General features: G+C 38.0%; 1 protein-coding gene across 3 annotated transcripts; it reads right to left on the bottom strand.

The window, feature by feature from the left end:
- Positions 1–11,406: 11,406 nt before the first annotated feature.
- Positions 11,407–51,457, bottom strand: Ppp1cb (protein phosphatase 1 catalytic subunit beta). Of its 3 annotated transcripts, none has more exons than XM_005005044.4 (9): positions 51,331–51,457; positions 50,904–51,043; positions 29,619–29,750; positions 27,556–27,786; positions 24,781–24,885; positions 23,536–23,607; positions 19,396–19,547; positions 16,082–16,216; positions 11,407–13,235 (listed from the first exon to the last, which is right to left on the bottom strand). In XM_005005044.4, the coding sequence occupies exons 2-9, from the start codon at positions 50,953–50,955 to the stop codon at positions 13,131–13,133; spliced, it is 984 nt and encodes a 327-aa protein (XP_005005101.1). In that variant the 5' UTR covers positions 50,956–51,043; positions 51,331–51,457; the 3' UTR covers positions 11,407–13,130. The 3 variants fall into 3 exon arrangements, with proteins under 3 accessions (XP_005005101.1, XP_005005100.1, XP_005005099.1); XM_005005043.4 differs by having other exon boundaries at positions 51,294–51,427; XM_005005042.4 differs by having other exon boundaries at positions 51,198–51,331.
- Between the last annotated feature and the right edge of the window lie 13,100 nt (positions 51,458–64,557).

Raw genomic sequence — 64,557 nt, forward strand, 5'->3', positions numbered from 1 at the left:
CCTTGCAGGAGGAAAGAATGAAAAATACCACTGGGCATAATGAAGATACAGCAGCACTGTCCAATATACTGAGAGTTGCACATATAATTTTATATTTTTAGAGACATTTTTAAAAAGACAAAATTTAACATTTTTGATATAACCAAATATATGCACAATATTTAATAGTAGCAAAGTTTCACATTTATTAAAGGTAGAAAAAAGCAGGCACTAGAGTGAATTTGGGCCAAATAAAAGTAAGACAAAGCAGAGAAAAAAATACACCCTACAATGAAGAGACATAATAGTACATCCAAAATAGTTAAAATGTAACTAATATAAAAACTAATGAAATATTTTACATTTTAAGTCTTTGAAATCTGGTGTGCTAGTATGTATTTTGTGCTTTCAGTTTGTCTCAATTTTGATTTTTTTGTAGTAATAGGGATTGAACTCAAGACCTCTTGCACACTCAACAAGTATGTGATCACTGAGTTCATCACCAGCTCTGAGACTAATTTAACAGTTTCTGAGACATATAGTCCTATCAAAAAAACATGTAAGGAAAGAATATTTTACTCTTTCAGGTTTAGACTTAAGGAAAAATTTAGTTCTTCAGTTTGCACCAGCTACAAGTGCTTAACAGTGACATGTGGGTAGTGGTTTCACTACAATAACCAGGCAGGGAAAATTGTAACCAATTTTATAATTGTAATTAATTTCTCTTCCCTCCCCTCCTTCTATCTTTCTTCCTAGATCCTAACGTCCAGCCAAGCTGAAGGCATTTATGGAGCCGAGGGTGCATGGTACTATACTCCACAGAAACATGAAAAATTGAGTCTTGAGACTTGTGTAGGAACCTCCTATTCTTTCCTACCCATCTCTCCTGGAAGATAGCTGGAGGGCTCATCTGTGTCTTTTCCCAGTAAAAACAGCCTTACATCTCGTGAAACTTTTTTTTTTTTTTTTTTGGTCTTTTTCCTTTTTATCAGTACCGGGGATCGAACTCACGACTGCCTGCTTTCAAGGCAGGCGCTTATGCCGCTGAGCTAAATCCCCAGCCCCCAAGCAGCCTCACATCTACATAAAAAAAATCTAAGAGTGGTCAGGTTTCTCAAACTGGGGTGGCAGAGGTAGGTAGGCTTAGGGGAGCCATGCAACAAATACAGAGTAACCACAGCACATATTTCAGGTTTTTACTCCACAGTAAATGATTCTAAACTGTTTTTACATTAAAACAACCATTGGATAATGAAGAAATAGAATGCAAATTTTCAGTCAATCAAAAAGTAAAATGTTATATTTACTGTAGGTCTCTATCCCATGAAACCATTAATATGTATGTATTAGGATACTCCATATAAAATTTGAGAAAACTGAAAGGAGGTATCTTAAATTCCCAAATAGAGATTCACTGAAATCAAATATTGGTAGAAAACTTGAAAAAGAGTTGAAGGAGACAAATTATCTGTGCTACAGTCAATTCCACTTGAAGGTAGTTTTTAATTTTGCTAGAAAGAGAGTTCTGACTGTAAGAGAGGAAAAAAGGGAAGACAAATTAAAATATGGACCTTTTCTCCAAGGCAACAGACAGGGAAGAGGGAATAAGAGAAACTATGCTTATGTGGCAAAACTTTTAACGAATTTTTATTTGGATTCTACGAATGTTTTAAAAAAGCATACCACGGGACTGAGGTGGAGTGGTAAGACCCCTGTCTAGCCATCTATGTGATGTCCTAGGTTGGATCCCCAGGGCAACACATCATCATCAACCACATCAAACTCATACTTGTATAGGATGCTTGCAATTTTTATTTTTTGTACACATACTCGAATTCCAGAAGCACCTTAAACTACTGGGGATTGAACGCAGCCCTTACCATAAACTGCATCCCCAGTCCTGTTCCCTTCCCTTTTAACTCTTTTTTTTTTTTTTTTTTTTTTTTTTTTTGAGGCAGGGACTCATGAAACTTTTAAACTACTCCGGCAGGGCTCAAACTTGAAATCATGCTTCAGTCAGTGTGGATGCTTGTACAAACGAAGAGTGGAGCAGCGTCGTTCTCGTTCTCACATCGTCTCTTACCGTCTGGGGATCTTTCAAGGAAAGCACAGTCTTCGGATGACAGGGAGCTAAATTTCACCTCAACTGCTAACTATAACTTAAATGTTAAAATATTTATTAATAATGCTGGTTGGTATTTTAAAATACGCTTATTTGAGAGAATAGGTAGACAGACGTAGACGATCTGTGAAATTTTTTTAAATATGAGATTTTTTTTCTTCCTGCTTGAGGCCGGGTGGCCGCCAGGCGCGGTGGGTGGTGGATGTCCTGGAGGAAAACCTTTATTTCCCCACTTTGGAGAGGGGCTCAGGGCGCACCGGCGAGAGCGCGGCTCTGGCTCCCGCCGGACGCGGACGAGGGCGGCGGGCGTCCGTCTCAGGGCCCCGCGGAGACGGCAGCCTCCTCGGCCCGGCCCCGCCCCGCCGCTCCCGGCCGGCGGCCGCCCACACGCGCGGCCTCGGGTCTCCCGCCCCGCGCTCCCGACCCCTGGGCCCCAGTCCCGACCCGCAGCCCCCCGGGCCTGGGCCCGCCCCGCGCTCTCGCAAACACCAGGCCGCGACGGCACCTGCGGGCTTCCCTGCGGGAAGAGCGTGGGACGCAGCCGCCGCCGCCGCCTCACGCAGGTGGACGCGGACTGCCGTGAGGGGACGGAGGGAGTAGGAGCAGCTGACACTGGACACTGGCCCGCGGGTCCGACCGCGGGGGGCGAGCGAAGGTACCTGAGGGCCCCGGCGGGGACGCGTGAGCCGACCTCAGCCTCAGCCCCAGCTCCAGCCTCGGGCGGTTGCGCGCTGCGCGCTCCACTCAGGACCGCCGGCCCTCACCGCCCCCCCCTGGCGCGCGGCCAGCCGGACCAATCAGGGCGCGGGGCGGAGTCTGGGCGGGGCTGCCTCCTGCCGTTACGCCTCCGGCCCCGCCCCCCGGCGAGGTCGGGGCGCAGCGCGCGAGGCCTTCCGAAGCTCCCCGGGCTTCTCCGGACACTCGGCCCCAGTCGGGGTCGAACCTTTTGGCTTCTCTCCAGTGAGACGCTGTAGATGCAGGGCTGAGGCTGCCGGCGCTCCCTCATCTCTACCTGTTTGCCTCAGGCCCGCGCCCCGCACTCGGGAGTCACATCCAGAAGCGAACGTCGCAGCACAACTGAATGACCTGAAACGACGAAGAGCCCGCTTAACCCGGAACAGAGTGAATAAAATGGCTTTTTATGAGGAGAGGTAAAGTATTAGTAAGCCCTTCGTGCTCTACAAAGGGGACTTTTCTCCCTGCCTTCATCCCAAGTCCTTGCCCAAGTCCGGGGGCGCGGTGGGTGTGCAGTGAACAGACGCGTGCTGGATGGAGGATTCTTCACAGCTTCCCTCGCTCGACATCTTTTCCCTTTCTAAGGTACTAACTGCCCCCCACTTTTGTGTTATCACATCACACCTTTTCATGTTGCTAGTCTTTCATTTGTAATTACTGTATGATTCCAGAGTGGATAAACCCTATTTATATCATTCTTATAGACTGCTTCCAGATTTTTCTTCCTTAATTACTATTATAAAGCAAGTTGAGCCTCGCCTATTGGTGGTCCTTCGCAGCAATTAGTAACACTGATGACTGAGTGTTCCCTTCTTAAGATGCTCACAGAGCAAGAGGATGACAAGTCACTACTACATGAAGAGAAGGCAATCTGACAGTTTTTCCTAGCAAAGGCCTTTGACATTTTCTTCCTGGCCACGAAATGGGAGAACGAGTCAAGAGGCATCAACTGGTTGTGAAAATATTCAAGAAATGGCTGCTTCCAGTTTATTTCTCCGGCTTCTCCTGAGGATCCTCTCTCCTACAAGGGAGGAGTTTCCTGTGACTGCTCATTTCCAGCCTTTAGTATAACTGACTTACTGAATAATGAATATCCAATACAAGGATGGTTCCACCCATCTGGGATTTCCCGTTGATTCTTCTAAGCATGGGACCATTGTATTTCAAAATGAGAGTCAAGGAAAATACCACAATAATGAAAACTGCTTGCCACTGTCTTTCTCAAACTTCCTAGCCAGGTATAAACACAAGTAAAACAGGCACTAGAAACTGTGCTAGGGAGATGGATATTCTATACAATACAAAAAACAGTTGAGTGAAGGTACTCAAGATCCCAAAATCTTCACAATTCAATGTTTCATAACATCTGCATATTAAACCTGGCAATTGCATATAAATTATCGATAGAAGTTATTGGGGAAGCAGCTCATTAGTTTTGGCTTTAAGCTAATTCATGAATGTTTTCATTCCTAGCTTTTTAACTGTTTTGGCAAATAAAGTCAACATACTTGAGAATCAGACCTGGTCTGAATTCAGGTACTACTGTTCCACCTGCAACAGGAATGCAATTTAGTATGTGGGACACCAACACCGACTTCATAAACGTGTTTGTGATAAATTTGGTACTGTGGGTAAACTATCTAGCAATGAGGATACCTACATTGTTAGGTATTATTTTCTTGCCTCTTTGATTTGGGGTTTGTTGGGGACCACTAATTCACAGTGACTCGTTTTGCTATTTCCCTGTGGGATGAAAGGAAGGATTGGGATTGTTGGTACCACCCATCTGGGATTTCCCGTTGACTCTTCTAAGCATGGGACCATCTAAGCCTTTTTAAGTCATCTCAGGATTATACTTTTCATGTCAAGATACTTCTAAACATAAGATTATTCATTCCTTCTGGAGTTGGAGTCATTGGATGAACTGTAATCCTTGCTGGCCCCACCTACCACTGTACACAGCTAATAAACAGTGGCTGCTTTGGGAGTGGAGAGGCACACTGACTTTTAGTCACTAAAGGATTACTTGCCTCTTTTTTTCTTTTCTCGCGGCTTTCTAGAGACAGGACTCTTGGCCAGGTTCCCTATATATCATAGACTGGGACTCTTGGCCAGATTCCCAATAGGGGCTTAGATAAGGCTTTAGGCATTTAAACAAACAGGCTATGTACTATTAAGTTCTCTTCCTCTTTTTATCCATCCACTACCCGGATCGCATTATTTCCTTACTAAAGAATCCCATGCTTGCCCAGTCTGGTGATTTTTTATTAACAGTAGCAAAGTTTTATTAAAGGTAGGCAAAGAAACAGGCTCTACAGAGTGAGTCTGGGCCAAATCAAAGTAGGAAAAAGTATACCACAGCATAAGGATGGGCCACAAGCAGGAGCGAACATGGTGGCTACCTGGTTATCTGCACTATGTGTACCTGATCATGATATTCATACTGTATCTCCCCCCAGAAAAGCCCAACTGTAACCTTTCAGGATGCTTATAAGCCCTACCACAAAAATAACAAGACTGTCACCCAGATGGTCATGTTTACTACCTCTGCTGCAACACATGATGGACACCAAGTTTCCTAATTTTCACCTTTGTACTTAAATAATATACATTGTAATTATTTGTGAATATCTAAGGTGCCTCTGAGTGAGAGGTAAACATCTATGTAAACCCATGAACTTGAGACTTACTGCTGAGTGACCAGTTGGAGTAGACACTGCATGAATACTATGCACACTGGATAACGGATGTGGTTTTGTCTAATATTGATCTTCTAATTCAACACATGTGTTGTAATGATTCACTTCGAGCAGACTGGCTGAACAAGTGGCGCACATAGAGCTTTATTGCTGGACATGAGAGACTGGGACAAGTGATTCTTCAGGAAATGAAGTGAGAATTCAGGCTGGAATTTGGGACTTGCAGAGTTACAGTGTTCTAAAACATGATATGACTATATTTGAATAAATGTAGATGTTTGTATATGAATACTATTGTACATGAAAAAAAAAAAGACATCCCCTGAATATAAGCCCTATTGCATCTTTTGGAGCAAAAATATAAGATCAGTCCTACAGTAGTAGTAAAAATAACCCAAATGCGCACTGACAAAAGCATTCACAACTTTATAAAGTTGAGTATGTACATATCCTATAGGCCATTGGTTTCACTTTTAAATACAGAAAAATCCCACATGTACTTCATTGGGGCTATGCAAGCAGAATATTCAGACTACTTGATTGTTAAGGTATGAACACGGAAAAACCACCACATGAATACTGAGTACCAAACTACCAACTAATAGAACCAGTGGCAGCTATTAAAACATAGTATGGCTGTACAGATGTTTACAGCTAGTACACATTTGGGAGTGGTAGATGTGGTAGAGAACATTTTTGGACTTTCTCATCACTCCTTTTCTGGACCATTCTACCCAAGCTCCCAAACCACTTGGGTGGAGGTAGGCTGCTCTATTCATGCGATATTCTTTCCTGCCACTTATGAGTCTTAAGGGCTCCTGATATGAGCTCAGCCAAATTCCTTTTGTGCAATTTTGTACTGTGACCAAGAATTTGATTGCTCTTTCAAAGAGAAGAGACACAGACTAGAAAGTATCAGGAATAATCAGTCCAATAAGGTAACAAAATGTCTAGCAGTTTTCTCCATTGTATCTATTGTGTGTCAACATCACTCTGGGCAGTGACTGTCGAAGAGAAAAAGCTCTGTCTGTGCTTGTTCTAGGTGGTACAATGAAAGTAATTTAAGACCTAAAGTTTGAAGAGCTAAGTGGGGTGTGATTGTAAAATATGGTGAATATTTAAAAACTTTTATAGATGTTTTGCCATGAATTCTCCAAATACACTTCTCCCTTTGAACATACTTATTTTTATTATGAGGCTTGGTGGGCTGGAGGGTGTGTATGAGCATTTGGGATACTTGTCCTGAGCTCTCCAGCCTGCCCTGGACAGTTGCTTTGGGCCCCCACAGCTCAGGATGGGCCCTGGGGTGGATCAGAACTTGAATAAAGACAGTCACTAGTTATTTGTTTTTAAAGAAAAGTAATAGGCCATTGTACTAGGGCAAGAGGATCACAAGTTTGAACCCTTGCCTGGGTAACTTACTGAGATTCAGCATAAAAAATATAAAGGGCTAGGAATGTAGCTCAATGAGAAGGCCCTGGGTTTGATACCTGGAGCCAAAAAAAAAGCAAAAATGATGGACTCAGCTTTTGATGTGGGGGGGGGAGTATTCTGTGACTAAGTGGCAATGTATTTTACTGCCAACAGCTTTTTTTATTACTGCAATAGCGTAAAAATTTTTAATATTTACCATATTATTTTGCTCAGAACTTGTAACAGTCTTGAAGATATGTCCAACACCCTAATGAAACTGAGTAAGGAATAACTCACACTCCATTAAAAATGGAAAAGAGCTGGGCATGGTGGCACATGCCTGTAATTCCAGTACTCGGGAAGCTGAGGCAAGAGGATCACTGTGATTTCAAGAGCAGCTTGAGCTACAAAATGAGCTCAAGGCCAGCGTGAACTGCGTAGTGAGACCCTGCCTCAAAAAGACCAAAAATAAGTAATTTCTGTCAATCTGACAACGTATTTAGAGTTTAGGGAAATCACTTGCTAAAAGATTGGGGTCTCTTATGCCAAACGGTCTTTGCAGTATAGAACAACGATTTTAACCTAGATCTCTGATGACTACTTGAATTTCAGGAGAGTTAGTAGACCCAAATTAGACACACACTATGAAACTTAAGGCAACTATCCTGGGAGATACGAGATTTGCTCCTGAAACTTCCTGAAATGTATTGGGTAGCAATTACATATGCATATGTGCTAAGAGTTGGATCCTAGGACTCATGTGAGATTTTCAACCTACCAATAGCAGAACAGGTGTCAGTTTATCAACCTGGTGAATTAACGGCAACAATTTTGGCAACTATGCCAGTCATCAGAAGGTTATATATTGACTGGGATGCTGAACTTGGCAGCTTTAGGCATTTAATATGTTCTTTCCCCTCCTCAGACACATGAAACCTCTTCCCCTGCCTTTATCCTTGTATCTCACGTGCACCTGGGATCTTCCATCCTGTAGAAACCCAAACAACATGGTAACACAAGTAAAACTGTATTGATTTTTTGCAGTGCTGGGGACTGAACACAGGGTAAATGCTAGACAAGTGTTCTACTATTGACATACACCCCCAGTCCCAAAAGAATTTGTTGCAGTTGTTTTTTGAGGTTCTTGGTTTATACTGCGGGCTGGCCTTGAACTATGTAGCCCAGACTGGCCTCAAACTCACAAGAATGTGCCTCAGCCTCCCAGTTCCCACGATTTTATAGCCACGTTAGCTGGCAAAGATTCCTGAAGGAAAGAAACAGATTTATGGCCATTTTTGTAAAAATAAGGCTTTATAAAACATTGGCAATATAAACAATTACAGTGAAAAGTTACCAACCAAAGTGGTGGTTGAAGGAAATTTTTTTAATATTTTCTAACCAGGAACTTTTTTAGGAATTCTGGTATTCAAACCCAAGTAAAATCCAATTTTACAGATCGAAAATGTCATTTCATTTTTGAAGAAATCTCTCAAGTTTGCTTTTGTTTTTTTCCTTTTTATTGGTACTGGGGATCGAACTCACAACTGCCTGCTTACAATGCAGGCGCTTATGCCACTGAGCTAAATCCCCAGCCCCCAAGTTTGCTTTTGTTAAAGAGACTTTTGAGAACAAAACTAGAACTCCAGGAATATACAGTACTTTATGGAATCAGTATATTCTCAGTTATTTTGTATTAGGTATATATGATTGATGACATTCATCATAGGAATTTATACCTGTAGAAGATACACCTTGATTTTTCCTCATCTCCCTACTCTCCCTCAACCCTTCTCTCATTTACGAAAAGCTGTTTGCATTTTTCTTTTCTTTTTCTATTTCCCTCCTCGCTTAGTTCCTCTTCCCATTTGAACATTTTCTTCCTATTTTACAATACCTATCATACATTTTGGTCCTTATCTATACTGTTTCTTACACCAGAGAAGCAATGTGGTATTTACACAATTTATTTTGAGTATTGTCTTGAGGTGCATCCATTTACCCAGCATCTTAGGCAAAGTCTCTCATTATTGAGAGAAAATACCTGCCCCCCCCCCCATTAAGGAAGAAAAAGTTTTGTTTCGCTCAGTTTGTGGAGGTTTCAGTCCATAATAAGCTGGCTCCAAGGCTGGTGGCATGGCACAGGGGCAATACTTCAAGGCAGAAGACAGCAAACCAACAAGAGCAACAAGGGTTAAGAGCAAGCCTCTTTTCTTCCCTTACATTGTAATGGGCGAGCCTCCTATTGCAGGTGTAGCACTCACACCATTCCATGCCCTCCTGTTGCGCAGAATGAAGATGTTTACAAAGTAAAGCACCTGGCCCCCTACCGAGTTGCTTAAACTTCTAAACTCAAAAAGTGACACAATGTATCAACTATCATACTTAGAAGTGTCTCAAGCTTTCTTTCTTAGCCACTGATTCAAGTACTCGCTCATACAGAAAGGGAGATGGGTAGAGTAAGTGGACAGAACAGCAGATTCGGCCAAGCCATCTTCCTTCTCTAAACATCTATTTGGCAGAATGAAGTTAAAAAAATGTTCTTTTGGTTCAGAAGTTATGGGTGACATGGAGACAAGGGAATATAATTGAACTTACACACTGACATATTTCAGTTCCTTGAGGCCAGTATATTATTTCTATATATATTTTTTTAATTTTTATCGGTACCGGGGATCAAGCTCAGGACCGCCTGCTTGCAAGGCAGGTGCGTATGCTGCTGAGCTAAATCCCTAGCCCAATATTTCTATATTCTTGAGACATACCTTAAGATGTTCCTGGCTTTGCCGTTAAAGAGAAATTTTTTGAAAGGTATATTTTCCCTGAACATTCAGGCTTCAAATCAACCTACGTTTCCTTCAATTTAGTTGAGTGTATGTGAGCAAAGAACTTCATGAGTTGAGTAGTACCCTGAAATAGTAATGATTTAGAGAGGTCTATCCAATAACAAAGGCAGGCACTATTTAGGGACAGAAAAAGGATGTAAGAAATTAGGCAGACTGGTTACCGTTCAGCATTTATGTTATTTGGACGTTTTGGTAGTTCATAGCATTTGACTGGCTGAAAGTTCAGCTGCTTAAATTGGCTGGGACATAACTATTTGTTATAGGATAGACGTTCTGCGACTTTCAATAGTCGTGTCCTGAGAAACTCCATAGTTAAGTTGAGAATATCCGAAGTCCAAAATGTATTTAATATGTCTAACTACCAAACGTCACAGCTTAACCACATAATAGTGAATCAACGGCTCATTGCCTCTGCCCATCATCAGTCTAAGTATTCTACTGCGTTATCACTAGCCTGGGAAAAGACTGAAATTCATAAACTAAAATACGGATTCTATTCAATGTGTTTTGGTACCATCATGTTAAAAAATTCAAGTCAAACCACTATGATGCAAATATCATCAAAATAGTCTGAAGCTAGGTTATGGTGTACATACTGTTACAGTTTGCCATGTAGGGAGATAATTTGAGATTGTTTAACTTAATATCACCGCCTTTCAATCAAGCTTCTTACTTTTGGAAGAAACCCTGACACTGAAACCACCTTCTGCCACTATCATAAATGGACTTGTTTGGTCTCAGTATGGGATTCAAAAGATAAGTTAGCTGAATGATTCTTCATGCATTCTTCAAGCTTTTATTATGCTAACTGTAATAAAATCATTTTGATGTGCAAAGGACGGCTTCTATTTTTAAGTTTTAAAATTATTTCTGTTGGCACTTTTCAGTTTAAAAAAAAATTCCATTGTAGTGGATCGCTTCATTCAAGAACAAACAAACTAATCATAAGAACTTTGCTTTTAAATTCATGTGATCTACCAGATAACATGTATCTAGTACGTTTAATTATTTGGAATGCTGTAACATTTGGATTAAATTATAGAAGATCACTAAAAAAAACTCAAAGAAAAAACAAGTTACACTAGAATTACAAGGTATTTTTCTACTACAAAAATGAAGTTTTATTTCAAGTAGCCATGTTGTCAGCAAATATATATAATGCATGTAGTATTTGTAAATGAATAGAAGCTGTTAAAATGGTTAAAAGTGCCTGAATATTTTTTCAATATGGTACATTTCCATCTTTATATTTAATATTTATTTAGTTGATTTTTTCATATTTAGTGTTGACGTCAATTAATTTTTACAAAAATAACAGCCAGCAGGTTTCAGATTAGTGTAGATTAATACTGAAACTAGTAAGGACTGCCTTTTTCCTGCCAAAGGCTGGTTTTCTAGACTTCAATGTGACTCCTAAAAGAATACATCTAAAATTCTGTTACATACTGTTCAGGAAATATGCAATCACATTAGCATAAAAGTATGCAACCTAATACATATACAATTCATGAATACTTTCAGAAAACAATACAAAGCATGCTGAAATGTTTAAATGTTTCATTGTAAAAGAAAACAAAAATAAAAAACTGAATAAAATAACCAGCCAGGCTTCATATCAATTAGACAACTTTTACTAAATGAGAAAACTACATTTAAAATGTGCTTGAAAACAAAATGGAATTAGAAAAAAAAGACATAGGCATTTTAAAGAACTTTTGCACTGTGCTGAAAATCAAATTATTTCTTGCAGTAATACAATGCGCCAATCTATAAAATGTAAGTTAACAGAATTCTCAAAGTATTGTTTTCAAAGACAATAGTTAAGGTCAAGAATTTCACATCCATGGTAGCACATAGAAGGGCATTATAAATATGATGTCCATCCCTATGAAGCTCACAAATTTGACAACGCTCAATAAAGGATTTTAGAATCCCATCTGACAATGTCATATCTAAGAATCACAAATCTGTGTTCTAGAAGTTCTCTTAAAATCTTTATGTTGACTTTTCTACTTCTTGCCATTTGTTAATGCTAACCCTTAGAGAGAGAGAGAGAGAGAGAGAGAGAGAGAGAGAGAGAGAAACAGGAAAAAGAAATGCAATAAACTCTTGATCATGTACAGAAATTATTGCTACTATAGCTCACTACAAAGCATATCTATACAATATCGTATGACCTTTGATAATGAAAAATCAGAATAAAAATCTTTAGTGACACAGCCTTACAACTGTATACAACATTCACATGGCAATATTAGATAGTGAAGCACCCAATACCCATGGTTGATAAACTGTCTCAACTGATCAGAATTCATTAAATATATCCTTCGTATAGAGGGAGGAAAAAGAGATAGTGTCAGCTTTCCAAGGCTTGTCAAAAAGGATTCTCATGTCCTGTGGATCTTAAAACAAACAAAACAACAAAAACCCAAAAAACAAAATCGATGCAGGTGAAGGTGTTACCAGAAAGTTAAGCATGCCAAAAGGTGTTTCGTGCGAATTAAAACCTAAAGCCAAAGTACCACGTAATCACATTACCAACTAGTTGGGAAATACTATATGAGCATTATCTTTAAGTTAAATGAAATGCTACTGCACAATAGAGCATCAATAAGTTAAAAATTAGAGTGCACAAATCCAAATCAGTGGCTATTTTTGTAAAAAGCAAAATATTCACTATTAGGTATAAAGTTTGCCCAGTCAAACTGATTAAAATCACTAGATTGGACTGTCTGCACAATTTTTAGAAGTATCAATCTTGAGAATTTCTTTTTCCTGTAATAATGCGTAAGTTGTTTTATTAAGATCAAAAAGGTACATAAGTAGATAAGCAAAGGAAATGGTGAGTTGAATACCTTTAAAGCTCTTCCACATTTCATTTTTTAAAATGTTTAGGGGGAAAAAAATAAAATAGTTGCCATTATTCTAGCAAAAACAAACAGAACAAAACAAGCTCAAAATAATTAAACAACCAAGCAACACTAAAACCACATTACACAGATGGATCATCATGCTTTCATCTGGTTTAACTATCACATCTAGTTTAACTGGGATGCTTTTCAACTTTAAAAATTTAGATATGTGAAGGTGTAATTTTAATGGATAATTTTGAATTTGGATTTAATTTTATTGAGCATTATAACAGAGTATACTTATTACAATACAGTGTAGCACATCTTTCTATTAGAAAAAAATTTAAGATCCTTTACCCGTCTCCTTAAGTTAAAGGTGTGACATCATAAAGGGTGTCAAATGGCTGGATGGTTTTACAGTGCACACTTATATATTATGAAGTATGTCCTTAACAAAGCTGATGGTTTCTTTGTAGGATTCCTTTCTTCACCTTTTCTTCGGTGGATTAGCTGTTCGAGGTGGAGTGACAGGGCGTCCAGAATTCAGTCCACCATACTGGTACTTAGCTTTCTTTTCAGATGGTTTCAGTATCTTAAAGTAAATTATTTGTAATAAACAATGTTATTCTTTCAATAAATAGCATGAATTATAAAAGTGCAATAAAAATGTAGAACAAAACAAAATTCCACAAACATTTCACATTTAAAGAATGTGCAACAGGGGTGCTGCTGGTGGTAGTTCAGTGGCAGAGCACACAAGCAAGGCCACTGGGTTCAATCTCCAATACTGAAAAAAAGGTGCAAAGTATCTGAAAAACTTACTATTACATTAACCTTTTTTAGTAACAAAAACTAGATTACATTAGCCCTATGACAACTACCCAACCCTTAAATGTACCCCTCCCAAGTTAGCTGTATCTCCATTGTGAGGAAAAGTAGTTTAGAGACAAAAAACTTACGATCTCATTGTAACTACACCATTTGTTTAATAGGGTTAGTAATCTGTAAGTCATGAATTCTTCAGACATGTTTTCTATGTACAAAGAGGAATTAAAAAAACTTTCCAAATAACTCTATCCATGTATATTTCATGCCATAAAGTTCACTTACTTATTTACATAAGTATGAAGATCTATCATCTATCCATTATCGATCAGTCGTTAATCTGAGGGTATCTATCTTCTCTCATCCATTCATCCATCCCATCTACCCATCCATTCTTCTGAGTCAGGGTCTTCCCATGCAGTTCAGGGCTGGTCCTGAGCTCACAGTCTGTAGCCCATGCTATACTCAAACTCTCAGGGATCCTCCTGCCTCAGCCTCTTAACTGCTGGGATTTCAAATTTTAGAACACTCTGTTCACCCTTAAATGTTTTTAGTAGCAGTCACTCTCTGTCTTTCCACAACCACTCCCAAGTATTAGTTGATACCTATCAATTTTGTGTCCGTAGATCTGCTAATTCTACACATTTCATGGAACTGCCATCACATGACTTCAGTGACTGTCTTCTTCCACTTACATTTGAAAAGCTCTCCCATGCTGTAGCATGCATCACTACGCCATCTCTGTTGCTAAAGTATATTCCACTGTATGAATAGGCCATATTTTAAAAAGTGTTAATCATTCAGATGGGCTTTGGGGTTGTTTCTGCTTTTTGACTATTATGAATATTATAAACATTCATGTACAATATTTTTTGTGGACCTATGTTTTCATTTCTGTAGCAGTGGAGCTGCTGGACCAAATAACCATTTTGATAAAGAGTCCAACTTTTCCAAAGCAGTTGTACCAATTTACATTTCCTTTATCAACATATAAAGTTTAGAGTTATTCTACATCCTTGCAAACAGCTGTTACAGTGTGACTATTTTTCATGAGTGTAGAGCTTTAATATACATTATGAACACAAAATGTCATAATTTTGTAAAAAAATATATAGAAAAGATGTATGAAGTATTCCTTAAATGGATCTGGACATAGCTCAGTGGTAACAGTGCTTGTTCACCAAGTTTAAGACCCTGGATTTGATCTTTGGCCCTGTGGGTTTGATCTTTTGTGTCTTTAGTTAAACTCTGTGGCTGCCTCAAAAATAATTCAAAATGTTCATCTCTCAGGCTTGGACTTTGGGGCAGAACCAGATGTTGCAAAGTACCAAACTCAGAGAATGAACCTTTATGTTTTTATGAACCTGCCTTTCTGTTTAATGGCATTTGGCCGCCAAGGTCACTGTAATTTGTGACTGCACCCTGGGAAGACACTCAGGAAAAAGGACTTCTAGAACTGTTTCTGAAACTGGCAAGAACAAATGAAACAGGTGTGCTTGAAGCAAAGAGGAGGATACTCTGAGGGGAATTAATGACAACTAGTCTTTTACTGTAATAAATTTTTAAAAATTTAAACTTTCAGCATATATTCTGATCACGTTTCATAAAGTTAACAGCTGGCCCTGCATATCCATGCATCTGAGAATTCAACCAACTATAGATTGAAAATATTTCAGAGAAAAAGCATTGGTACTATATATGTACACTTTTTTCCTTGCATCATTCTCTTAGACAGTACAGTATAAAGCCAATCCACACAGCATACAGCCTCTTTGGCATGGTAAGTAACCTAGAGATGATTTAAAACATACAGGACAATGTATATAAGCCATATGCCAGTACTATGCTGTTTTATATATAGGATTTAAACATCTTTGGATTTTGGTAAAGGACATAGTGTTTGTGAACACAAAGTACTGAAGTTGTTTTAGTCAATGAACCAAAATTATTTGTAAACATACAAAAGACATAGCTAATACCTTTTCAAAATGTAAATGTTTCTATTTTTATAAACAGGTACTTTGAAGATTTGGAAAGTTTGCCTGGCAGCACGAGGTTGTGAGTTCAATCCCAGGTATGAAAAAACCAAACCAAACCAAACCAAAACGATTTGGAAAGTTTTTTCTTAAGTACATATTCTACTTTATTTTTATCTGCGTTTATACTACAATCTCCTGCTCCCTGCCCCTAGTTGATCCCATCAATTCATCTTATAACAACAAAACTCTAAAATTGTCCATTGCATTCACTTTCTTTTAGCAAGTAAGCCACTATGCAACAGGTCATAGAGGAATTTAACAATTTTGACATCTGAATCAGGAACAACTAACACAATTTAGGTTCTCCAAAACTTTCTATTTATATACTAAAAAGAGCTGGCTGGAAGATTTATAACTTAAAACAAATTTCAGTAAGATGTGACACGTAGTAAGTTTATGGCCGTTTAAACTACATTGTGACACCCATCTCAAAAAAACAAAAAACAAAATCTACAGTCTAAGTGGTAATCATTTCTGAATTACAACTGATACTCAATACTCACAGACTGCGCATCTAAAAGAATTACTCTGTTAATAGCTTTATAAAGAGTTTTAGTTTGTATAAGTTTATTACCTGAAATGAACACATCAAAGTTTCATCCACACTCATCATGCCACCAGCATTGTCAAATTCGCCACAGTAATTTGGGGCTGAAAATAGGGTTACCAATTGTCGTTTAGCGAAAAATTCATAACCATCTTCCACTACCTGCAGAAAGAAATGTTAAAAGTAAAAAACAGATAATTCTCAACTATCTATACTAACGGGGATCAATGTAGCAGAGGTCTAAAAATTCCATTGCTTAGAATATTAAAATTGATGTACCTTTTCTATAATAGCAAGAATGTAGTTAAATGGAATAATAAATTTGTTATGAAAAAAAAACCTTAAAAAATACACCATTTTCAAGGTTCCCCGTGAGACAAACAGAAGATACACCAATATACCTACAGCAAGCACAGGGAGCTGGATGGGACACTAAGTATTTCTTTGACAAAATCGTGTAGTCCCCAAAGTTAAAACAAGCATGAGAGGTGAACATTTTGAAGATAAGGACTTTGAGGCAGCCCCAAAAGTGTAACTAAAGGTACAGAAAAGATCATACCCATAGGGCCAGGGGTACAGCTCAGTGCACAGCACCTGCCTGCAATATTTTTTAAAATTTGTCTTTTTTGAGATGGAGTCTCGCTATGCAGTTCAGGCTGGCAGTTCACTTTGTAGCCCAGGCTGGTCCCGAACTCCCAACAATTCTCCCACCTCAGCCTCCCTAGTGCTGGGATTATAGGCGTGAGCCACCACGCCCCGGCTTAAATTTGTCTTTTTGAGACAACAATGTTGTTTACACTGGCCTTGAACTCACTTTGTAACCCAGCTGGGTCTGAACTCTGGATAATCCTGCTGCCTCAGCCTCCCCAGAGCTGGGATTTACAGGCATGTGCTACCACACCCAGCTGGAATTCTTAAATGAAAAAGCGAAGAGCTTTTTTTCTTGCTTTGTATTTTTAAACTGTTAGTATATTAAAACACTGAAATACTGAAAAACAATGGAAAAATTATTCAGTTATACAGCTCATATTTTTCTGTTTTTTGAGGCCGGTAGGGTCTGTTACTGTGTAGTCTGGGCTAGTCTCAAACTTGTAGCTATCTTCCCACCTGCTGAGTGCTGGGATTACAGGTATGTGCCACCACACCTGGCCATATCATACTCTTTTAAAATTAGCTGACATAGGGGCTAGGGATTTAGCTCAGCAGCATATGTGCCTGCCTTGCAAGTGTGCAGTCAATTTCCGGTACCAAAAAATTGACACAGCCAGGCATGGTGGTGCACTCCTGATTGCACTCAGGAAGCTGAGGCAGTAGCATTATTGCAAGTTTAAGACCAGCCTGGGCTATAAAATGAGCCCAAGGTCAGCCTGAACTGCATAGTGAGACCTTGTCTCAAAAAAGACCATAAAAACAAAAGCAAAAACCTCAAAAACTGCCAGACCAAATTATTATGTAATTCTTTCCTTCATACACTTATGCATAATGATTTTTAGAATCTATTGTTACCTAAGTGACTTAATTTATGGTTCTCAGCTCCACAGATGCAAGAGACAGGCAAGAACATGTAAGCATGATTATTTTTTGAAGCCTATCTTAGGTATCATTTGGCAAGCAAAACTATATTGTAACGAAAACAGCACCTCCAAAACTGTTTAGTTTTAAAAATAATTTCCACCTTAGTATTGGGAACATGCTTCTTAAAATTTACCTCACAGTACAATTTAGATAGTAAGCTTTTCAGTCAAGACTGTAATCACTTTACCTCACTTGGCAGAGTGTTTGGCACTTAGAAATGTTTCTCAGTTTTGCTTATTCATTTTTTTTTTTTTTTTGGTATTGAGGACTAAACTCATGACCTCATGCATGCCAGGCAGGCACTTATGCTGCTGAGCTAAATCTCCAGCCCAAGTTTTTGAATTTGTGATTACTAGAGACAACACAATTAAACAGAATACAGTTTTGGAGATTTGTGGACAAGACCATGCCAATGAAGGTAGTTCAATGATGTGATTTCTTAAAATAATCATTTGTATGTGAAAAGACCAGTGAATGAAGATCATGGTTGGAAAAAACATGTGGGAACTTTAGTTAGAAAATTTGGCAACTTTGACCTGGTATGTAGCAGAACACTTAATTATCAAATCATACATATGAAGCTCACTGATTAAGAAAGCAGGTGAGATATAAAATGCAGAAAACAGGGCCGGAATTACAGTTCAGTGGCACAGTGCCTGCTTGTGCAAAGAAATAAAAATAAATAAAATGCAGAAAACAAACTATTCATTTTGATTTGTCACTTAGGATCACACAAAGAGTGGCTCATGACTGTAATCTCTGCAGGAGGACCAGAAGTTTAAGGCTGGTGTATACAATTTAGTGAAAACCTGTCTCAAAAAACAACAGAACAAAATAGGGTGAAGTATGTAGCAAACAAAGTAGTACAATGCTTGTTAAGCTGCTTTAAGAACTTAGGTTTAGTCCTCAGTAACACATATCACACACACACACTAGACAGAAGTAGTCAAGGGTCATGGGGAGGGAGTAAAGCCTCCGAGAAAAGGTAATTAAATTACTGTGAACTTTAGTATATTTTCCTTTAACATAGAATAGCAAACAATCTTAAATATGCTTATAAACTTCAAAAACATAGTAACTTCCAATGTTTATGTTCAGTAGAATTTTTTTTTTTGTACCAGGAATCAAACTCATGACCTTGCACTTACTAGGCAAGTGCGTGAGCCCCTGAGCTAAATCCCTGGCCAAAATGGTGATGTTTAGAAATGCCTTCCAATCAGTGTACCTTATACTGATTGTTTTGCTTGTTTTACAAAGCCTGAACATTTTATGTCATAAGATGATTATGTATTTGCAAAAAATGGACATTCACACCTGACAATGATTTTATCACAGCTAAAGTGATTAATGATATTCTGATGTTACCTATGACACAATAAAATTCCTCAACCATCCCAAACATTTCTTATGGTTTGTTCTGATTAAAAAAAAAAAAAAAAAAAAAAAATCAATGCTTTATGGATTAACCTGTTCTCAATAATAACAAAAAAACCTAGATCATGCCTAGAAAACTTTATCAAAGCACTGATTTTAGAACATTTTGTTATGGTTCTATCACACTATACTATGAAGACATAGTCTTCTGAAATACTACATTACATAAGAAAAGAGTTAACAAATCACTGATTGAAAGTGTAACGTCTTGGTACCCACGACTCTATCGCTCACTGCTTCTTGTGTACAAATCAATTTTGTTTCCTCAAAAATAATATGAGAGGACTATGGGAAGTTAACAATAAAATATCCAAGAGTCTTATGTTTCATACCTGATGAGCTCGACAAATCAAGTCTAAATCATGACGATTCAGAAATTTACTGACTACATCAGCTCCAAAAGTGAAGGAAACACCACGATCATTTTCTCCCCAACCTTGCACATCCTTATCTGGGTCAGACCACAGCAAATCACAGAGCAAACCTGTAGAAGACATAAATAAAACAATAAAAATGAAACAAAATGTACACAGTAAAGCATATCTATATCCCATTCTACTTCTTCCCTCTTAGTCTGATTAAAGATTAAAATAATAATAATCTTGCCTTCAAATACCCCAACTTATCTGTCTTAACTATTCTTTGTTAAAGCAACCAGACAAATAAGCTTGCCTGGCCTCTTAAGGCAGTACTTTTCAATACTTTCTCATATAAGAAATACACGCACGGCACACTGTGCACAACATACAGAAATCCTTTGTATGTAGTTTCTTCATTTAAATAGCCAATTGATCCAGCACCACTTCCTGAGTAATTAGTTCATCCTTTTCTTCTAGAGCTACACTAATTCTGAGCACTATAGTCTATTCTATTCATCCTTCAGCCATTGTCACACTAGAGTTTTCAAGTAAGTCTTTAGGCCCAGTATCCCCACTTAATTCTTCTTCTTGGTTACTTTGAATCCTTTGTTCTTCCATATAAACTTCAGAATCAGATTGTTTAAGTTTAGGAAAAACTCAATTGTAATCCAGTAGAACTGTATTTGATCTATAGGTAAATGTGAGGAAAGAAAACATTTTCTACTGAGGGCTGAAGAATTAAAAAAAAAAAAAAACAAAAACAAAAAACAAGAACAAATGTGGATGAAGAAATCAGAAATCATATTACATTCCTGACTTTATTAATGCTTTGGGCCTAGGAAAAGAGGTCAGGACTAGAACTTACATGGTATTTTTATCATATTAATAGAAGAAATCTCAGGAAGGACTTGGGACTACTTTGTCTAAAGACCAGTAAATAAACTCTAAAAAAAAAAAATCCAACATTTAATAGGCAGGCAGAAGAGGGAAAATGAGAAAAATTACAGAAGAGGAATATTCAAATCAAGGGGAAAAGGTTAGCATAATGGTACTGTGAAAGGGGAAAGACCTGTCAATACATAGGAAATGACATAGCTTTAAGTAGCAAAAAAAGGGGAGCAGGACAAAGACCTGTGGCACCTCTAATTGAATAATCAGATCTTAAAAACACTCTTGATGGTTTAAAAGTGAGTACATAAAAACTGAACTGTAGTGAGATAAGAGAGAGAGACTGTGATACTAAGTAAATTTCCAAGAACTATAGCGGTTAAAGATCTACATGTTTTATAGAATGAATCAGATTTAAAATTTTAAAAAAAGAATTCAAAGCCAGGCATGGTGGCGCACACCTATAATCCTAGCACTAGGGAGATAAAGGAAGGAGAACTGCTGAGAGCCTGAGGCCAGCCTGAACTACACAGCAAGACCTGGTCTCAAAACACACCCATGGGGCTGGGGATTTAGCTCAGCGGCATAAGCGCCTGCCTTGTAAGCAGGTAGTTGTGAGTTCGATCCCTGGTACTGATAAAAAGGAAAAAGACAAAACAAAACAAAACAAAACAAAAAACCACCCACACACACCCATAAACTTCCTAAAATAACTTAGGAGAAAAGGAGATTTTAATTTTCAGTGATAGTCTGTTCAGTTATAGTCTGTCTTGACAGAATTCTTCAATTAGTGGCAATGTAGTCTTAATTTCTATCACTGATATTTCCTAAACTGTTTTTTAAGAAATTCACCAGCACATGGAAAATCCATTGGGGGACCCAATTCATATGTCCTTTCTGGCTGAAGATGACTGAATTTACACACCCAGCTGCTATTATGTTTATACTTCTCAGTTTCTTTCCAAAGATGAAGCACTAAGCCAAAAGGCCAGTGATTAGTTATCTATAATTTCACTGTGACAATAAAACTGCATGAAATTAGAATGCAGGGTTTAACATTTGGGAAAGCATGACATGAGCAAGCATGATAACATGTTAGGCTACTGTTTCAAAGAATTCATAAATTAAATTTCTGAAGGCTGCACAGAACAAAGATCAATAACTACTTTATCCATTCTCTGGCATCTCAGAAACTTTCCGTGAAGTTCATTAAAATGCTGAAAATAAAAACCTAGTATGGTCACCTCAAAACTGACCTACAGAAATACAACCATATATAAATATAAAACTACACAAATGTACAAAAATTCTATGAATATACTGCATCTTTTAAAAATGCTACTTTAAATATACTATTCTATTAAGTTTAAACATACTTAGTAATAATCATAATCAAAGTCTATGCCAAAAACCCTGTTTTCCCTCTTGTATAACTGACACAACTTATGTTATTTATGCTGTAAAGCAATTTATTACAGCATGCAGATCTGGGATGCCTTACTGGTATCAAAAGAATAAACAACTACTATATATGTAGCCATGAAGAGCATTTAAAGTGGTATCATACGACTTTCAGTACATCAAGTAAAGCAGTCCAATAACACTGAGGACCATCATCTTATACGTTACAGGGCATTTTTTCATATGTAGTATATTTCTAACATGTAACAGAATTGAGCTCTTCTACTACTTCTACTACTTCAGACAATTCCTAGTACGAACATATTCAGATTTGCTGAGAACTGATAAATACTATACATAAAAGGGTCGATCTGATGACACACATGGACAATTTAATACAAGAAGGTACTTTTGCTTTTAAAAACTCCTTTGGCAGAAACTGGGTGTACTGGTGCATGCCTGTAATCCCAGTACTTGGGAGGGCTGAGGCCCTGTCTACAAAACGAAGTCTTCTGCAGAAAAAAGAGGAGGGACAGTTTTATTCACATCAGTGTTTTTAATAAGGTGAAGATAAGACATAATAAAAGTGTATCTATCTTTGTTTCCATTTTGTCCTGGCACACTCCTGCACTTTCTTCAAAGACGAGAGTGTCTTTTATTATTTGTTACAAGTCCCTTTCTACGACTGGCCCTATGAATACAGTGATTCACACTACGATCTCTGGAAAGCTCCAGGATGGGATCTGGTCACCAGAAACATTGAATATGATAGAGTTCTATAAAAAGACTCTTGAACACTGAGAACTGGTGAGTGCTGGTTGGTAGTGAAGCTTCGGTGTTGGGAAGGAAGCTTGCCCATGGATAGTACAGAAGCTCTGAGTTAGCTGCTCCCATGACCTCCCAGCTCCATCTCTCTTCTATTTGACTGTTTTTGAGTTTTAACCTTTTAACGAACATGTAAATTATTGAAGGAAAGGATTATGGAAATTTCTGAATTCATAGTCAGCTGGGCAAGGTAACCTAGGGACACCACTGGCAGCTGGCATCTGAAATGGAAGCAGTCTTGTGGATTGAGCCCTTAATCTGTGAAGTCTCTCCTAAACCTGGGTGGGAGCCGAATCAGAACTGAACTACCTATCCCAATAGTATTGGAGAACTAGGTGTGGTTTGGGAAAATCACACGTAGTGGTTGGTGTCAGAAGCCACACAAAAAGGTGTTAATGTCTTAAGCTAACACTAAGTGAAGCAACTATATTTAATCCAGCAGGTCTTCATGGCATCTTATATGAATTCCATAATTAGATACCTTAGTATATATGCTACTCAAGTAAAAGTACCATCATTTTAAATCAAAAAGTTAGGCTAAGTGGTAATGGCATCTATCATTTATTTATAAAATTGCATTAGGCTCATTTGTTAATAGTGTTTTATCCTCAGCTGTACTTATTTTTCTCCAACTGCTTCACTATTTTCTCCAATTGCTTCACTTTTTTCAAAAAATCTCACACATAATTATCATATAGTTAACCACGGGACTTTAGAGCCTTAAGAGTTCTAAAAATATGAAATATAGATGATGTAGAACATAAAAAAAACTACATAATTTACAGGAAAGCAGCTGGAAAAAAAAGGAGATGAGAGGGAGGGAAGAAAAGTTACTTAATTTAAAATATCTTGACTAATTTAGCAGGCAAATGCCAATATGAGTGACAGAATTTAGATAGGAAAATAAGCAGAATCCACAGTAGTCCTTACGTGTAACAAAATTAGTTTGACAGACTCATACTACGGTTATAAAACAATTAAATTTCTCTATATACTTGCCTGTATCAGGGACATCAGTGGGTCTCATGATTCTTCGAATTTGCTCCATAGATTGCAGATCTGGTGACAGTCCTATTAATAAGAATAGAGGATTTAATCCTGATATTTGACAAAACATGTCTTCTCTGTCTTCTCTAGCAAGAAAATATAATTCTGTTCTACTTCAAGATTTTCCAAAGAAAGATCCCCATTATTCTCTTCTCCTCCCTCCCTGCCCTTCAAATACACAAACAGACTCAGCTGCAGTACTTTCCATTACTTTTTGCTATTTTGTTACCCCTTCATGTAAAACATTCCAAGTTAAAAGGTCTCAGCTGGTCCTCTCCAGCATACCCATTACTTAACCAAGGCATTAAATGGTTGATCAGGATAAACAAGAAAAAGAACATCAATATACTTTAGAATATTTAAAGTGGTACACGTATACGAGCCATTATTACTCTCTACTGGTAATCCAAGCACCATAAAGAACACAGCTAACACTGGTATTTTGTACTGTTCTTAGCTATACTAACATGCAGTGCCTTAAATGTTTACTATCTACTGGAAAACGTTTCAATTAATACACTGAATTATGTTCTGTAACCCTCTGTAACCCTCTGGACTAATAAAGTGCATGTATCTTTTCAGCGTTTTTTCATTTTAATTCCATTTATTAATGAAAAAAATTTCTTGTATTACTTTCACTGAATTTTTTCTATACAAAAATCCAACATGATTATAACATTCAATAAAGTTGTCTTGCTACCTATTCAGATTTCTACAATGTGATCTCATCATTCCCCAGTGTGCACTTGATAGTCTAGTCGGATCAGTCCTCCCATTCTCTAGAGACTGTACATACTGTCTCATTTGTTCTTTTCATCGCTCTAAAATACTTACTTCTATATAGTAAGACTGTCTCCAAAAAGAACAAAAAACAACAGAAATAAACAAAAACCAAACATACCCTCTTCCCTTTCCTGACTTCTCATAATTGCTATCTGTGCTTCCATAACTAAGTCATAATTAAAACTTTATTACCCAGTGTAGCTATCTAGCTATTTACTTATATTCATCCATCCATCCATCCATCCATCCACCCACTTATTTATTTTGAGATGGGGTCTCACTATGCAGTGCTGGCTGAGAGTTCAAGGCCAGCCTAAACTACATAACAAGACTATCTCATGAATGAATGAATGGTCTTTAGTGAGTAATGGAAGAATAGCAAGAAAAACTCTTAAGGCTAATTTATTATTTTACCTCCATGACAACAGAAGATCTTCTCATCCACAATGGCAGCTATAGGCAGACAGTTAAAGCAATCAGTGAAGGTCTTCCACAATTTAATATTAAATCTTCGTTTACCTATAAAAAGAACATGCAAATAGAACATAAAAATTTAAAATTGTTATTATTTCAAAGCCACAGAATTATTAACTATTTCAACTTTCTTTTGTATACTTAACTAGCATTTGTTTTCTGTATGTGAAGTAAGCTGTAAGAATACACTATATTGGAAAAAAAAAATGCATCATGAGGACTGAGAAGGTAGTTCAGTGGTAAAACACTTGCCTCACATGTTTGTGGCCCTGGATTTGAATCCCAAAATCTCACAAAAAGTTTTATTAAAATACTGCTGGGTACAGTGGCATATACTTGTAATCTTAGCATTCAACAGGCTGAGGCAGGAGGATCACTGAGTCCAAGGCCAGCTTGGGCTATAAAGACAGTTCATGGCCAGCATGGACTACACAATGAAGGGCCTGTTTAAAAAAAAAAGAAAAAAAACACCAAAGAAGGAAAATATTCAGCACCTTTGGTAAAGTTACACTTGGAAGATTACGGTATGTTTTATGCAAGAAATACATCAAATGATTTTGTCTTTCAAGATCACTATTTTTTAATTCTTTTTTTTTTTGCCTTTTTCCTTTTTATTGGTACTAGGGATCGAACTCACAACTGCCTGCTTGCAAAGCAGGCGCTTATGCCGCTGAGCTAAATCCCCAGCCCACTATTTTTTAATTTTACAGAGAAAAATAAAAAAATTTCAAAACAAGATAATAGAAGGGTAACAATGGTAAATACATTATGTATTGTTATCTCTACTCAGAGTATGAGATACAGCGATTTAACTTTGCAAATGGTATTATCACAAACCTTTCTTTTCAATGAACTCAAGTAGTAGTATCTTGTGTTTGTGTGTATACTTATTTTTTGCTATCCCCTTTTCTTCGTTCCCTCATTCCAGTATCTCTTTCCTTTTGAACAGTTTCTTCTCATTTTACAGTTTCTATTGCATGTTTTAGATATCTTTCGTATCTTTCAACTTCTCACACTAGGGAGTTAAGATCACTATTATAAAGCAATCCTGAAATAATCTAATAAGCTATTATTTTTCCTTGAACATGCACACTAAATATCTAGCCAAATAAATGAGTAGAACTAAAATGTGTACCTTTGGACACTATCTTTTTAAACTATAATGCGTTAATACACTAAAAACTTACTGGTAAGATTCACTTTTCAGATTTACAGTTATAGCAAGTGAAAAGGTATAGAAGCTGTAATTTTCTTGTAGCGCAGCTTAAAATAACTACAACGAAGACAAAATGAAATGTATGTTCACCTTTATAAGGAGTCACTAAATTTTTCTGATTTGGCATCAAGTTCAATTTTAGTAAGCCACGGAAACAGGTAAAAGACACAAGTCCTAATTTCCTATGTTTTTATGACACAGCCTGTCTCTCTCTTTTTTTTTTTTTCCTTTTTATCGGTACCGGGGATCGAACTCATGACTGCCTGCTTACAAGGCAGGTGCTTATGCTGCTGAGCTAAATCCCCAGCCCCCAACACACAGCCTGTCTCTTAATGACTCAGTACAACTCCAAGTATTATTCACAAGCTGCTCCTCTATGCACTAATTCTGACTGTCATTTCTATCTTGCAGCATATTCATACCCTTATTTTCAACCTTTAAGAATATACTGTACCTATATTGTGATGTACTTTTAATAAGATGATTACAGTTTCATGTACTTCAACCCACCTTTTCTCTGCAGATCTGATTCAAACAATTCTAACTACATACTGTAACACACAGGGAGGGATGAAGAAAAAGAACCAATAAAGATGTGTTACGTACATATACCAACTACCACCACATGTGGTGCTGCACATCTGTAATCCCAGCATTTGGGAGGCTGAGGCAGGAGGATCGCCACAAGTTCAAGGCCAACCATTTGCTGTATACTAATTTGGAGCCCAGGGTGAACTACATAGTTAGATCCTGTCTCAAAAACATAAAACAAATGTACCAACTCCCCATAATAAATGTAATTTATGTATCATGAACACATACTAATAAAATTTTTTCTTAAAAAGGAAACATACAATGTATGATCAAATGTAGAATAATTTCCATTAGAACATAAGCTCTATGAGAACAGAAATCACCTGTCTTGAGTACTGCCGCATTGCTAGTGTTCAAAAGTGACGTATATACCACATCTTCAAACATTTTTTAAATTATATGACCTCTAGAGTATAAGTGTGATTAGGACTCTACTACATGTAAAGATAGAAAAAACAGAAGTAGATTCTAACAGGGAATTCCGCAGAAATAAGGAATAAATTCAAGTAGAAAAATTACTGCAAATGATTCTAATTATAACTAACAGAACAAGCTTGCTCACATGTGAGCTAACAAAACTAGAAAATCAGTTTGAATGTAGCAGGGTAATTTGACAAACTCTGAGTTTTAAACAGTCTTAGTAGAAAACCAGAAGCCAATCTATAATGATCTCTGCTTCACTAAGAAATTTTTACTAGGCAAACTAACTAAAATACAGTTCTTCAGTCAAGTAAGCTGTAGTCAATCTGAAATAAGATCAAGGAGATCCCAGGATGCCAAATAATAATAATGTGTTTTCCACTTTCAAGCCCCCTCTGCCTAGGGGTTGTTACTAAATGGAAAGGAATTAGAGAATTATACAATTTTTTTTCATCAACTACTTTTCTAAGTTTTTTTTCACTTACATTCATCATAGAATCCATAAATGCGATTGATGCTAGCACATTCATGGTTTCCTCTTAAGAGAAAGAAGTTCTCCGGATATTTGATTTTATAGGCCAATAGCAAACAAATGGTTTCCAAAGACTGCTTTCCTCTGTCCACATAATCTCCTAAGAAAAGGTAGTTGGCTTCTGGTGGGAAACCTCCATATTCAAATAATCTCAGCAAATCTGTATATTGTCCATGAATATCTCCTAAAATAGAAAAAGTCAGTTTAGAAAAATCAGCTGCTATGAAATGGCTCCTAAAGCTTATATACTACTACACAATCACCTTACCTGAAGTGTAGGCCTAGTGACCTTCTTCTAACAAATCAGGCACAACAAAAGGGACACTGAGTGTAACTTCCAAAGTTAGGATTTAAAAGACTGTGACTTTTAAAAGACTTGCTTGTATCACACCTTCTTCCACAGGTGCTGGGTGCTGACAATGTCTTACGGAAAAACCCACGCAGCAAAGAAGTGAGGGAGGCTCTGGCCGCGAGTTCATTTGGAACTGAGACCATCTTTCCTCTGTCGGAGGGGAAGGAACTGAAACTCCTCATCGCTGGGCCTTCAGAAGACTGTACCCACCCCCCCTTTCAAACCTTGACTGGACTCCGAACCGGGACCCAACAAAGATGGGCCCAAATTCCTGACACACAGAAACTACGAAATGATAAATTAGTGTTTTTTTTAAACATAGAAGTTTTGGGCAATTTTTAAATATGACAAAGAGTAATTAATGTTACTTTTATGGCAGTTCAACTTAGGTGGTACTCTGTTATGTCAAAAAGCAAGAACTAAGAACTATGGAAGTAATTTTTATTACAATCAAGTTATCTCTATGCAATATTTAAAAGAATACCTTTAAGAGTACAAATAATCTCTAACTTAGAACATCTGGACTTAGGATTTGCGACTTCATGATTGTGAGAAAGCAAAATATAGTGAGCAGGAACTGTACTCTGAAGTTTGATCTTTTCTTGTGATAGCAGTATGAGGTACAATACTCTTTTTTGAGATACTGGGCATCAACAGCAGCAAGCTGAAGCTCCCACTCAGCCATGTAATGGTTGATGGAAATGACCAACATTTGTGTACTATGTTGTTAAACTATGCTTTTGGTAGGTTAGGTGAATTTAATTTACAATGGGTATACTGGGATACAATCCCACTGTAAATTGAGGAGCACCTGTATTTTACTTAAAGGCAACATTTTACACTAAATTGCTTAGCAAGCCAGAAATCCTAATCCATTCAACAAACATTATTTATCTTATAATTGCTGGGTATGGTACAACAACAGAACACCAAATACCTGATTTAATAAACTGCAAAGAAAGAGAACAGAAAGTATGTAAGAGACACACTAAGCACTTTAATATTACATAGTACGAATACAATCACCCAAGAAACATTCAGGAAAAAGGATTTCTGCATTGTTTAACCAAAAGCCAGTACAATACATTACTTTTATTGTAACAATGAGCTGATCACTCAATTTAAGGACATATATCTTTAAGTCTGGTAAAAATTCACTTTAAGACAAATATAATCACAACCAAGTAAGAAAACCAAGGATACTATCATGTCAACCCTCAAAATTTTGTGTTGTTTTCTAAGCAGTGCACTAGCATCTTCATTTTTCCATATCCTTAAAGATATAAAATACCAATTTTGGCTTTTTTTGTAATCTAATTAGGAATTTTAATCTATTATTGTGAGGACGAGGCCCTGATGTTTAACGGTTATTTTAATTTCTTCTAGAACTTCCTCTTCCTAGTTTTCATTCTTGTCACTGTCGTTTTCTGATTTCTAAGAATCCTTTATAAATGGATGGCAATTTTTTATATGTTGTAATACAGCAAGTAGTCTTTCTAACCATTTTTATAGAAGTTTTAAATTTTATATAATTTTATTTAATACAATCTATAAATGTTACACAAAATTAAAAAGAAAACATTTTCTTTAAATCATTCTGATTATAAATATGTGAGGGAAAACATGACTCAAAGAATTGTGTCCAACTTTTTCCATTTACCTACCACAAATTTTCAGTGGTGCCTCCAATTCCAAAAGAATAGGTTGGCTGAGAAAGATCTCACGAGACTTGATACATAAACCTCGAACTTCTGCTTCCGTCATCTGCACAATTTTTCCTGGACGACATCCTCGTACTAATAAAACAATGAATGAAATGGTTAGGAAGAGTCATATCTGCATTTTGAAGATCAGAAAAGTCAAACAGGTCAAAAACTACCCCACTGGATCCAATAGCTAACAATAGTAAGGCATTTTATATCTTAGGCTTCTATCTCCAATGTTGCTGGTTTCTGATGATGCTCCTCAAGTCTACTGCCAATTAAAAATGTAGTCTTTATTTTTTTCTCTCTAGGGGCCAATCTGAAGTCTCCTAGCCCAAGACACCTGAAAAGTTTCAGGGACAGTACCCTTGAGCTTTCAGGACAGTACCCTACCCTCTCAGCAAAACAAGTCTTGCATCTAGTAGGAAAGCAAAATAGCATCACTAAAAATCAGTGGCTATAAACACTGATCACAGGTGTGCACATCTGTAACCCCAACACACTGAGAGGCTAAACTAGCAAGACGGCAAATCCCAGCCCAGTCAGGGCAACTTAGGGGACCAAATATCAAAACAAACAAACAAACAAACCAACCAACCAACAAACAAACTGGCTGGGTATGTAGCTCAGTGTGAAGGTCTTAGGTTCAATATCCAGTGTGGGGTTGGGGGAGGTTAAAAAGTAGCTGTGGATTAAGTGTTTTAGCTTCATAACCTTTCCTGGAATTTTAGCAACCACCACCTTCATTTGCTGATTTAACATCTCTCCTCCAATAACTTGTATTCATTTCCTCCCATCTTTATTTCCACCGGCTCATTCCATTCCATCTTTAAATGTACTTTATTAATTCTTAACTGAAAAGGCAGTTAGACCTTTAAATGCAAAAGCTGTACACTCAATACACACACACACACACACACGTTTGTTGTGTTTTTGAGACAAGGTTTCACTGTGCAGTTCAGGCTGGCCTTGAACTTACTTTGTAGCCCTTGCTGGCTTTGAACTCACAGCAGTCCTCCTGCCTCAGCCTCCCAAGTGCGTGTGCTGCCATGCCCAGCTCAATTAATGTATTAATGTAAAAATAACAAGGATATTAAGCAAGAGACAATATACAAATATGCTTTAGCAAATTTGACAATTAATAAAACAATTCCTGAAATTCAAATCAATGATCAGCAAAATTAGCCCTCAAAATTCCCTTTTTTTTGGTCTTTTTGAGACAAGGTCAAATGCAGTTCAGGCTGGCCTTGGGCTCACTGTGGCCCAGGCTGGTCTCTAACTTGCAAACTATTCTCCTAAAAATTACCTACTTCTGAATCTAAGACCAAAAATGAAATTTAGCTTCGTATCTTCTACTAAGCTCCTGGAATATTGGCTTGGCTTAGATTCAGGAACAAGTCTTATCTTAATCTTGGGATTAGTCTTAAATGGGTGAAAGTTTAAAGGGTGGGGAAAGTTTTCATCTTCAAGGATGAAGGATCTCTGGTTGCTTTCAGATGACAAATACACATCTGTAAGTTATTACTCAGTAAAGTTAATAAATCATTCAACAAGTACTTCGAGTCTACTGTGTATGAGTTGTTAGGGATACAGACAAGATTTATTTAAAATGTTCAAAGCTAGACACCATGGGGTACACCTGTAATCCCAGCTACTTGAGAGGCATAGGCAGAAAGATTGCAAATTCAAGGCCATCCTGAGCAACACGGCAACATTATCTCCTTTAAAAAAAGATCACAAATTATTTTGTAATTTCACAGTAATAAAGTTAGGGCTTGATGGTGCTCATTCAAATTAGTCAAAAGGCTAAAGGATCACTTCAATGTGTCAACTTAACCCGACCAAATTATAATGAATATTTTACCTTATACATCTTTTACCAAATGACTAATTATGTATCTCTAACTTTTAGAGGTATAAAATGCTAGCTATTCCAACCCACAAAAACTAAAATTTACCAAATTGTATTTCACTGATTCTAAAATGCACATTTCACTCAGCAGTATCTTTGAAATTATGCCATACAGTAACTGCTTATGTTTACAACTGCCAAGATGGATGTGGTGGCCACACAGCTGTAACCCCAAGCACTCTGGAGGCTGAGGCAGGAGGATCATGGCAAGTTTGAGACCAACCTGGGCTACAAAATGAGTTCAAGGCCAGCCTGAACTGCATATCAAGATCCTGTCTCAAAAACATAAAAAGCAAAACAAACAAAAAACCCCACAATTGGCAGTGGCTTTTTCCCTCTTGATGGCACATAAAATTGCATATCCTAATCATGCGTAGTGTTAAGAGTTGATAAAATCCTTTTAGAGGAACTAAAGGTTCTTCTAAATGTCAAGCCTTTGGCAAGTGATCAAATATAAATGCACAAGCCAAATGTGTAGGAAAATCAAGTAGACATGTCAGAGCAATTCCAATTGTTATTTCTAATTCAAAAGTCATGCTCCCTTGTTCACTTCCAGATTTCAAAAAGCACTTCAAATTTCTCAGTTATCTGAAAAAAGAAATCAGCTGCCTTTTTGCATACATGAAACAATGAGACTGCTATTACAATATTTATAATAGACTTCATCATTTGGATTTAATGAGTCTAGACATAAAGTGTTTCATTGGATTAAGATGCGATTATAAATCTGCATACTTCCTTAGGTTCAAAGCACTTCACACCAATCGTTTCATTTTGTCCCTTTCATATCCCAGGAATAAGAAAGGAAAATTATTATCTCCACTGTACAATGAAAGAATAAGATTAGGGGGCTGGGGATTTAGCTCAGCTGCATAAGCGCCTGCCTTGCAAGCAGGCAGTCGTGAGTTCGATCCCCGGTACCAGTAAAAACGGAAAAGACAAAAAAAAAAAAAAAAAAGAAAGAATAAGATTAAATAATTTTGCATAAAATTGTAACATCCAGGTTTTACAAGATTGGAGAAAATAAAAAAGCAGCAGAAAGGATTCAGAACCAGTGTTCTAACTCATAGGAAGAATTCTTTCTACTTTGTCATATAAAACTTTTAAGATAAAAAATTTCCTGGAAAAAAATTCTAACCTATACATACTATTCTTATTATCAAGCAGAAACTATTTTGAGGTATTATGTAAAAGCAGTATACTAACATTACATGAGTGAATCAATGAATTTTTAACTATTCTACACATAAGTAACCACCCAGGCTAAGATACAGAATGGCAGGTGAACATGGTGACGCACACCTGTAATGCTAGCAGTCTGGAAAGTGCAGGCAGGAGGATCTCAAGTCCAGCCTGGGCGATTTAAGTTACTTAGACCCTGTCTCAAAATAAAACGAAAGAACATGGGCTGGGCTCCATGCAAAGGCTCAGGGTTCAATCCTCAGCCCTGGAAAAAGAAAAAAGCACAGCATTCTTTGGGATGGATGCATTTACGCACATTGCTTATTTACGCACACATAACGTAAGAGCAAAATTCAAGTCACAGAGAAGACTTAGTTTTATTTAGCAAATAGCACAGGTTTTCCAAAGTAGCTACACCAAAGTATAACTTTTAAGCCTTTGTTCATTTCTAAAACTGGACTGACTTTTTTCTCTACTTTTTCTTTAATGAACCTACAATCTTATCTTCATCTTTTGAGGGATTATTCCCTTATGTATCTTCTAGAGGCTTATTGTTTTAGACTATTTCATTCTATAATCCCTCTCAAAGTAGTCTGTCTGAAATAAAAAGTCAGGATCATTCTTTCCCTCACTAAATGACTTTTTGGCAACTTCACAGAAAAAAATCAAGCAACTGCACTCAAATGGACCTGTTTCTGGACACACTATGTCTTCATTACCTCTGTTGCTGAGCCAATATCCATTATCAAAAGATAAAAGAGGAAAGGTTTACTTGTCCTACAGTTTGTAAAGGTGTCAGTCCATAATTGGCTGGTTCCAAGGCACAGTGGCACGTGGCAGAGTGGGCACTGCAGAAGGAAACAGTTCACTGCACGTTGAAGGCAGAAAAAACAAGCAAGGGAAACAAGTCTCTTTCTGTTCTTTATACTGTATCCAGGCGTCCGAGATTAGGGCAGTGCCAAAACCAATTAGTGGGTTGATTTAATAGTAATCACACACCCTTCACCTCAGCATCACACACTCTAGATTCAGCCACTTCTGAAAAAGTCCATCTGTGACCGCAACAGGTTTTGGGGGAACATCTGGACCCAAAGCATGACACTATATAACTGGCCTGGGTCTATCTACCCTGACCCTAAACTTGTGGAAGTTTTCATTGGAAAACAGATGAGTCTAGGAAAAACTGACATCTTAACAATGTCAAGTCTTCAAATTCATGAACTTTGTATCTCCTCTTTTACTTAAATTGTCATTTATTTCAGTGCTGCCTTGTAGTTTTTACTGTCAAGTGTGTTTAGTATTTATTGTGGTAGTCTTGTATATTTTTATTATACTGATTTTGAGGGGCCTGCTATTGTAAACATGTTTTCTTACTGCATTTTCCAAATGTTTGGTGTTTTTTATACAGAAATATAACTGATTTGTATATACTAACTTGATAAGGTATTACAACACTTCACAGTTTTCTTTGATAAGTGCACAAGCATATCATTTATGGAAACTTTTAATCCTTCTCCAATCTTTGAATTTTTAATTGTTCTCTTTGATTCACTGAGGACCATCAGGACAATATTGAATAGAAGTGATGTTTCTAATCCTACATCTTGTTCTTAAATTGGGAAAAAGGCATTCAATATTTCACCACTAAGAAACATATTGCTGGTTTTATACATTTCACCATCTTCCAAAAAATTGGTCTGTATTCCTAGTTTACTAAGAATTTTTGTCATTAAGAGGCATTAAAATTTAGGAAACATTTTTCACTGGGATAATCTATGAGTTTGCCCCTTTATTTTGTTTTTGTGTTCTATCTTGACTTTTCCTTTCTTTGTGTAGTGAGGCAATAGAGACTGAACCCCGAGCCACTGTGCTACATCCTCAGCCCTTTTTTAATTTTTTATTTTGAGACAAGATTTCACAACTAGATTTGTCCAAGCTGGGCTCCTTACAATATTCCTGCCATGATCTTCCACAATGGTTATATCACATGCATCCATTAGGAGGCCTGGTTTATTTTAACTGATTTCTCAGTGTTGAGCTAAGGCCTGATCTCTAGAATAAACAAGCTTATAGCTTATTTCCATTAACTTTCTAATATACAGCAAGATTCTATTTAGCAATATTTTGCTCAGGATTTTTGTGGCCATATTTGTAAGATATTCATGGCCAGTAAATTGTTATTTAGTCATCAAATTTTGGTGTAAGGGTTGTGCTGGCTTCATGAAACAAGTTGGGAAGTGTTATTTCTTTTTTTCTTTACTATAAGATACTACAAAATTGATGTAAGTTCTTTCTTTCTTTTTTTTAAAGACAGGGTCTCGCTACCTAGTTCAGACTGGACTTGAATTTGCTACCTATCCAAGGCTGGCCTCGAACTCACAAGATCTTCCTGCCTCACTTCCTGAATGCTCAGATTACAGGCATGTGCCACTATGCTCAGTGTAATCTGCCTAAATAATTAAGCTTACTAGCACTGTTTTCATTCTTTAAAAAACGTTACTTTTCTCTGAACAATGAGACTAGATTATATAAACCAAGCCCCTTTACTGCTTCACGCATCATTCGCATGCAAAATTACGTACTGCATTTGTTTACTTATTTTAGCCTCCTTTATCTTTACTGATAGCAGCAATTTGTTTTATTTTTACCTTTTTTGGGTGGCTGTTCTGAGGCCTGGGGATTGAACCTAGAGTTTTTGCAAAGACCTACCATATAACTCCACCCTTTTTATTTACTTTTCTTTTGAGACAAGATCTTGCTAAATTACTAACTTGCCCAGATTGGTCTTAGACTTGTGATTTTCCTGCCGGAATTTGCTGTTAGTCTTTCTAGAAGTTTAAATTTTATTAATATTTCATTTTTTAAAAAACATACACTGTCTTTTCTTTTTTTCCTCTCACTTAGTGGTTGCTCCAGGGATTACAAATGTCTTTTGCACATAATTTAAAATCCATCAAGCAAAATAGTTATTTTGGTTTTTGAGACATCTCACTGTATATTTTAAGCTGACCTTGAATTCACTGTGATCCTCCTGCTTCAGTCTCCTGAGTGCAGGATTAAAAAGCATGTGCTACCATACCCAGCTCTGAAATTATTTTATTTTTTGTCTTTTTCCCCTATTTTTTGTCTTTTTAAGACAGGGTCTCACTATGCAGTTTAGGCAGCTCTTAGGCTCATTTTGTAGCCCAGGCTGGTCTTGAACTTGCAGTGATCCTCCTGATTGCTGGGATTAGAGTGCTGAGTGTGTGCCACTACACCTGGCTCAAAATTATTTTAAACAGTCCACATTAATTTATATTTACTGAGATATTCCTTATTGCCTATTTCTTTCCATGGTTCTCTGCTTAGCAGCTTTTTTATTTTTTTAAAATACAAACAGCTGTAGCATTTTCTAGTGCCAGGCTATTAGCAAAACAGATTATCTTAGCTCTAGTTTCTATTTTGTATTCACTTGTGAAGTGCATGTGCATTAGATCTACAAGTCAGTACCACCTTTTTCAGTGCTTTATTTACAAAGAATACTGTACTCTTCTGGCCTTTGTAGCTTCTGGGGATAGATTAGCCATTATTTCTACCACTGTTCTGACTCAACGCTGGTACTTTTTATAATTTTCATGTCTGTCTGGGGTCTGTCTCAGTCAGTTAAGTCTGACTGGCTTCAGTATGATTTTTCTTGTTCTTTGCCTTCTTGGAATGCAGTTTATACTGTGTTTTCATTTCTTTTTCTAGTTTAGAAATGCACTCTTTCTCAATATTCTCTCTGTCCACCTACATATCATGTATTTCCTCTTTTTCTGAGACTTATCATACATTAGCTCTTTCCAGTATGTCCCCCATGTCTCTTATATCCTCTTCTCTCAATTTTTTTTCTTTCTCAGCATGAGATAATTTCTATGGAAACTTTTTCTCCTAGCATATTACTCTACTGTACTGTTTTACTGATAAACTCAACAAGTAAATGCTTAAATTTATTTCAGGCATAGAGTATCAATGTCTGACAAAATTCATCTTCCTCATTATGAGTGTATTAATTAAAGTCCATGTTTGAATAACTAACATGTGAATCATCTGTTGCTGTTTCTTTGTCTTCCTCTCTAGGTTTATGGTCAATTCAGCCCTGTATTATTTTGCTTAATGAAATATTAATTATGAATGAAATACTGTAAAAAATCTAGATGACATTTTTCTCCAAAGAGGGCTGTTTCCTTTTAGCAGCAGAGGAGTAGTGACTCGTCCACATTTTCCCAAGGGCCAGTCTAATTCAGTATTACCCAGTGCCAGAGAATGGCCATGATACAGTCTGAACAGAAATCTTGGTATAAGTCTCCTGTAGCTTGGCAAGGCTTGAACTTTTAAGTTCAGAGGGAACTAACGATTTTGAGGTCTTTATGTAGTTCATTTTTCCCTGAGACTTAAAATTTCAAACTACCTTTAGACTTCTACCTTTCCTATCCAGTCAGGTTAGATTGCCAGTTTTGTGCCTGGAATGTCTACTCCTATTTATCATGATCTGGGAAATGCCTCCAGGAAAAATAGCGCCAGTGATACATACTGGTGAGCTCATACACTGTATGCTTTCTTTCTATCAAATTTCAAAAGCTCTTCAGAATTTTCAGGGCTGTTGCTTTTTAACAATGGAATAGCTGCTCAGAAGAATAGGTACCAAAAACGTGCTTAAATGACACTAGAAAGTCAAGTGAATGCACAAAAAATCTGGAGGAATACCTTGCCAAGGATTAAACACCAAACTTGTTTTACCTTATCAGTCACATAACTTTGGTGGAAATACAAAAGTTTCCTGACTCTTACCTACTAAGATAATCTTTCTGTACGATCATATTTACATCAGACAGGTGGAAAAACTACACCAGAATTCAGCAAACTAGGCCTAAAGGTCAAACCTGGCTTGATACAAGTTTATACACAGCCTGTGGACTAAGAATAATTTTTTACATTTTTCAAAAGTTTAGGAAAATGTAAAAATAATACTTTGTAACACGTACACATTATAATAGTTAACTTTTAAAAAATACATAATTGAAACAGTGTTGATAAACTTAATTACTTTGGTCTGCTTATTATCAATAGACCTTTTTATTATGGCAGAGTTGAGTGGCATTCTTACTGTTTCACACTGCTTCTCAGTGTGCAAGTTATAAAAAGGCAGTTAAAACTTGACAGCATCTTGGGTGTCATGCTTACTGCTGTACCACATTTCATTTTCTTTTATTACCAGTGCCAATGAAGAAAAGCGGACTCTGAATATCATGCTTGTAAAAGTATTATTTTGATAATTGAAAGGTTAGGCACTGTTTATTATGCAACACCACTAAAGCTGTGCTGAGAGAAAACAAACAGTACATGTTGACATTATGAAACCAAGTATTTACCATGACACTCCCAATTCATAGGAAAGCAATGGTCAGGAGAAAAAAACAAAAAACAAAAACAAGCCTGTAGCTAAACTAAGTTTCCAACCAGCATATATGTTAGCAGAGTGAGATAAATGTTATGTTATCCATGGTGAGTTTACAGGATTAAATTGTATTTGATTGGAAAAATCAAGTAAATTGTTTTTACATGATGCTCTACATAGAACACTCCAAAAACTCCACCAAAAGACTACTAGATTTAATAAGCAAATTCAGTAACGTAGCTGGTTACAAAGTCAACACTCAAAATTCAATAGCATTCCTGTACAATAACAAATTCACTGAAAGAGAACTCAGGGAAACAACACCCTTCACAATAACATCCAAAAACTGAAATTCCTAGGAATCTAACAAAGGATATTAAAGACCTCTATATTGAAAACTATAGTGCTCTGAAAAAGATATTATAAAATGGAGAAATATCCTGTGCTCTTGGATGGAAGAACCAATATAGTGAAAATGGCCACACTTCCAAAACTGCTATATAATGCAACCTCAATCAAAATTCCAATAGCACATTTCACAGAATTAGAGGAACAATCCTAAAATTCATCTGGAACCAGAAGAGACCCAGCATAGAGAAGGCAGTCCTGGGCAACAAAGACAAGACAAAGCGCATCACAATCCCTGACTTGAAATTCTACTGTGAAGCTACTGTGATAAAAAAAAAAAAAACAAAAAACAAAAAACAGCTGGTACTGGCAAAAAATAGACCTGAAGATCAATGGAACAAACTACAAGATGTGGAAACAACTCCAAATTCACTAAGCTACTTTATCTTTGACAAAGGTGCCAAATATAGCCTCTTTAATAAATGGTGCAAAAAAATGACTCTACACATGCCCAACATTAAAACTGGACCCATATTTTTCACCATGAATTAGGTAAAATCGGAATGGATCAAAGATTTTAATATTAAAGCAGAAACCTTAAATCTGGAAGATAGAATATGTAAAAATCTTAAAGACATTGATGTAGGTAGAATTCATGAACAAAACCTTGACTGCACAGAATTATCACAAAGAATCAACAACTGGGATCTCAGTCTACTGAAAAGCTTTTGCATAGCAAAGGAAACCAACAGAGTGAAAAGACAACCCACAACATGGGGAGAAAACGTTTGCCACTGTGCCTCAGACAAAAGATTACTATTAAGAACATATAAAGCACTCAAAAAAAAAAAAATCAGTTCTCTTAGATTTAAATACCCAATACGAAAATGGGCATCTGAGATGAATACACACTTCTCAGATGAGGAAATACAAACAGCAAACGAATATGTGGAAAAAAGTTCATCACTGGCCATTTGATAGATGCAAATTAAAACAACACTTGAGATTCCACCTCAACCCAGAAAGAATGGCTAGTATCAAGGAATCAACCAGTAACAAATGCTGGAAGGACTGTTGAGAAAAAGGAACTCTTCTCCACTGTTGGTGGAAGTGTAGACTGGTGCAACCATTTTGGAAATCATTGTGGAAACTCCTCAAAAAACTAGGATTGGAAGTCCCATTCAACCCAACTATTTCTCTTCTGAGTGTCTTCCCAAAAGAATAAAAAAACATCATACCACAGCAAGATATGTGCACCCATGTTTGTAGGAGCACAATTTGTAAAAGCTTGGAAAGCAACATACATGCCCACTGACTGAGAAATGGATAAAACAGATGTGATATTTTTATATAATGAAGTACTACTCAGCCATAGAGGATAAACTGGAGACTTTTATAGGTAGATAGATACAAACTTGAGATCATACTCATAAGTGAAATAAAGATGCATGTGTGAACATCGTATTGTCTCACTACTGTGATACTGAAAAAACATGCATATATACACACACATATACACTACATATATACACACATATGTATATGTACATAAAAATAGTTGAGATAGTTATACGACTGATATATCTCTGAGGTTCATCGAAGAGAAAGATTTATGCTGGTATTGTTTGGATGATTGAAAACAGTATTTTGTGCTCTGGATGAATGATTTGGGGATAATAATACACAATGTATGTACCATTGTTGCCCCCTGTGAAATTGCTTTACTTTTTTCTTTTCTCTTTGAAATAAAATGGATTAAAAAAAAGTCTTGAGACAACAGACTTTAAAAACTACTAGCCTTCCTGTAAGAACAGTTGACTGATGATTTGAGGATACAGAGAGCATTCACAATTAATAAACAAGCTGTGATTTTGAAAAGCTTTCCTTGATAAGCTAACAGATATTACCAATACTTCAAAGTTGTTTGAGAAGTCAATGGTGAATTTGAAGTGACTAAAGTTTGTTTCTATGAATAGTGTATGTGGAACAACTATAGGCAGTACTATTTTCAAAGCTGGGAAAAACATTTTAGTAAACCTGCAGTGCAATCTGCTCACACATGTTACAATGCATAGTGGTAAAAATACACATGTTGTAGAAAATGTCTTTGTTGGACAATTTTATAAAATTTGTAAAAATGTAAGGTGCTCAAAAGTCTACGGTAGTCCAGAGATACAACTCAATGGCACAGGCACAAGGTCATGAGTTCAATCCCTTGTATCAAAAAAAAAAAAAAAAAAAAAAAAAAAAAAATCTATGGTGTAGTTATTCTATGGAAAAATATCTTAATCAATCACGTGTAGTAAAACCTGTTGTATCCATGGCTGACTGCAATGTACTCAGTGACCAACAGCTGTAATCCCACGACTTTGGCAGGCTAATGAACGAGAACCTCACATCTGAGTCCAGTCTGGGCCACTTACTGACAGTGAGACCCTGTCTCAATATAACAAATACATAAAAGGCCTAGGGAATGTAACTCAGTGCAAAGGCCCTGGGGTCAATTCCCACTATGCCACTCAGCAGTTCAGCACCTTAGCAATGATAACTTAGTGATTTTTTTTTAACTCAACGTTGATAATGGCTTTTTTTTTAAAATAGAAGAATCATCTTCAATTAGTATTAGCAAGTACAGAACAGAACAGTCTTAGATCTGGCTGCAAACCGGTTGTTTTTTAATGAATTCAACCTGAGATTATAAAGGAAACTACCTTATTTGCAAGTTTACACTGTTTTGAGTTCTTCTGACAACAACTAGTATTATTTGAGTCCAAAGTAAGCTGCTTCTTACACTTTCCATACTGTTAAAAATTAAAACAAGTGAAATCTTTATTCCTACACAAATTTGCAGCAGGAATATTTTCCAAGCTCCAATCGTAGCATTTTTCAGATCTTAATTCAAGTATGAAAGAAATTTATACACAACAAAATTCACTTAACTGTGCATGTGAAGAGCTTCCATCTAATTCTATCTGAAAGCAATATGCAACGTAATAATACACTAAAAGGCAAGTATCAAGAGAATTCCATACATGCTTCCCAAGTGATGAATACGCACAACTAAAATCAAACACTCACACTAACAACATTATGGTATTTGGTGGTTCTTATCTGTGAAGATAATTTCCATGATGAAATACATAAAATTTCATTACAGATCATCATCCACCAACAAAGTCATTTTCTAATGTCAAAGTCATTGCAGTGGGACTGGTGATACAGTCCTATAATCCCAGCACTCTGGGAGGCTGAGGCAAGAAGATCACAAATTCCAGCCCAGCTTGTACCATTCAGTGAGACTCTATTTCAAAATAAAAAAGGGTTCAGTGTTAAAGTCCTGGGTGTATTATTCTCCAGTATCCCAGTGGAGGACTACCAGGCAAGCTCCCCTTAAAAGAAGGCCATTTGCCTCCCTTTTGGCTAACCCTTGCCCTACTTCCTACTATTAATATGTACAGAGTTGGCTAGGATTACACTCTACCCCTCTCAACTGGCTTTAAGCAATGCAATATAGAAGTGGTAGATTTGAATTTACTAAAATTCCAATAACTGTTCCCTGGGATTACAAATATAAACTCCTCTGGATTGAGACAAGGTTCAGATCAGGTTCCCTGTACCTCTACTCAAAAGCCCCATACACTCACCTCTTGCAATCAATTAACTCAGAACACTAACTCAGATTGAATCTCAAGCCAAATGTCATCCTTCTCCAAAATAATTTCATTCATCTAGTGATTACAAAAAATTATTCTCAACCATCATATTCTACATTTTTTACTTATGTTAAAAAATTTCCAATATACATTTGTCTTCTAAATTATAAAAGGTATATGATGTCTTTGTGTATTGTATGCATATCAAATTTTATTTTTCACTATCATCTCAGCAAATAGTTAAAACTGCTTTCTGTAAGAGACAGCAAAAGGTAATGAGTTATCTCAATTGACAGTTCAGTCAGAGCCAGCCAAATAAAAAAATGCACAATTAAAATCATACCAAAAGAAGTAAGCCATTTATGCCTGTTTGCCACATAAAATCTTAGTAATCTTCCCTAACCACGGGTATTTTAATTTCTCTTTACTCTATTCCACTACCTTTCATTCAAGGTTACACTCTAAGTAATGGCAGTTAATCTGATTTCCTAAAAACCGAGGGAGGCAATTTTTCCATATTTAGCACAAAAGTAGGCCTTTAAGCAACAAAAGGTAAAATATTTATGATTAGCTAAATCCAACTTTGGATTTTAAGTGAAAGAATCCGGGAGTTGTCATATTTTCAGCTTATGCTAGGTCTGCTCTGTGTAACACCTCAAACTGGGGTGATTCAGCCTGAGTGTGCACACCAGTAAACAACAGCTAGTACAATAAGAGTAAAGCAGAAAAATGATTGCTATAAGTAAGGGACAGACATTTCAGGAACGGAGAAAGGAGCTGATTCTCACTGTGTTAACATCTGCATTGATGGTACGAAAAGCAGTATTAAGTCAAACTGCTGGCATCTTAACATACACCAAGTTAGAGGCACCAAACTATACTGGTAATCGTTGAGTTGTTCACAGCCATGCATCTGAGGTGAAATACAAAAATTAGTTTTTCTAAGTTGTATGATAAATTTTATTAAATCTTAATCCCCAAATAGATGTCTTTTTAATCTGTATCAAATAGAAAGTACTTCTAAAGCACTTCTGCTTCACACCATAATACAGTATCTGTTTTTTAAAAAAAAACCTCACCATACTACTTTATTTACAACCTGATCTAAGTATTCTTTTCACAAAACACCCTTTACTGTAATTCTAAAAATACTGTATATGGGGTGTCAACATTTAGACATCTATATAATTCAGCTGAAACTGTTCCCTAATGACCAATGTGTATTACACAATCAAGCTTAATGTCAATTTAAAGTAGTAGATAGATTCCTGGAGTCATAGAAAAAAAATTCACTGGTAATATTTTAGATTCCATATTGCAACTAACCTGCGAAAACTACCACTATGTGATTTTTTTTGGAGACAGAGTCTCACTATGTAGTTCAGACCAGCCTTGAACTCACTGCTCCTCCCGCCTCAGCCTTAGTGCTGTGGTTACAGGTATGTATCTGGCCTGTACTATATGATCTTATATATCACAGAGTATTCTCAATTATCAAAAAAGGCTATTAAAGTACTCTCCCGAACTACGTATCTATTATGAATAGATTTTCTTTATATACATCAGTTAAAATAACAGATTCAGCAGCAAATTCAGCTGTTTGTCGTAAGACATTAGATAGGCTTTTCACAAATAAGTACTCGTCTCATTTAATAAATGACTTTTCTTTTTCACAAAAACATTATGCTAAAATGTAATGGGTTGTTAGTTTCAAGGAATTAATGGGTTTCATTTTTTTACAATAAGGTCTCACTATGTAGTTCAGGCCAGTCTTAACCTCACTATGTAGCCCAGGCTGGCCTCAAATTCTTGGCAATCCTCCTGTTTTAGCCTCTGGAGTTCTAGGATCACAGGCATGTGCCACTACACCTGGTCTGTACCTTTTTTTTTTTTTTTTTTTTTAAAGAATAGGTATTTTTAAATTCTCAGTTTTAATTTCAAACATGATACTGATAACTCAAAAGTTCGTATCCTCAAGTTTGCAGACCCTTTTCAAAATTTAGTACCAAATGGGGAAGGTACACGGCTCAGGAGCATAAATAACTATCACCTAATAGCTTACTTTCATGTGCCAAAAACTGAAGTATTATCTTTTTATCTTTACACAAACATCATGAAATAGATGCTTACTATCATTCCCCCCATAGGCAAAAGAATCTGGAACAGAGTTGGAATTTAAAGGCACCCAAAACCTGCATACTTAACATTTGAGTAAATTATCTGATATCATTCAGGATTCAACAGCTATTGTAGCTGGGATCTGAAATGCACAAAATCTACTCCTTCCTATTATTATTAATATAAACCTTATTTTACCATTAACAGGTTTGTAAGCATCTCATTCAGGAGTCTGGTCATTTTCTCTATTTTTTTAATTACTATATTCCCTGTGGTGAGTTGATACACCATGCATGTAACACTTCTCAATTCTTTTTCTCTCACTCCTTGGACTCAATTATTTGATAAATGTTTAACATAGTAAACCTATAAAGTTTCAGCTCATTTTATTATTTAAAATTTTAAATAGACGTATCATTACTATTAGGTGTAACATTAGAGAGAGCTATGTACAGCCAGATTTTCTTAAACTTCTCTTATTATGACAAATTAACTTCTGATTTCTCTGAATCTTGAAAATAGGAGGTAAGATTAGGAAAATAGTTAAAATGGTGTTAGAAATGTACTAGCTGGGAACTTATGTTACTCAAAAATACTTGGATTAACATTCTTGAAAGAAAACTGTTATGGCAGAATAAGGTGTGTCAAAACCTCCAAGTTACTCTGATAGTACGTATCAAGAATTGAATGCAGTACTCCCCTGAAGATGCCTGTATCTTAATACTTTTACTTGTCTTTGCACAGATGCAGATAAATCTGGGAAGGGAGGGCCCTGAAGCTGGTGATTTTCAGGAAGGTTATGCATACCCTCACAAATCATTATGCTACATACATGAATAATGCAGAGGCAGCATAAAGGACAACCACTACTCTTTCTACTGCATGACAAATACTGCATCAAAGCAAAAATAAAAATTAGCACTTCTTTAATTTTAGGATGAATTTATGCATTTCTGATGTGCATGTTTTAGTATTAGAATACTCTGTCTCCATTAAGTATGTTCATCTTATCAAATGGCAAGTCTTAGCTGGTGTACTGCAGAGCAAGGTGTAAAAAATGACACCAACTAATAATCACACCTTTAGAGTTAACCCAATAAAAAATCTTGGGAGTAAGGTTGAGTAGTACAGTAGTTAAGAAGAAACAGAGTTGTGACATTAATCTTTTTCTCTTCTTTTCTGTCATAAAAGATCCTCTATATTTTCAGGAAGAATAAGCCTTGAAATGGCTATCTGCAGCTGCCAGATGGGCAGCGGTTGCTTCTCAAAGGTATAAAGTTTTATTCAAAATTAAGTTCCAAAAGATTTATTTAACTAGAAATCCCTATCCCCTGCATCTCCAAATCACTGCCAACATACTGACATTTACAAAATATCTCTTCTGTTTGCCTCCCTGTACCTCAAGACTTCAGGATAACCTTTGTTTCAGAAATTTAATGGATTTTAGTATTTTAAAATATCCTGACATTTCTATATATTTATTTTACCAGTTACAAATTAAGAATGCAGACACTGCAATGCATACTCTGCTAAATGATAAATGTGAATAATAAGATATTAAAGAAAAATTCAGGAGAAGCAATTTACTATCTTCCTTACTAATCCTAAATTTCAATATAATCCTTTCTCTAGACTCAAAAACTCCAGCCCTGCACTCAAATAGCCAAATAAAAATACGTCTTGGCTAGTTTTCCAAACCTGGGACATTTTCCCTGAGAAAGCTAAGGTGGGCAAAAGCAATTAGCAGCACTTTCTTCCAACTGCCTAATTGTTAGACTGCTGGGTCAGAACTAAATCCGTGTGGAAGCTTCAAACAGGCTGTGGTAGTTGCTCAAAATTTTAAACATTAGTAATCATATGATCCAATAATTCGATTTCTAATTACATACCCAAGGGAACCAAAAACAAAACTACTAAAAACTTGTATACAGATGTTGACAGCAGCATTATTCACGGGAGCCAAAAGAAAGCCAAGTGTGGTGGCACATGTGTGTGATCCCAGCACTTGGAAGACTGAGGCAGGAAAACTCCTGAGTCTGAGTCCAGTCTAAACTACATGGGATCTTGTCTCAAAACAAACAAGCAAACAAACAAACCCCCAAACAAATGAAACACAGATGAAACACAAAAGACTACATATTGTAATGTTTCGTCATTCGAGATGTAGGTTAAGAGAAAGCAAATCAATATAGACAAATGATCAGTAGCTGCCAAGGCTGAACAAGGAAGACGAAAAGGAGAATGTCTGTGGGATCAGTGTTTTTTGAGGTTATGTGTGGTAATTCTCTGAAGTTGATTGTGGTAATAATTACATAACTCTGGCTATACTACAAACCCTTGAATTATGCGCTTTAAACAGGCAAACTGTGTGGAATGTAAATTATATATAAGCATTCATGAAAAGTTAAGGAGTCTTTGTGTGGCGGTGCATCCCTGTAATTTCAGGAGGTTCAAGCAGAAAGATCTTAGATTTGTACTCAGCCTGGGCAAAGTAGTTGAGAACCCATCTCAAAACAAAAAGGCTTGACATTGTAGCTCCATGTAAAAGTCCTGGGTTCAATTCTCTATGCCAAAAAAGGGGGCAGGGTTAACATGGTTTCATTAATTATTTAATTTTTCAAACTCATTCCTTAAAAAAAAAAAACTTAAAAGGTCACTAAAAGGAAAATTTCCTATTTGCTTTGTCAGTATAAATTTTAAGACTGATCCACAAAAAGAAAAAGGGAGACACAGACTGTAATGATTACAGCAGCACCACAAAAATCAGAAATCTGATTCAAAGCAAAGCAAAAGATGCACTTAAAAAGAAAATCCAGAAATTCTTACAGAGCCATTAGTAAGCCAACGAATACAACTACATTCTACCATGGAGTTCTATATGGTGTAATATTCTACAACTCATGTTGTAATAGGTTCAGCTTTCTGAAAGTGTGGGGGTTTTTTTTTGTTTTGTTTGTTTTTGAGACAGGGTTTGCTGTACAGTCAGCCCAGGCTGGTCTTGAGCTCCAGTCAATCCACCTGCCTTGACCTCCTGAGTGCTGGGATTGCAGTGGTGCACCACAATGCCTAGCTGTGGCAACATGTTTAAAAAATTAAAAAAAAAAAAAAAATTCCTTCACACAGCAAACAGCTTTTGAGATTATTTCTGAATACACTTCAATAAGGAAAAATGTTTATGATGTAATACTCCAAGCAAAATTAACTCATAGACAGCTTTACAGAGAATATTCTAATGATGTACAGTATGTTAAAATTGCAACAAAGGATACCTTTGGGTTGTGGAATTAATTATAGGAACCTTTTTCTTCTTATACTTCTCTATTTCCCAAATTTTCTATTATAAAAATGTATTTTTAATTAGGAAAAAAATCATAAACACAATTTCTACATATTCTCAAATACATGATAAATAATAAACATATTAATTATCACCAACTAGTAAACCCAGTTTTTAAATACTTGGATCAAGTCTGGTTGAGAACAGAGCCGGCATGACCTTAATCACCCAGCATGTTTTCCATACTACTTTCCCAAAACGTCAGTTTCTACTTATCCCATCTCACTTCCTCCAGAATAAAATCAGCACTTAGGGGTCTGAACAAAGTACCCCCAGATGATTCTGCTATATTCCACTCTTACCCTAACTCCTCAGAGAACACCTAAGGAAAAAGCATTTACTGAATGTTCTGGGTTACTCATACAAACTGGCACCAATTTAATCAGTTAAGAACACTATAATAAGCCACAAGAACGTGGTAACAGGGTTACTATAGGGAATAAAGTGAGAGAAACTTTTTGATTTTTTAGGTCTAAACAAACCAATAAAATATAAGAAATATGTACTATCCAAATATGGCATCAATATTTTTGTTTTACATTATAAAAAGCATGAATTTATTAAAATGTTTTAAAAGTTCTCTGAAATATAGCACCAATGATATACCCACCTGAAAATGAAAATACAAACTCCCAAAACATTTACTAAAAGTGTACACTGTATACCTGACTGCTAATTTGATACAATAAAAAAGAAAAACCAGGAATATGTTTCAGAACTATAATAAACTTTTAAAAAAGGAAACCAATTTCTGAATTTTTTACCTCAATGTTGAGAAATTATGGCTGTTTTTAATGAACACATTTTTTTTTTATCGGTACTGGGGATCGAACTCACGACCGCCTGCTTGCAAGGCAGGTGCTTATGCCACTGAGCTAAATCCCCAGCCCCAATTAACACATTTTTATGATACATTATATATATGTAATATTTCTTTGGTACTGGGAATTGAACTCAGGACCTTGTGCTTGCCAGGCATGCATTTATGGCTATATCCCCAGGCCCTGTAACAATGTATTTTAAAGTATATGATAAAAAGGTTAAATCTAGGCTAATTCAAAATTGTGTGCAGTTACTATGTTTGTGAGGAGAGTAGGAAACTGCAGTTACTCTGTCACAATATGTACTGTAATCCCTTGTATGGTACTTCTACTAGGTAGCTTTACAAAACAGCATTCCTTTGAGTTAAATTTGCAATGTAACGCAACTGAAAACCAAAGTAGAGTAGAACTTTGGGGACTAAAAATAATTCTTAGAAGACCCAAGTCTCCTTTGCGCAAGTCTTTGAATAGGTCTAGAGCTGGGGAGGGTAGGCCCTTTGGATACCTAAGTAGTCTAAGGACGCTTTGTGGAACTAAATATTCTTATGCAGGATTAAGACAAAATAAAATTTTTAAAGAAAGGAGGCTAGGAAAAAAACTAGAAAGTCACTTGTTTAGACTGGGAGCTCCTTCAGCGAAGACTGCCTTATCTCGTGCCTGGCACAGAGTACTACAACCACCACTAATAAAATTGAAAGAAAAATGTGTCTAGACTTGAATTTTTACCAAAAGAAAGAATAAAGATTATCCAAAACACACATTCAGTGTGAATTCACAAAAACAATGAAATCACTTAGGATACTTTTCCTATGCCTTTTTTTAAACAATAAGCTTGACTTCACTAGTAAAGTTTAAGTATCGGTAATCATAAAAAAGTTGTATCTGACTTAAAAGGCTCCAGACCAAAAATTTAAAAATACACGAGAGGAATGTACAGTTATATGCCTATAAAGCATATCAATATACATAAAATGAGATGAAATACAAATAAGGTTTAAAATTTTTCAAATTTACAAGTTTAAAATATAAAATTAGCTGTAAGCTTAAATTTCTCCCAGAGTAACCAAGATCCTTCGTACAGCAATGCCCCATCACTATATACTATTTTTCAAAACAAATTTCTCACAGACCAGAAAAGATGTTCACAACTGTTTAAGGTATTTAGGGAATACACTGCAAGCGAATAACCTGATAATAAAAAGATGGCTAAGAGTTCCAAGTAAAACTTTTGGTTTTTATTCAAAAAAAATTTTTTTGGTGGCTCCGGGAATCAAACTCACGACCTCGTGCTTGCCAGGCAGGCAAGCACCTATGCCACTGAGCTAACTCTTCAACCCCTTTTTATTCAATCTTAACTGTTGGAAAGCTCTTACATCTGGAGCAAATGCAACAATTTAGTTACACAAAGGGTACCCACAGAACTGATGTGGTTTTAGTTATCAACGCATTAGCTAAAAGAAGGTCCTCCTCCCAAACAATTTTCTGAGATGATTTTCCAAATATAAAAGACGTAACTGCCTCACTCTAATAATCTTCAGAAAATGTGAAAGCGGGGAATACGTACAGTGCACAAGCAGTCCTTCCAACATGTGTGACGAAGAACTCTAAAATGTTTCAAAAGGCTTAAATTCTTCCCTACACACAGAACAGTCATGATGAAAATGCTACAGCACAGGTTCCCTCCGGCAGAAGACTGCGTTTAACTCCGAATAAAATCCGACGATGAATTAATACCTTTAACCGACGGCCTCTCTTTCTCTGCCTCTTCCCTTTCTTACCCCCTTGTGGCCCTAGTAACACCGAAAACACGAGGGCCTGGAAACTTCAAACGCTGCTAGCACACTTGGAAATACCTTTTTCTGCCTAAAAGAGGCTTCACCACGGGCCTTTATTAAGTTTGTGTAGAAATTAAATTGCTCAAAACCGGTTAAATTTTCAAGACCCAAAGCCAGCGTCTTTTCAGTCAACACACGTACAGATTTCGTATTTCTTAAAGAGTTACCTTCAAACCCGACCAAAGATTCTTTTTCGCCTTTTTGTGATACCAAGTAATAGTGGCGATCGCCAACATCATCCTTTCCGTAAAAAGACTCCGTGCTACACGATCACGTTAAAATGCAGAAAGGATGAAACAAACCTCTAAGAAAGATTTTTACTGAAACTCCCGTTCACAGAGGCAGCGAAGGACAAGGCACAAAGAGGAAAAAGCAGCACACATTCCACGGACGCACAATGCCCAGAGGCCGGCATCCTCGCCCCCTCCCGGGGGTCACCGGAGGCCGGCACGCACGGCTCGGGGAGCTCGCGGCCCTGGGAAAGGCCGGCCCGCAGATGGGCTCGGCGGCCGCGGTCCCCGACCTCCGGGCCCCTCCTCGCCCCGGGGCCCTTGTCTCGCGGGAGCCCAGGGACCCCTCGGCACCGCGGCCAGGGCAGCGCGGAAAGCGGGGCGCCCCACTCACCCTCCAGCAGGCGGGTGATGAGGCTGTCCACGTTCAGCTCCCCGTCCGCCATCTTGTCGGCACCAGACTCTCCTTCCCGGCAGCGGGAACAAGGGCTTCTCGGCGGCGGAGGCTGCGGCGACGGCTCCGCGTTCCCTCACCTACAAGTCACGCGGCGTTTCGACCCCGGCTCCGACTCCCCCCTTTCTCCGGCCCTCCCCCCACCCCCTCCCCGCCGAGCAGCGAGAGCGCGCGCACACTCGGAGTGGCCCACAGTAAATAAATAAATAAACAAGCGAGGGGCCCCCCACGAACCGGGCCGCGTCAGACCCAAGCCGCCACCTCCTACTTCTTCTCCTCCTCCTCCTCCACCTCCTACTCCTCGGCACCGCCCAGCTCCGCAAAGCTCACCAGCGCCGCCGACTGCCCCACCCGCAGCGCCACTCACTCTGCGCGGGCCTTGGCCGCCGCCGCGCCACGAAGCCTTCTGCGCAGGCGCGCGGCGCGAAGTCTTGCGCTCCCCGCCCTGCTCGGGCTTCTGCGCAATCGCAGTGGACTCAGTTGTCCCCTGCTGCCTCGGTCTGCTCACACTTGCATTGCCCTCCCTCCGCAAATCTACTGCGCAGACTCCCTGCGGCGGCGCAGGCGCGGGGCGGAGCCGGGCCCGGGATGCCCCGCCTAGGAAGCTTCGTTTACGCCGAGTGTTCTGAGGCCGGGTTGACCTTCCGCTTTTTCTGCTCCACCGGGCCAGCTGCTTGGCAGGCGTACTGCCTCGCTTTTTTTTTTTTTTCTGGCATTATTCCAGGTTTTGCAAATAATTCTTTATGCTTTTTTTAGCTAGAAAACGCGGACTTGCAATTGCCTGTGTTTGAAACTCAGGCATGTGGGAAGCAGGGACTCTGACATTGAAACTAATAGGTTCTGTGACCTGTTGTCCCCCAAGGTTTATCCCCCAGGTGATCCTGTCTGATATAGTAGTTACAGTGGATCCTAGAAAATCAACAGTAGAACAGTTTTACGTCTTTTCTGCAGTGCTTCTTCACGTGTCTTACGTTTCCACCTGCTCTCTGGGTACCATTTTCTAGTGTTCTGTTCATACCTCCATTGTGTTGCTTAATCGCCCTAGCCTGTAATTGTTTAGGCATTCATCTCCAGGCTCACTCAGCTCCTACAGGATAAAAACATCTTTTTGCCCGCAGCACCCGTCAAGTATCTAGCACATAGGAGAGAGAGATAAAGAGGAACATGAGAGTTTGGAAAGGTTAGTGGACTAGCTTTCTTCCCATCATGTAATACCTCCTCAAGAAGAGAAAGAGAAAGCAGAGCCGTCCAAAGGATTCAGCCAAACCACAGAATGTGACCTGTCTCAGAAAGTGGTCAGGATACAGGCCTTTACCCATGTCATGGGTGCCATGGCGAACTCAGACAATGAAGCTGCCCCAGACCCAAGGTAGTGTGTCCCCCACTAGCATGTCACTCATAATAACTAACATTTACTGTGAGTCCTGTGTGTGCTCTGGCACTGTTTCAGGTGTTATTACACATGTATAATCCTTACAACTGCCCCTTGTGGAAAGTTCATTATTTTTACTCTCTAGATGGTGCAGGATGGTTAAGTACTGAACCCCAGATCACACAGGTTAAGTAAGCAGTAGTGCGGGGTTTCAAAACCAGGCATCCAGTGTCAGAGGCTGTGTTCTTTATTTTTTCAGTGTGAGAATCCATCCCCGGAACTACGCCCCCAACCACAAACCCACACTCTGGCCAGTTGCAGTGTATTTCCTCTCTGTGTGTGTGAGCTCAGCATGCTTAAACATGCTTATGCTTTGTCATGCGCTTCAGGAGTAGAAACTGTAGAGTTTGTTTGTTTTAGAGTTGTTCAGTCAACTGCTTTGTAATGTACGGATGAATTATAGAGCTAGGGTTTTGTAGGGTCTTTTTTTCCTAGTTATTTCTCCATTTTATGCTTTAGTTTGTATACTAATGACTATGTTAGACTAGGTTAGGTATAATGTTGATCCTGTCTGAAATAGACTTAAGAGACTGGAGTGATCTGTAAAAACTGCAAGTTACAGTCATTTCATTTTAGGACCGGTAGGGGAAAAAAAGATCATTATCCCTGTTTCCTTTTTTGTTGAAGTACATTTATTGATACCCAACTTCATTCTAGAAGAAAAGAAATAAGGTAGCTTACATAAATGCACACAGAAGGGTAAATGAAAAGTAAGTACAGAAAAAAATTAGAACAAAATAAAATTGAGAAGAGGAAAGATAAGATTAAGGCAATAGTTTTGTATGTACAATGCATGGTGTAAAGTCCCCTTGGATGGCTGTGCATGGGCCATAAATATGACTTTCAGCTTCTTTTTTTTTTTTTTTTTTTTGTCTTTTTCCTTTTTATCAATACCAGGGATCAAACTCACGACTGCCTGCTTGCAAGGCAGGTGCTTATGCCACTGAGCTAAATCTCCAGGCGACTTTCAGCTTTTTAACAAGCATGGAAAAGATTAATTACTAGTGGAGTAGGTGTTTTGACTGAGCTAGAAATGAGAGTTGAGCATAACAGCTTGTAGAATTAGATGCTACTTCCCAAATTGCTTCTATGAGCTTCCTTTGGAGAATGGAATGCTTGGGAATATCTAGTTTTCTACTTCTCCTCTAATTTCCATAGGACCCACAAGTCCCATAAAAAAGAACTCTGAATCCTGCCCACAATTAAGGTTCAAATGCATGCAGATTTGTTCTTTAGCCAAAGAACACACAAAAGAAACTGGGATCTGGGCATGGTGGTGCCTGCTTGTAATCCCAGCACTTGAGAGGCTGAGGCAGGAGGATCATTGCAAATTTGGGAACATCCGGGGCTTCAAAGTGAGCTCAACACCAGCCTGAACTGTATAGCAAATCCAAAAAGACCGAACCAAACAAAATAGCCTCACCCCCTCCCCAAAATCCCCCAAGGTCCCCCAAAACAACAAAACAAAACAAAACTGGATTGTGAGATGGAAAGCATGTATTAGAGAATAAATAAGGAAGAGCAGGGCAGAGGCCAGTCTTTGCAGAGTTACATGAGCCCCTGCCTGTTGCTGTGCTCTTCTCTACCCTCACCACGTTTTCCAGGGAGAAAACTGGACATCATGAAAATGAAAGATCATAGGGGGCGGGATTTAGCTCAGCGGCATAAGCACCTGCCTTGCAAGCAGGCAGTCGTGAGTTAGATCCTCGGTACCGGTAAAAAGGAAAAAGACAAAAAAGAAAATGAAAGATCGTGACAGTAGAGGCCCAACTGACATTTTTTTTTTTTTTTTTTGGTGCGACGTCATGCTAAAAAAAGAAAGAGTTCAAGACTTCTTCACATTTTGAAGTCAAACTGATACACCAACAGCTAACAACCAGATTAATGTCCAAAAATGTCTGTAAAGGGGAATTCCTGATTGTTATATGGACTTCCTGGTTGCCAGGGGCTTGGGACATCATATTTTGAGGTGTTAATAAAATTGTAATCTTGGGTGGGGTGTTAGCTCAGCGGCGTAAGTGCCTGCTTGGCAAATGTGAGGTTGTGAGTTTGATTCCTGGCACCGAAAAAAAAAAACCTCAAAAAAAATTGTAATCTTATTCTACTAGTAGGTAATGGGGACGCCTAGTTGCCAGGGGCTTGGTACATCATATTTCGAAGTGTTAATAAAATTGTGATCTTATTCTTACTAATCGGTACTGTGTGAGTCACTCAAGTACCTGTTAGAAAGAGGCAGAGCAGTGCTCAGAGAAATCCAGTCAGCACCAGAGAGATGTCCCCATGTGTCATCCCGCAAGAAGATTTTGCAGTCCAATGAACAGAAACCTTATGACCTTTCATAGTAAGCACAGCAAAGACTCATTTTCTTTTTCTTGTATGCCTGTCAATATTGGCCCATCACTAATATGGTGTGAAAAATAGTACATATGGGTAGAAAAATGCAGAGGTCATGATACCCTAACTTTTGCTGTCCTGGTTTAATCAAATTTTTTTTGAGTGAGTGAATCAACCATATAATATACTTTCCATCAATGCAATTCCTCTCAGTCAAATCTTTTAATAAGTCTTGGGTGACATTAAAATTAAATTTTATTAGATATGCCTGGAGGGCAGCCATTCTTTTTATCGAATATCATAAGGTTTTGTAGTCATCTCAAGTCAAGAAAATCCAGACCATGACTTGTCCATACTGTATTAGAGGAAACCATCTTTCTCAGTACAGAGCTAGTGCTACATGGGTCAAAAGTCAGGGAGGACCAAGAGTTTTGATTCCTTTTCAGGATACATGTAACAGAATATTCAAAGTGTCACAGTTATCAGCTAAACCATAAGGCATATCCCTGGTCAGTTAGCCCAAATGTGTTTTGTTTTGTTTTTGAGACATAGTCTCACTGTACAATTCAGGCTGGTCTTGAACGCACTGTGTAGCGTAGGTTGACCTTGAACTCACGAGGATCCTCATGCCTCAGCTCATCTAAGTGCTGGGATTGCAGGCATGAGCCGCCATGCTGGGCTCAAACATTTTTATTAATTTTTTCCAGCATTTTTATTGGTGTATTTTAGATATACATAATGATAATATTCACCATGGGGAATTTGTACCTGTGCATCTTCTTTTTTTCTCCACATACCCCTCTTCTTTTCTCTTCCTTATTTACAAAAGTTTTGCTTTCATTTTTCCCTTCTATTTTCTCTTTTTTCTTGTCCATTGCTTCCCCTCCAATACCCGCCACCTTGTTCACCTTCTTGTTTGAACGTTTCCTCCCATTTCTCAATATCTATTATACATTTTGGTCCTTATTTACGCTTTTGGCTTTTCAAACCAGAGAAACAATGTGGCATTTAACCACCTGTGTCCGATTTACCTCACCTAAGATATTTCACTGTAGAGGTTCTTCCTACCCAAGTATGGTCTCAAGGTGTATTCTTTTAGCTAGGAATGTATCAACCTTATCTTCCCCTGAGGCAGAGTAGTACTTCACTGTATGAAAACCCCACATCATCTTTATCCGTTCATCTGTTGATGGGCATTTGAGCTGTTTCCAAGATTTAGCTATTGTAAAAGGTGCAATTATAAATGTGGGTGTGCATATATCACTGTGGTATGATGCTTTTGATTCAGGAAGATATCAAGAGGTTGAATGGAATTTCTAGTTTTAGGGTTTTTTAAAATTTTAAAATAAAATTTTAAAATAAAAGAAAAGGGATCATACAGGATTTCAAAACAAAATAATAAGAGACTATCAATGGTTACTATATTGCGTATTTTTTATCTTCATAGTGGTTATTCAGGCCAAGGAATTTCCCTGGTAATTTCTATAGTAGTTGCACCAGTCTACATGTCCCACAGCAGTAGGAAAGGGTTCGTTTTCCCCCTACAGCCCTGCCAGCATTTTTTTTTTAATTTTAAAGAGGATAAAACTAAGGAAAACAAAACAATAAAACCGATCAAAATAACCAGTGTTAAGTGATACAGGACTTTCAAAACCTTACAAAATCAGCAATAGTTATCATAATGCCTTTTGTCATCTTCCAAATAGCTGCAGATACCTTCAGACATAGTAAAAATCAAACACAATGGATTAGAACCAATAAAAACAAAGCAATAAATGCAATTGTCTTCAAAATAAGCTAACAGTAAATCCAAAATGGCTACTGTAATGTCTTGCTATCTTTTAAATACCTGCTCGTGCCATCAGATTTAACATAAACAAAACAAAAAAGAATAAAACCCAATGCAAGAAAACAATGAAAATGATATGGTTTCCAGGCGGGGACAACTGTTGCGAATCGTTGTGGTGATTCCCTGAAAAACTAACAGTAGAGGTTTCATTAGACTCAGCCGTTGCCCTTCCTGGTATCTTCCTGAATGAGTTATCAGCATTATATCATAGCAATATTTACACACCCATGTTTCTAGTTAGCTATTTTGTAATAGCTAAATCTTAGAAACAGTTCAAAAGTCCATTAACCAATGAATGGATAATGTGGGTTTTTCTATACAATAGAGCAGTACCTCGCCATAAAGCAGGATGAATTTAAGGCATTTCTAGATAAATGGATGTACCTTGAGGCCATTCTCTTAAGTGAAATAAATTGGACACACGCGTTAATATCGCATAGGTTTGTTTTGTTTAGTTTGGTACCAGGGATTGAACTCAAGGCCTAGCGCTTGCCAGGCAGGCTCTTTTGCCACTGAGCTAAATGCCTGGCATTATCATAGAGTTTCTCTGGTGTGAGAAACTGACAATATAAATAAGGACCAAAATGTGTAATAGAAATTGTGAGACAGGAAGAAATTATTCAAATAGGAAGGGGAGCTAGGGAGCAGATTGTAGAGAAGGAAGAAAAGCAAAAGAAAAAAATTATGGAAAAAGATGGAAACTAAGCTGTTTACGTAAGGAGGGAGAGAGGGATTGGGGGGAGGCTGGAGGCACGTAAAAAAGAATCAACTTATACCATGTAGAGTTACAGATTCCCTATAATGTGATCATTTTGTATACCTAAAATGTACCAATAAACTCAGTAAAGAAGTAAAATAACTAGCTCTCCTCAAAATATCCAGCAAAAGATTGACAACTGAAATGGACAGACATTTCTCAGAGAAGTACTAATAGCTAATAAATACATGAAAAAGTACTTAACATCTCTGGTCAGTAGAGAAATAAAAATTAAAACAATACTAAGGGTCCATCTTACTTCAGAAAGAATGCCTGTCATCAAGAAACTTTAAAAAATCAAATAATAAATTCTGACAAGGCTTCAGGGAATAAAGAACCCTCATACTTTGTTGGTGGAAATGTAAACTTGTACAACCATTTTGGAAATCAGAATGGAGAGCCCTTTAAAAACAAAAACTAGAAATTCTATTGGTTTGAGATATTCTGTTTCTAGGAATCTTCCTTAAAGATTCAAAGGCTTTGTATTAGAATGAAATATGCATATCAATGTTTATTGCAGCACAATTCACAATAGCTAACTTTTGAAGCAGCCCATATGTCTACTAACAGATGACTAAATAAAGAAAATATATTTATACACAATGGAGTACTACTCTGCCATAAAGAGTTGTTTCTAGGAAAACGGATCTACCTAGAAACCACAATGTTAAGTGAAATAAATTAGATGCATAAGCTCAAATATTGCATAGTTTCTCTTATATGAAAAACCAAACTATTAAGAAGAGAGCAGCCAGGGATTTAGCTCAGCGGCATAAGCTCCTGCGTGGCAAGCGCGAGGTCATGAGTTTGATCCCAAAACACACAATGCAAAAAAGACAGCAAAAGATAAGAAACAGGGAAGTAGATCTTTTGCAGTTGGGAAGGGCTCTAAGAATGGAGGGAGGACGGAAGGTAAGTGGATTAAAAAAAGAATTAAGATACATTATTATGTACATGTACCAACTGTGCACAAGGAATGTGATTATTATGTACTATAAGCATGTACAAAGAAATAAAAATTGAGAATAAAATGAGATCAATCTGTTAACTATAAGTTAATAGAGTTGGTGGCACAAATGGTGATAATAAAGAGTTTCTCTGTAGCTCTTCCTTTATCCTTGTGGTGAGATTACAAGGCCCACTATTTGTAATTTCGGTCAGTCCTATTTTGCTGTAGTAAAACGAGGCCATCTACCCGTATGAAAATGTTGCTTTTCCAATACTCTCCCATCCTTCTCTGACGGGCCCGCGGGTCAATCCGTGGGGTAACCACCTGGAGGAGGAACAGGGATTAACATAGACAGAGCAAGAGACAAAGAGAGATGGAGACAAGTTGAGGAAGTCCAATCAAGTCTCGTTTATTGGGGAAGTGGTCGCAGCTTTTATAGGGCAAGGGTGGGCCAGTGGGACAGGAGGAGGCTACAGGGTGATCTCTGATGGGTCATCCTCACGTCCGTGTACGTGACGTGAGCAGGAGAGGATCACGGTTGATGTAGGTGCACTATGTGCCCATATAAGGGAGAGGCAGGGAGACAATGTGTGTGTGTGTGTGTGTGTGTGTGTGTGTGTGTGTACGGCTCCCTACACTTCTCATTCAAACAAGATACCAGGAAATACTAATAACTGTATCTTGGTGAAGAAATGTATGTCCAATGTGAAAATCTGTTTCAAATAAAACAGTGTAAATGTTTTGTTTCTGATAAGAGTAGCTCTGTTCCGATCTAGGATAGGTAAATTATGCACGATTTATCTTTTCAATTGCAGAAGATTTACCTTTGAATGGTTTCATAAGTCTCTATTTCAACTGGTTTTGGAAGGTCAGCCAGAGAAAGCATTGGTTTTTTTTTTTTTTAATTTAAAGAGAAAGAAAAAAAAAACAGAAAAAAAGAGTAGAAACAATACAGAATTTCAGAAAAATAAACAGTAAGAAATCATCAGTCGATAAGTTACATACCGTCATCTTAGAAAGAGTTGCTTGAGTTACAAAATTAAAGCATACAAAGTGATATTCAAATAATGACACTGCAAACAGTTCTGCTCAACGATCCAACAAGAAGTTAGTAATATGGTTATCAGTCCTACACACTTATTTTTTATCTTAAAGAGGTTAAGATTAAACAAAACAAAACAAAACAGTTTATAAGGGAACAATTTAAAGAAACACAGATTTTAAAGCAAGTCCACTGGAGATCTTCACTATCTTATTTTCTCTAGTTTTCTTCCAAATAGTTGTCCCCATCTTCACACAAATTGAATATATACTGAACATTATAGAACTAATCAAATCATTACAGGATGACAAAGGCTTTTTAGGTAAGTGTAGTTGTAAAATGAGTAAAACACTTTAAGAGCACATTAACATCAGTTACATATATCTCCTGAAATTAAAACCAAATGTATCTGTGATCTGTGTTCATTGAGGTTGCATCCAAGTATAATAGGTCCTTTTTATGTAAAAAGTAATAGTTAAGTAAAATACTTGTGAATTACTATTTAAATCTTGGGCCAACCAGATCTAATCTATTATAACAAATAGATTTGTTTATAACAAATCTTAATAGAAATGCTCTATGATATTTGTTATAAGGAAATTTTGCACAGAATAAGTCTCTAAAGTGAAATGTATAAAGAGCCAGGTTAGTGTATATGAAACACCCAGAGTGTTTGCGTCTGTGCTGAAGAATGCCCCACCTTCCAACTTGCAAATAGTTTAAAGTCTACGTGGGGAAATGACCTCAAGGTGATTTAGATAGTGGCACAGTATTGGGTTAGAGAGGAGAGGTCTAAATAGTGAATAGCCTTAGACATACTTGTCTCACTGAGTCTTGGTCTGATTACCTGCCAAATGAGTCCATCTCCAACGTTTCTCTCAGCTCTAAAAAGTTTTTGACGCTAAGATACACAAATGAAGCCTAAACTGTAGCAGAATATTGTACAGACTGTCCCTAGCTTTGGAACTGGATCAGTTCCAAAGGTCAATTGTTTGGAACATAGAATATATTTTCCCACAGAGACTGTGGTACACATTGTGGTTAAATTCCCAGATCCAGTCTGCAAAATCAATTTAATCCTTAATGCAACTACAGGGGACAGTATTCATGGTAGAATGGACTCTAACCACCAATTATCACAGAGTTTATGGGGGAAATCCACTGAGGATTCTAATTTTGTGCAGCAGAAAATATCTCTCAGTGTTTCCCACTACCCTGAGAAATAGGCATGAAGATAATTCTAGCTCCCGTTTAGAGACAGCCCCGGGCCCCTGGAAGAGAGCTGGAACTCCCAGCAGCGGCTAAATGGAGGCTGTGGAAACATCTGATTCTTAGGAGCCCTTAAGCACCAGTTCATGGTGTCTGGAGGTTTGGTTGCCAGGAAGGAGCTGGTTTCCAAAGCAAAGGGCAGAGAGTATAAGGACAGAGGGGAAAAGGAAGGAACGCATTGTCCTGTGGGGGAAATATATATATATAATTTATATATAAATATAATTTATATATATATTTATATAATTTATATATATATGCAAGAATTTCCTCTTTTCCTTTCTTCTCCTCTCCTTCCTACCAACAAACCCCCCAGAACCCAGCTTTCCACATCCATCCTCACCCCTGTTTTTCTCTCTAGGGCAACCTGACCGATGATTAACACAGCACTTTCCTGACATGCCCCTGATGGTTTTTCCAGGGCCATCAGCTCAAAGAATAACTTCATAGCTGCGAACCCAAGGTTGGTCTGGCCCCTCCTGTTCTAGTTCAGGGTTGAACAGAGGGCTCTGGGTCCCTGGTGGTGTGGATCAGATAGATCCTAAGCATCTTAAAATTCCAGAGAGGGAGGGGACAATGAGGGTGGGCAAGACCCCTAGCCTAGTGGTGCCTGGAAAGAATTTGAACAGCATTGTGAAGCATCCTGGGATTTGATCAAAGTGGCTTCGTGTTTGTTGTTGGAATCACCTAGGGAACTTTTTAAAAACACCTGTGTTTGATATCCCTCCCCTCACCCCCCCAAAAATGTTAAAAGCAATTCCCAGCATTGGGACTGGATGAGCTTATATTGTGGAACAACGCCCCAGGGAATTCTGGTAGGGTCCCATGCATTCCTCCCCCACTTCTCACTGATGTAGATCTCGAAAACAATGCAAAACAAAACCAAAGGAAGCATGTCAAAAAGTCTGATTCAGAGCCAGACACGCCTGAAATCCCAGCACAGGAGACAGGAGGATTGCTGTGAGTCTGAGGCCACCCGGAGCTCCATAATGAGACTGTCTCAAAAACTAAAAGTAAAAATAAAAATAAAAAAAATAAATAGGACTGATTTAGGTAGGAGAGACAAGGGGATACTTCTCTTGGGAAGGGATAGTTTCTTGTGCAATCTGTGAAACACGGGGATACCTACAGCAGACTGGAGGAAATAGTAGGAAGTAGGTGGGGGTAATTAAGAAGGGGAAGTCCAGGAAGAATTATAATACTAGGTTGGCGAGATTTTAAATGTTTGATGCTATTGGACACAGGATACTTTTGTATTCATTTATTCAATACATATTTATTGAGTACCTACCATGGGCCAGGCATTATGGTATGTGCTTGGGATATAGCAGAGGAAAAAAACAGATTTTTTTTGTTTTGTTTTCTCTTCATCAAGCTGATATTCTGGTAGGAGAGGGATAGGACAATCATTTCAGTTCAGTATTTGCCCGGCACTTCGCAAGCTTTAACACCAAAAGTTCACCTAGGAACCCCTTAGGTTGGTTGTCTAGAATGTAGATTCTGCATGATCTCTCTCTCTCTGCATGCGTGCATGTGTGTGTAATGCTAAGGGTCATAAAGAACAGTATAGCAGGGTAAGAGGGGTAGAAAAGAATTCTGCTTTCCATAGGGCTGTAAGGGACGATCTCTTGAAGAAAGAGACCGGTGAGTAGTAAGCTGAATTACGGGAGAGTGTAGCCTTTTAATTATCTGAGGGTAGGCTGGGGAGGGCTGATTGTTTCCAACAGGAACAACTGTCATGTCAAGGCCCTGGGGTTTAAACAAGTGTGGCACAGATGGAAAGCAGCAAGCAGGCAGAGAGGTTGCAGGAGCAGAGCTCGAAAAGGGCCAGACTGTAACTGGCATGGCTGTGTTGAACTTTGAAAGTTAGGTTTTTTTCTCCTAGAGATAGGTGACTTCTTCAAACTTCCTACTGCTGAATATGTAATAAATTACATATTACATATGCAACCAACATCCCCTCCTCTGTTAGCCCAAATAGAAGTGACAGACAATGCAGAGGCTGACACCAGGAAGTCAGGGCCCACTTTCCCTTGCACAGGAAAGGGAGAGATCAAAATGAAGACGGGTGGGTGAGACAAAGCAAGCCTGGAGTTATCCCCTGCTCAGTGTATTCCTCCCGGTCTTTGTTCCTTACTGCAAAAGACCCCTACACATCTGTACACAGGGAGATGGTGATTTGAGACAAATTGGTCCCTCTGTGGCCCCAAAGCTAGTTTTGAATAAGACCTTTTTCCTTATCATCAAAATAGATGGTCTCCTCTAATTTGGCCAGGGGCGAGCAAACAAACATGTTCATACGGTCCTGTGTATGCGGTCCTTATCAAGATGAAGCAAACTGTAATAGGATCAGGTTTCACGTATTATGGGGGCCACCAGAGGGCTGAGAAGAGGGGCATGTCCTAAGGGCTCCGAGGATGTGGGAGACAAGAGTGGAGGTGGGGCACCCACCTAGAAAGGAACTGCATTAGGAAGTCATGAGAATCCCCTCTCAAAAAATGTAAGCAGACAGTTAGCAGAACAGGATGCTGTTCAAGGACACACAGCTTGTATCAGCCCGCCACGGGCAGGGCTGGGATAACCCAGGCTGCACTCCAGTGATGGCGCTGGGAATTGAGAGGAGGAAGGGTCCAGAGTTTTTTTCCTGGTGGTGGGAATCCCAGGAGGTGGTGGCTTGGGATTTACAGGTGTCTTAGTCTGTTTTGTGCTGCTATCATGGAGTATCACAGGCTGGATAATTTATAAACAATAGAAGTTTGTTCAGTTTGTGGTTCTGGAGGTGGGAGAATCCAGGATCAAGGGGCTCTATCCCGTGGGTGAGAAAAAGGGAGCAGAAGGAGGAAATGGAGGAGGAGGACAGAGAAGAGCACTGAGTTCCCTTTTACGATAAACCCACTCTCTTGGTAAAGATAGCCACCCACACCCTTGATAGCACACTTACTCTGTTCTATGGCCTAATCAGCTCCTACCCTGAGCACTGTTGGGTTTGGGGTCGTTTCCAGTGTATGAACATTGCGGGAAACATTCTAAGCAGAGCATCTAGAGGACGAATGATAGTGATGCAAAGATTATTCCCACCCGGTCTTTCCCTTATCCATTTTCCAAGTTTGAAACCTCCTCCAGTTGTTATGATCCAAACCTCACTGCGGAAGACAACGTGATGTATACTCTTTCCCACAAAAAGGAGGCAGATCCATAGCAGAGCGGCAGAAACAGCAACCTGGGATCCTGCAGCCTGGAGTCACAGCCCAGCTCTACTACTGACAAATCACATCTGCCAGACGGCTCACTCGAGCTCTGAGGATCTTCGTATTCTTGCCAGTGAAATAGGAATAATGATGTCTGGTTTCCAGAGCTGTGAGTACCACGCCAGGTAACATCATAAAGAACCCAGAGCAGGACGTGGTGAGCCCTCAGTTTCGATTTGTTCTGTCCCTAATTACACTGAGTTTGGTGTGCACACTGTCATCAGTCATCCTGTGTGTGTATGTCACTTTGTACACTCTGTGTCTGTCCCTCTTCAGCCGGCTTATTGTGTACACACAGTTTTGTAAGCCAGCAAAACCCCCTCCTGTCCTTGGTTCCTTTTCATCTTCTGTGGGATTGATTGCCACTGCTCAAACCTGCCTGCCCCTCCCTCCGCAGCCTCCCTTCCCGTATTCTCCGGAACAGCATGATTACGACATTTTCTCGGTCACATCTTTCAAGTGCTCACATCACTTCCTAGATAAGATCTAAACGCCTTTGCTGGGCGGGCAAGGCTTTACACAATGGGTGGCCTTTCTGCCCGCTTTGCTTATCCTCTTCCTGGCGTCCTCCCCTGCCTGGCCCTGTCCTCTGCCCACTATTCTTGCCGAGTACACGGTTTTATTCTCAGTGATCTCACGGTCACTGAGAATTTGTGTCAATTGCAAATGATCTCCCCATCATTTCTCTATGAAATTCCCAGGGCATTTGGTACA

Source organism: Cavia porcellus, unplaced genomic scaffold, assembly GCF_034190915.1.
Source record: "Cavia porcellus strain 051 isolate PalLab524CR breed Dunkin Hartley unplaced genomic scaffold, mCavPor4.1 scaffold_1, whole genome shotgun sequence".
NCBI classification, from domain to species: Eukaryota; Metazoa; Chordata; class Mammalia; order Rodentia; family Caviidae; genus Cavia; species Cavia porcellus.

What these genes read in the sequence shown, in the direction of transcription:
- Ppp1cb (XM_005005044.4), bottom strand. Translation starts at nt 50,955, where the DNA reads ATGGCGGACGGGGAGCTGAACGTGGACAGCCTCATCACCCGCCTGCTG. An exon ending in CATCACCCGCCTGCTGGAGG is followed by an intron (nt 29,751 to 50,903) that starts GTGAGTGGGGCG and finishes TTGTTTTATTAG; the next exon opens with TACGAGGATGTCGTCCAGGA. An exon ending in GATCTTCTGTTGTCATGGAG is followed by an intron (nt 23,608 to 24,780) that starts GTAAAATAATAA and finishes TCTTATTAATAG; the next exon opens with GACTGTCACCAGATCTGCAA.